The sequence below is a fragment of the Hemitrygon akajei genome, chromosome 2, assembly GCF_048418815.1.
Source record: "Hemitrygon akajei chromosome 2, sHemAka1.3, whole genome shotgun sequence".
Lineage (NCBI taxonomy): Eukaryota > Metazoa > Chordata > Chondrichthyes > Myliobatiformes > Dasyatidae > Hemitrygon > Hemitrygon akajei.
The window spans coordinates 168435975-168506900 of NC_133125.1; the positions used below are offsets into that span (position 1 = coordinate 168435975).

Genomic DNA, 70926 nt, shown 5'->3' on the forward strand with positions numbered 1-70926 from the left:
GCATCGATACTTTCCCTATTTGCAATGAGAGGTCCCTTTTAATGTTTTTAATCTCACCAATCTCAGATTATGTCATTCCCCACCCTAACATTAGGTTCTCACAAATGAGGCCACACCTTCAGGTTTCAATCATGAACTACACCAGTGTTATACTTTGGGAGCACTTGTACTGTGAGATTCATGCAACGGTTACAATTAGTGTCATGTTTGATGTACACTCAGTGGCCACTTTATTAGGTACCTCCTGTATGTTCATGGCCTTCTGCTGCTGCAGACCACCCACTTCAATGTTCCACATGTTGTGCATTCAGAAATGCTCTTTTGCACACCACTGTTGTAACCTGTGCTTATTTAAGTTACTGTCACCTTCCTGTCAGCTAGAACCAGTCCGGCCATTCACCTCTGACCTCGCTCATTAACACAGCATTTTTACCCACAGAACGGCACTCACTGGATTTGTGTGTGTGTGTTTTTCACAACATTTTCTGTAAACTCTAGAGACTGCTGTGCATGAAAATCCCAGGAGATCAGCAGTTTCTGAGATACCAACAATCTGGCACCAACAATCATTGCACAGTCAAAGTCACTTAGATCACATTTCTTCTCAATTCAGATGCTCAGGCTCAACAACAACTGAACTGCTTGACTAGGTCTACATGCTTTTAGGCATTCGATTGCTGCCGTGTGATTGGCTGATTAGGTTTGCGTTAATGAGCAGGTGTTCAGGTGGACATAATCAAGTGTCCAATGAATGTATGCAATCAGAGCCACACTGCACAGAAGGAAGCCCACTGAATCCATGCCTTCCATATACAGCCAAGTCCCCATACAAATCCCGTTTAATTCTCCCCACACTCCCCGCCTAGTGCACGGTAGAGGCAATTTACAGCAGTTGATTAGCCCACTGACCTGTGTGTCTGGCCAGAGCTCTCCAAAATGGTGGTAGTCAAAAGACTTTTACACTTGTAAAACAGAACATAGTGGTAGGCCCTTCGGTCCCCAATGTCTATGCTGACCACAAGCCCAAGCTATACTAATCCCTTCTATCTGTACATGATCCACGTCCCTCCAATCCCTTCATGTTCATACAACTCTCTAAAATGCTCTGAAATGCTACTACTGCACCTTATCTGCTTCCACCACCAGACTCTGCAGGAAAAACTTTCCCTTTTCAAATTTCCCCTCCTCACCTTAAATGCATGACCCCTAGTTTTACTCTGGAAAAAAAAACTCTGACTATCTGCCATATCTATGTCTCTCACCATTTTCTGAACCTCTTATTAGGTCTCCACTCAGCCTCTGATGCTCTGGAGAAAACAATCCAACTTCTCCTTACAGTTCATACCCTTTAATTCAGGCAGCATCCTGGAGAACCTCTTCTGTGCCCTCTTCAAAAGCTCCACATTTTCCCTGTGATGGGGTGACCAGAATTGCACCCAATCCTCCAAGTGGTGGGGTGGATGTACTACCAATTACAGGCACCCCTTCCCTCTGCTAGCCTGCAGGTTACCCCTGGGCAAGTTGTAGCACCTGTTTATCCCTCTGATAAGGATCCCATGAAGCCACGGGGGCAGGTGATGGATGGTCGTATGAGCAGCTGATGTATATCACAAGTCCTGGTTATGCGACCACTGATGCCAGACATTCTCTGAAGACTATTGATAATGGTTGGGGTCACCCGTCTTGTAAGGACACTGCCCAGAAGAAGGCCATGGCAAACCACTTCTGCAGAATAATTTGCCAAGAACAGTCAAGGTCAAAGACCATGATCGCCCATGTCATGTGACACAGCACATAATGATGATGATGTCTCCAAGTGCGGCCTCACCAATGATTCATTGGCATTAGTTTATTGTTAACACATATACCAGGACTCAGTGAAAGGTTTGCATGCATGCTATTTATACAGAGCAAATTATTACACAGTGCATTGATCTAGAACAAGGTAAAATAATAATAATATTGCAGAACAGAGTGTAAAAGCTACAGAGAAAAGTGCAGTGAGGTAAATGATAAGGAGTATGATTATAGCAAGGTAGATTGTGAGGGCAGGAGGTTTACTCAGACATACAACAGGTGCATTCAGGAGTCTGGGGTCTGGTGTACATGTTGTCCTGGAGCCTGGTGCTGCATGCTTTCAGGCTGTTGCATCTTCTGCCTGATGGGAGAGGGGGGAAGCGAGAATGCCCGGGGTGGATGGTGCCTTTGATTACGCTGCTGCTTTACTGAGGCAGTGAGAAGTGCTGACACAGTCCATGGAGGGGAGGCTGGTTTCTGTGATGTGCTGTCTGTGTCCACGACTCTGCAGTTTCTCGTGGTCACGGGCAGAGCAGCTGCCATACCAAGCTGTTATGCATCAGTATAGAATGTGTTCTATGTTACATTGATAAATGTACAGCCATATGGCATGGACAATTCCAATAACACACCACCCTCATCTTCTCATGTTAGCACTAAATGACCAAAGCTGTATTCTGAGAACTGAAGTCTTCATCCAGGGGGCTCATCCTCCAGCTTGTTGAAGATGAGTCCTTGGGTAAGAGTTTTGTAAGCTTCTCATTCTTATAAACTATACAAGAATACACTGGACAACAATTTTTTTCAAAAACATTGCTTCCTCAGAAGTTTTTCTGCTTATGATAGACAGCTTGAAGCCGAATGCAAATAGGATTTCAGACTACTTGCATCACACGGGAATTTGGTGAATCATGGAATTAACTTCTATTGAATATAATGCATTTAATTGCATAACAGTGCTGACACTTTGCAGTAGTTCAACTAAGCTAAAAGTGTTTAGTTAATGACGTTCATTTGTACTTCTCGCTAAGTGCCTAGCAATAGTTAGCCAGTATTGCTGGATTCCAGTTGCTCTGATACTCTTTCTGCATGACCTCAATGTCCTAGTGAAACCTTCACCATGCTTGTCACTGACAGCGCCAAGATTTGCCGGGAAGAAGTCTAAATGGGAATACAGAAACTAAATCTTTAGTGACATGTTGCACTTTATGGTTTTGTATGCTTGAAGCGTGTTGTCAACCAGCTGCGTGTAATTAGCTGCACTTAGTTGCCAAGAAAATTTTCAACAATATCCTTGAATGCCTTCCATGTGCTTTTCTCCCGTCCCTCCAGAGGTTGTTTGAATTGCGTGTCATTGATTGTTTGATTTGTGGAACAACAAAAATATCATCCTGAATTAGTTATTCTGACTTGAATTATGAATTGAAATAACAAATATAGGTGATTCAAAGGAAAAAGGTGTGTGATAGGGAAATGTTATGGTGATTTTCATGATTGGCAGCCCACAATCTGTAAGATACACCCAAAAGTATTCAGGAAGCAAGGTTGTTGTTGTCCAGAGATATCAGTCCAGTCTACTCATTCCCTCCTTGTATAGTGACTCTATCATTCCTGGAACAGGTCCAGTGAGTCTTCATTGCACCCTGTCTTTGCCAAGCACATTCTATTCATTTTATTGGTATTGGGTTATTGCAGTTTTGTGCACAGAGATACACACCTGTCGGAGGAAATGTGCCCGTGATGCTGCAGATGACAATAAATTCAACTCCTGGTGTGGTCTCCTCTATGCCGCTGTACAAGTGATTAGTTGGTGTCTGCAGGATAGATATTGGCACCAAGTGTTCTGATACACTCCTGACCTTGTCTGCTGTCTATGTGAGCTTCCACATTCTCCTGGAACACCTGCTCTTCTCCCACGTGCTCTGGTTTCTTCTTGCAACAGAAAAGTATGTTAATTCCCCAGTAACCGTTGACCCTCTCTATGTGGGTGCATGTTAGAATGTGGGGCAACTTGATGATGATCCGGATAAAATCAAATCAGATCAGTAGAAGGATCAAGGAGGATTAAGGATCATCTTTATTCATCATCTACATTTATGCAAATTAGGAATTTGCTGTGGTCTGTTGGTCAGCGTGTGACATGAAACAGAAAACAGCAACATCCAGCAATGGTTAAAGAATAAAGAATCATATAAAAGTAAATTCAGAATCAGGTTTAATATCACCATCATATGTCATGAAGTTTGTTATGAATATGAAATAAAATGTGCAAAAATACATAAATACCAACATGTATTTACAATGTAAACAGCAGTATAAAAATGGTTTGAAGTGTTTACAGTGCAGTGCAGTGATGGAGCACTAGATAGGCAGAGGACTATTGGTCAAATTAACTGCCTGGGGGAAGAACCTTTCAAGATGGCATGAAGTTTAATTTTATTGTAATAGATCTATATTGTATAGCAGTGTCAGGCCTGATCCCGCTGACACCTCCCACCCTGCACATGCAGTCACCTCCCCGTCTCCACCCAGCCATTGGGATTCACCTGTCGCTCATTCCAGACTTGTCACCTACCCCCGTTCTCATCAAACCAGCTGGCCTCAACCGGTTGCTCCTAGCATTCATTTTCCCTGCCCACAGCTCATCTTGTTGCCTGTTGTGTTTAGTTTCTGTTCTCTCTTGTTTTGTGGCCCTCGTAACTTATCACTGGACAACAAATCTTTTCAAAAGTGTTGCTTCCTCAGTACTGGTTTTTTTGTTTATGATAGACTGCTTGAAGATGAACACAAATATAATTTCAGACTACTTGTATCATGTAAGAATTTGGAGAAATAACAAATTAACTTTTATTGAATATAATGTGTTTAATGGTGCTGATGCTTTGCAATAGTTCAACTAAATTAAAAATATGTTGTTAATGATTTTCATTTGTACTCAGTGTCTGAGGCTTCTCGCATAAATGTCCAACAATAATTCACCAGCATTGATGGATTCCAGTGGCCCTGGTATCTTTTCTCCATGACTGCAAGTCCTGGTGAAACCTTTCACCATGGTCATCACTAACACCACCAAGATTTGCAGGGAAGAAGTCTAAATGGGAATGCAGAAAATGAATCTTTAGTGACATACTGCATTTCATGGTTTTATATGCTTGAAGCATGTAGTTTGGTGCTCTGTAGATGCTGAGAAAGATTTCAACAATTTCCTTGAATGCCTTCCTTGTGATTTTCTCTGGTCCCACTAGAAATGCTTCAAATTGCCTTTCATTGATGACCTATTTGATTTGCGGACCAACAAAAATGTTTTCCTTATACTTGGCATTATTATTCTGGGAAGCATCTGTCTTAAATATCAAAATCCTTCATAGAAATGTTTGTGCCTGATGATAGCAAATTCCATCCTTACAGTCCTGAACCCAATAATTATTACTAAAACCTGTCCTGCCATGTAGCAGCTGCACCGCCTAAGCATGCCTGGACAAGATAAGAAACTTTCCAGCTTACATTGTAGACAACATTTTAATTGACTTGAATTATGAATTGAAATAATAAACATAAGTGATTTCAAAAAATGATGTGTGATAGGGAAATTTCATGGTGATTTTAATGATCAGTAGCCCAAAATTCATAAGATACACCTAAAGGTATTCAGGAAGTAAAATCTTTGTTGTCCTGTGTAATTAAAGTTATTGCTCACTGCTAACATTCTGCAAATAGTCAACTCTTCTCTTCTATCTGGCAGCTTCCCAAAAGCCCTGACATCTGCAGTTATTAAGCCTCTTTTAAAAAAAGTACAGTCTGGATGCCTCAGTAATTAATAACCACAGGTTATTATATACATTATAACCACACGTTTGATATAGATCAAACGTACCATGTTTAAGTAGAAAGGTTGTTCATCAGCAACCTGATAGGTTTTTGGCATTAGGCAACTGTATGGATGCTTTCCATTCTGGATTTCGACAACACCACAGCACTGAAACTGCTCTGGTCAAGGTTTTAAATGACATCCATTTAAACCATGATGATGGTAAAATTTCAGTTTTGGTTTTACTGGATCTTAATGCTGCTTTTGTCACAGTTGACCATGGCATATTACTGGACAGACTAGAAAACTGAGCGGGACTTTCTGGTGCAGTCCTAAAGTGGTTTAAATCGTTATTTATGGGACGGGGACTATTTTGTTTCAATTGGTAGCTGCATATCTGACAGGACAAACTGACATACAAAGAGCCTTTAAAAAGCAAACACAAGGAAATCTGCAGATGCTGGAAATTCAAGCAACACACACAAAATACTGGTGGAACGCAGTAGGCCAGGCAGCATCTATAGGGAGAAGCACTGTCGACTTTTCAGGCCGAGACCCTTCATCCCTATAGATGCTGCCTGGCCTGCTGCGTTCCAACAGCATTTTGTGTGTGTTATACGAAGTGCCTCATGGGTCCATACTAGGGCCTCTCCTGTTTAGCACAAACATGCTCCCTCTAACTCAAATCATGGTAAGCAAAAAAATTTCTTACCTTAATTATGCAGATGACACTCAGAGATATATAACGTGTCATCAATTGACTATGGTACCACACAATCACTAAAAAGCTTTACTGAACAAATCACTGATTGGGTGAGCCAGAATCTCTTCCAGTTAAACAAAGGGAAAACTGAAATAATTGTTTTTGGTGCCAAAAAATAACAATTAAAAGTCAGTGCTCACTTAGAATCCCTGTCGGTACAGAACACAAACCAAGCCAGAAACCTTGGTGTTGTGATAGACTCAGGCTTAAATTTTAACCGCATCATTAAGACAACAGCAAAGTCAGCCTACTACCATCTTAAAAGTTTAGCAAAAGTTAAAGGGCTTATGACTCAGCAAGGTCTAGAAAAACTTGTTGATGCATTTATTTTTACAGTCTTGACTACTGCAATGGTATTTTCACAGGTCTCTGTAGAAATTCCCTCAGACTGCTGCAGCTCATTCAGAACGCCACTGCTAGAGTCCTCACTAAGGCAAAGAAAGTATAAAACTTCACTCCAATTCTCAGATCCCTGCACAAGCTTCCTGTCCTTCAGAGGATTGACTTTACACTGTTACTACTTGTTTGTAAAGCACTGAATGGACCAGGGCCAAAATAAATCTCCGATCTCTTGTTGCATTATGAAGCTTCCCAAGCTCTCAGGTCATCTGGGACGGGTCTGCTTACAGTCCCCAGGGTCAAAACGTTGTGTAGCAGCTTTTAGTTACTATGCTTCACATATTTGGAATAACCTCCCAGAGGATATGAAGTCTGACCCAACTCTAAGCTCTTTTAAATTGAGGCTTTCACTATAGCTTTAAGTTAGAACCTCCTGCACTGTAACTTCTCTTCCTTTTCTCATCTATTCATCATATCTACTTTTTGTGTGATCTTACTTTCTTTATATTGTCTGAAATTTGATGTTTAATTTTTGTCTTGTTCTATGTAAAGCACTTTGAACTACCTTGTGCTTGAAAAGTGCTCTACAAATGAAGTTGCCTTGCCTTGCCTAATCATCTGTATTGCCCAGCTTTTAAGTCAAGCCTCCTCTACATTTCCTGATGTAACCCTACACTGTGAAAATGGTTGTTTGATTGTTGGTATGGACTCAGTGGGCTGAAGGGCCTGTTTCTATGCCTTATGATTCTACTGACGTTGGCACGAGGGACTTCTCCCCTTCCTGGCCAGGAAGCTTGCAAGTCTGTTTGATAAGCCAGATCTGTCTGGAAAAAGTTATGTGCAAGGAAGAGAGATTTTTCCATTGTACTTGTAAGCCAATGTACTAGTGCACATTGACAATAAACTCCACTTGACCTGACAAGGTAACTTGAAATGAATTAAACCCACCCACGCAATAATTATTTGGAAAGAAAAACATAATTTGTTTCCAGAAGGTAGGAGCTGATTATTTTGTGAGATAAGGCTATAAATAACGTATACAAGAAAATCTGCAGCTGCTGGAAATTCAAAGCAACACACACAAAATGCTGGAGGAACTCAGCAGGCCAGGCAGCATCTATGGAAGAGAGTATACTGTGGACATTTCAGACTGAGGCTCTTTCTCAGCCCTGATGAAGGGTCTCGGCCTGAAACATTGACTGTTTACTCTTTTCCACAGATGCTGCCTGCTAAGTTCCTCCAGCAATTACCCAGTGTACGTTGACCCTCTGAACATAGGTGCATGTTAGAATGTGGGGCAACTTGATGATGATCCGGGTAAAATAAAATGGGATCAGTAGAAGGATCAAGGGGGAATAAGGATTATCTTTATCACCATCTACGGGAATTTGCTGTGGTCTGTTGGTCGGTGTGTGACATGAAACAGAAAACAGCAACATCCAGCAAAGTTAAAAAATAAAGAATCATATAAAAGTAAATTTAGAATCAGAATCAGGTTTAATATCACTGGCATGGGTTGTGAAATTCGTTATGAAATAATATGGGATAAAATGTGTATAAATACATAAATACCAGCATGTATTTACGATGTAAACAGCATTATGAAAATGGTTTGAAGTGTTTACAGTGCCGTGATGGAGTAACAGATAGAGGGAAGTGCCAGAGGACTCTCTAGAGTGATTGATCAAATTAACTGCCTGGGGAAAGAACCTTTCAAGATGGTGCAAAGTTTATTTTTATTTTAATAGATCTGTACTGTACATTTTAGCAGTGTGAGGCCTGATCCCACTGACACCTCCCAGAATCAGAATCAGGTTTATTATCACCAGCATGTAACGTGAAATTTGTTAACTTAGCAGCAGCAGTTCAATGCAACGCATAATAAAGAAGAGAAAAATAAATAAATAAGTAAACCAATTACAGTATATGTATATTGAATAGATTAAAAATGTGCAAAAACAGAAATACTGTATATTTTAAAAAAGTGAGATAGTGTCCAAGGGTTCAATGTCCATTTAGGAATCGGATGACAAAGGGGAAGAAGCTTTTCCTGAATTGTTGAGTGTGTGCCTTCAGGCTTCTGTACCTCCTCCCTGATGGTAACAGTGAAAACAAAGCATGCCCTGGATGCTGGAGGTCCTTAATGATGAACGCAACTTTCTGAGACGTCAATCCCTGAAGGTGTCCTGGGTACTTTGTAGGCTAGTACCCAAGTTGGAGCTGACTAGATTTACAACCTTCTGGAGCTTCTTTCGGTCCTATGCAGTAGCCCCTCCATACCAGACAGTGATGCAGCTTGTCAAAATGCTCTCCACCCTGCTCCTGCAGGCACCTCCCTGTTTCTGCCCAGTCACCAGGATTCACCTGTTGCTCATCCCAGACTCGTCATCTACAGCCTATTTAACCCCAGTTCTCATCAAACCAGCTGGCCTTAACTGGTTGCTCCTTGCATTCATTTTCCCTGCCCAAAGCTCATCTTGTTGCCTGTTGTGTCTAGTTTCTGTTCTCTCTTGTTCCATCGTCCCCTCATGACTAATTATTAAAGTTATTGTTCACCGCTAAATCATCTGTACTGTGCAGCTTTTAGGTCAAGACTCTTTACATTTCCTGACTGTGAGATGGTTGGTATGGACTCAGTGGACTGAAGGACCTCTTTCTGTTCTGACTCTATTGGCCTTGACACTAGGCAATTCTCCCCTTCCTGACCAGGGGGCTTGAAAGTCTGTTTGCTAAGCCAGAGCTGTCTGGGAAAAGTTATGAGTTTTCCATTGTACCCGTATGCCACTGCACTAGTGCACAATAACAATAAACTCCACTTGACCTGACAAGGCGATTTGAAATGAATTAAACCCACCCACGCAATAACTATTTGGAAAGAAAAGCATAGTTCATTTCCAGAAGTTAGGAGCTGAGATATACATGACATATATATGTATACAAGTAACTCTGCAGCTGCTGGAAATTCAAAGCAACACACACAAAATGCTGGAGGAACTCAGCAGGTCAGGCAGCATCTATGGAAGAGATTAAACAGTCGATGTTTTGGGCCAAAACTCTTCTTCAGCCCTGATGAAGGGTCTTGGCCCGAAAAGCTGACTCTGTATTCTTTTCCTTAGATGCTGCCTGACCTGCTGAGCTTCTCCAGCATTTTCTGTGTGTTGCTATGATGAGATGATAGGAGCCTTGGGTCCCACGCCACCAAGTTCAGCAACTAGTTTTATTACCTATAACCATCAGGCTCCTGACCAGTGTGGATAACTTCAACAGCCAGTACACCGAACTGTGTCTATGACCTGCAAACTCACTTTCAGGGATTCTTCACAACTCATGTTCTCAGTATTTCTTTTCTATATTTGCACAGTTTGTCTTCCTTTCCACATTGCCTTTTTTGTCAGTCTTTGTCTGTTCATGTATGACTTTTTGTAAATTTGATTTTATTTTTTTCCCATAACTGCCTACAAGAAAATGAATCTCAAGGTACTTTACAGTACTACATATGTACTTTGATAATAAATCTACTTTGAACTTACTTTGAACTTTGATAAGAATAGATTTAAATGACATCAACTCTAATCAATTACATAATTTCCTAGTAAAGATGAATCTGAATCTGATTCTGGAGGTGGTATATCTAGAAAATTTGGCAGGTTCCATAACGTGGCGGGAATGGAATTATCATCATTTTGGGTTTAGACCCTGGTCCAATCCAGCATGACTGGTATTTCAGTTTTGCAGATTCAGTTACAGATGTGGAGGATCATTAAGGAAAGAAAATTCAAAGTCATAGTTGAGATTCTTGTAATATGCGCAGAGTACAGTATCAGATCGATTGGGGAATGTGGGGAGTGCACAGGCAGTTGTTTGATAGCATGATTGGGTCCCCTACACATGAAGATCTCTGTCTTTATACATGGGTTTTAGAGAGCTTATGTGTTTTTGTCTCGGCGAGCACGGTTCACCACTCCCTTCTGAAGAGAAGTACTTGTTCTCAAAATTGATGGTGTGCAGCTTCAGGCTTCTATACCTCCTGATGGCAGCTGCAAGGAGATGGCATGTCCCATATATTGGGGATTTTTAATGACAGATGATGCCTTTGTGAGGTAGTGCCTCCTGTAGTACTACCTACAGAGGAGAGCAACAAGCCTCTGATGGGGCAGAGTTCACTTGGGAAGCTGAAATGGATAAGTCACACTTACAAGATGGTATACCCTGGAATATTCTTCCCCCCTCCCCAAGGTTCTGAAAGAGGTAGATGAAGAGATTGCGGAGTCATTAGTAATGATCTTTCAAGAATAACTAGAATTCTGAAATGACCAAGTGGAAATCTGCAGATGCTGGAAATCCGAGCAACACACACAAAATGCTGGGACATTTCGGGCCAAAATGTCGACTGTACTTTTTTCCATAGATGCTGCCTAACCCGTTGAGTTCCCTCAGCATTTTGTGTAGATTCTGAAATGGTTCCTATGGATTGGAAAATTGCAAATGTCACTCCATTCTTTAAGATGAGAGTGGGACAGAAGAAACAGAATTATAGCCTGACTTCAGTGGCTGGAACAATGTTTGAATGTATTGCTAAGGATGATGTTTTGGGGTACTTGGAGGCACATGAAAAAATAGGCCAAATTCAGCCTGGTTTTCTAAAGGGGAAACCTTGCTTGACAAATCTGTTGGAATTCTTTGGGAAATAACAAGCAGGTTAGACAAAGAGGAGTCAGTGGATATTTTTTATTTGGATTTTCAGAAGGTCTTTGACAAGGTGCCACACCTGAGGCTGCTTAACAAAGTAAGGGTCTATGTTATTACAGGAAAGGTGCTCGCATGGATAGAAGATCAGTTGATTGCCGGGAGGCAGAATGAGAATATAGACGACCTTTTCTGGTTGGCTGCCGGAGTGCCACAGGTGTCAGGATTGTTTCTTTTCATGTTATATGTCAATGATTTGGATGAAGTTGATAACTTAGTGGCCAAGCTTGCGGACAATATGAAGATAGGTGGAGTGGCAGTTAGTGTTGAGGAAGCAGGGTACTGCAGAAGGAATCGGACAGATTGAGGGAATGGGCAAGGAAATGGCAGATGGACTATAGTGTAGGAAAGTGCATGGTTATGGACTTTGGCAGAAGGAATAAAGGCATGTAAAATTCAAAAATCGGAGGTGCAAAGGGACTTGGGAGTTCTCGTGCAAGGTTCCCTTAAGGTTAACTTACAGGTTGAGTTGGTGATAAGGAAGGGAAATTTATTTAGCATTTATTACAAAGGTACTTTTGTATATAAGCTGAGATGTCATGCTGAGGATTTAGAAGGCATTGGTCAGACCACACTTCTCAGGGGCCTCCTCTGGATCCGCTCCAATACCAGCATATTGTTTCTCAGATAAGCAGCCCAAAACTGCTCACAATACAAGTTGTGAGCAGTTTTGGATTCCTTATCTAAGGAACAATATGCTGGTATTGGAGCCGATCCAGAGGAGGCCCCTGAGAATCTCAGGAATGAAAGGTTTAACATGAGGAGCATTTGATGACACAGAGACTATGCTTGCTGGAGTTTAGAATGAGAGGGGATCTCATTGAAACCTATCAAATATTGGATATAGAGAGGATGGTTCCTGTAGTGATGGGTGTAGGACCAGAGGGCACAGCCACAGAACTGAGTGATGTCCATTTATTTCAGAGATGAGGGAAAATTCCTTAAGCCTGAGGCTGGTGAATCTTTGGAATTTATTGCCACAGACAGCCGTACAGGCCAAGTCATTGGGTATATTTAAGGCAGGGGTTGATAGGTTCTTGATTTGTACCTGCGTCAAAGGTTACAGGGAGCAGGCAGGAGAATGCCGTTGAGAGGGATATTAAATCAGCCATGATGGAATGGCAGAATAGACTCAAAGGGCCAAAAGCCCTGATTCTGCTTCTATGTGTTATGGTCTAAAGAGCTGATGTTTCGAGCCAAGAGACCTGAAAGATCAGCTCTTTAGATGCTGCCTGACCTATTGAGTTCCTCCAGCATCTCATATGTGTTACTTTGGATTTCCAGCGTCTACAGAATTGCCTGTGTTTCATTCCGTCAGCTTGCATTAACGCTGTTTTCTTTAGCTTGCTATGCATCATATTTGCATATTAAGTATGCAATTTGTTCATCACACTGAGGTGCTGAAATAAGCAAATATTCATCGCATTTATATGCTAGGCATGTATGATATTGATAGTAATTGTAAAGGCTCCTTATAGCCTAGCATTTCTGCCCCCTCCCCACCCCACCCCACCCCACCCCGTCTCATGTCTTAACTAACTGTAGTAATACTACTTCAATTCCCTCTTTCAGAATCATTGATATCTTTTGTCAGAGCTAAACCATGAGGAGTTAAGTATTGCAAATTGGTAACTGAAATAGTTTTGCATATTTGTTTTATTTCAATATTGTTCACAGAACATACCAGCATCAAAATGGAACGGCCAGTTCACCCGATGGCTGAACCATTAACAAACCTAGACTTCATTGTAAAGTGAGTTTTTTTTTATCCCACCGTTAAGGTGAGATGTTTTAAAAACAGTGCTAAATGTAATAAGATAAAAGGGAGATACTTCTAAAACAAGTCCTCCATGCTCAGTATTAATTAATTATTATTAAATTACCATTAAATATTAATTTAAAAACATAAATACGCCTCTCTCACAAATAAACAGCACAATTACACTTTCGTTCATCAGTATTGAGGTAACCAGCACAGAATAAGTTATGAGTCTTAGGGCACTGATACGGCCCAGAACCAGATAGCTGTGGAGACCCGCCACAGTCACGAACATTGTGTCCCAGAATGGATATCTGCATCCATTTGCTGCAGTCAATAACCCTGCCTCGAGTACAGGGCACTTATGCTGCACCCATTCTCATTCACATCCTGCAAGCCAAGACAATTCTTGTGACAGCGACTTCGCCGAGATGAGGCCGGCTGCAGTTAGATTCAGCTTCCGGGGACACGACGACCGAAATGGCCAGCTGAGGAGAAGCCGGAGGTTCACCAGCAGACGTGGCGGGAGCTTCATGGACACCTGTTAACTCCGGAGCAGCGTCGTTCGAGTCGTTTTCAGTGGCAGTGTAGATTTGAATGAAGACAACGGACAACAACAGCAGAAGCAACCTCTTGGCCATGTCCTTCTCGCTAGGAACAGTTCTCCGAACCTACAGGAAAAGAAGCAAGGGAGTTTAATAACACGATAAAAAAAACAAGTTTGTTATAACTGAAGATTGCCAAAACTTAAAGCAAGCTTGAACAACATTAACAGATTTTTACCTGGCGAGCTGGATAGAGAACTTTAATAAACCGTTTCTTGCGTCTATTGAGTCTCTTGTTTTGCCTGATTGGCTCGAAAGTGAAGACTTGGGGCAGTGTAGGCTTTCGGCCAGCGAAGCCCGTGCTGCATGGTTGTGGAATAGCAAGTTGGTTCATCTCGGCTGTAGTGTACATTGCGCGGATCTTGTTCTAGCAGTGAATGAATGCCTAGCATGCTCGCCGCGCTTTTAAAGCCTGCTTCTGTCCCCGCCCCTCGCTTCCAAACTGCCCACGTCACAGTGACTTGCGCCACCAGAGCCTGCCTATGATTTGATGCGTGGGTCGGGCATGGGTGGGTAACTTAACTATCAATCAAAGTGAAGGAAAATCCCCAAAATCTTTCAATATCAGGAGACACTGGAACAACGCCAGAAGGAAAAAGAAAACTCCTCTTCTTTTCCAGGGAAAATTATTAAGACAACCCCGCAGCATACCGCGCGGGCAAGCAGGCGTGAAGTATTACACAACATCTTCTGCAGTAGATCAACTTGTTGAGACATGTTATACTTTAATTCCTGCTACAGTTAGTTTTGGAATTGGGATGATGAAATATGAGCAGAGGAAGAGGCGCCAGAGCAGGCGTTACTTGTAAATCCATTTTTAGCAGTATCGCCTGGCTTTAGTTCCAGTGGAACTCCATTCCCACACGAGAAATGTTTAAAATACAGCAAAATGTGACAATCAACACAAGAGATTCCACAGATGCTGGGATCCAGAGTAACACACGAAATGCTGGAGGAGCTCAGCAGATCAGGCAGCATTTATGGAGAGGAAAAAGCATTCGACCTTTCGATCGGGGCCGAAACTCCGATGACTCTGAGGGGTCTCGGCCCGAAACGTCGAGTCTTAATTCCTCCAGCATGACCTGCTGAATTCCTCCAGCATTTTGTGTGTGTAATCTGGGTGGCGTGTAATCTTCTGGAGTCACGGGCCGGGACCTAATTAGGAAACGTGATCAACTGGAAATTACGAACGAACTGAAGGATTTCTGAAGCGAAGAGAATGTCTTGCTCGGTGTTAACTAAATTGTTCAGAGTCTTCTAAACTGCTGCAATTCACTTAGCGAGTTGTCTGCAAAATAGGAAACTGTGCAGGAGATGCAAGCAAAACAGCTCGGCAGGCAGCTGCTCTGCCAAAGAGCGCAAGAAATTGCAGAGGGTTATGGACACAGCCCAGTCCATCACGCAAACTAACTCCCCTCCATTGATTCCATCGACTCTTCCCACTGCCTCAGGAAGGTGGCCAACAACCTTCCCAGCCCTGTCATTGCCCCTTCTCCCCTCGCCCATTGGGCAAAAGATACAAAAGTACCGGCATGTTTGGGTAGCGGTTAGCGCGACGCCAGTTCCCGACGCGGTCTGTAAGGAACTTGAACGTTTCTCCCCATGATCGTGCGGGTTTCCTCCGGGTGCCCTGGTTTCCTCCCAAACCCAAAGACGTACCGGTTAATTGATCGGCTCGTGTTAAGCTCGTGGGATGCTGGGTGGCGTGGCTCGTCAGTCCGGAAGGCTGTATCTCAAAGTGAGTGAGTGAATTATCAATCAAACAAACAAAGAGACAAATAAATAAATAAATACATTTATATGTACATGGTTGAGCTCCAGGTCAGCTTCTGCCCCACTGTAACAGAGACCCTTGAACGGATCTCTTCTATGATCACAGTTCTCTTGCTCGCTTGATCTACCTCATTGTGGCCCTTGCAGTTTGTTTACCCCGCTGTACTGCTCTTTCCCCGTAAAGGGCAACACTATATTGTGCATTCTGCTGTTCTCCTTTTCTACTACCTCTGCGTCCTTATGAATGAAATGATCTGTCTGGATGGAAGCAGACAAGAGTTTCTCAGTGTCTTGTAATATATGACAATAATGACCTAATTGCCAACCACCAGAAGATCTATTTTGCTTCCAGATAGTGATGTCGGCACAGTCACTGTTATGAGCATTTTAGGAACAGATTCTTCCCCTTTCCCATCAGATTTCTGAATAGTCCCTGAACCCATGGATAGGTGAAGTACAGTGATGACTTGCTGGCAGCAAACAGCACTATAAATTACTGTATTAATCACACTTTTTTTCGGATCCGATCACCACAATCAATAGCCTGTAACTTCCCTTTCTTAGCTGAGCTTTCGAACTGCCTGAAGGACCTGACATTTTTGCGGCGTGAACTGAAGTCTCACGGGTGCAGGACGGTTGCGGTGTGGCGTGTAGGGGTGGAATCGAGGCGGCAGGGCTTGGGCCCCAGAGCGGGGAATGAACCAATGCTTGGCTGTTGCTGGAGCAGAACTGTTCGATTCCCCGGAACTGAGGTGAGGTGAGCAGAGGCGATTTATAGGCATTTCTGTGTCTTGTACTGTACTGCTGCCACAACGCAACAAATACCCCAACAGGCAGTATGTCAGTGGCAATAAACTGGGTTCCGAACCAGACAAACAAGATCAAAAGTTGAACACACCTGCGACAACACAGCAAGTTCAGTTTAACCATCAAGGAATCGTAGGACAAATTTGATTAGAGGTCTCCAGACCAACAACACCAGGGTCCGGATCAAAGCCGGGGCACTGGAACTGTAAGGCAGCAGCTCCACAACCTCAACATTCTGCATTTGCAAGCAGTGCTGCCGCCACAAATCGGCCTCCTTCATCCATCATCAAAGAACCCTGCCATCCAGGCCGTGCTCTCTTCCTGCTGCAGCCATTGGGAAGGGCCCCGGCCCCACATGCCGACTCTTTATTCCTGTCCCTAGATGCTGCCTGGCCTGGTGAGTGCCTCCAGGATTTTGCTCATGTTACTCTGGATACCCAGCACCTTCAGGACCTCTTGTATTTCGAAGTTACAGGAACCTTTAGTCTCACACCAGCAGGATCAGGAACACCCTCACACTCATTTTCAAGGGCTTCAAAATTAACATTCTTTCTTTCTCATTTATTTATTTATTTACACACACACACACACACACACACACACACACTTTGTCTTCTTCTGCACTTTTGCTGAAATACCCTGAGAAGCTTTCAGCTTTGCATGTCATATGTGCCCAATGTCTCAATGATTCAATGGTTCCATTTAATATCAGAGAATGTATACAGTATAAAACCTGAAATTCTTACTCTCCACAGCCATCCATGAAACAGAAGAAAAATCCCAAAGAAAGAATGACAGGAAAGCCCAAAGTTGAAATAGTAAAGAAAAACAGTGAGGAATATATTATTGCATTTACAGTTGCCAAATGACCATTGCAGTTTGTTTAAAGCAGTCTCTCTTCACTGATAAATCAGATGGATGGGGCAGATAGCGTGACGCTATCAGTGACCAGGGTTCAATTGCCATGGTTCTGGTTAGCTGTTCCCCTTTAACGCTTCTTTCTCCCTGATTATGCCCTAATTTCACTCATTAGATCTCCATTTGCTGCTAGTTTACTCAATTGCAGTGCACCTGGTTTTCATCAGAGACTGAAATAAATACAATGGCATCACGCTCACAGGTTGCTAGTTTGTTGGTCCATTCCCATGTGATAACTTCATTTCTCGACTGCTTAGAACCGTTTGTTCTAAGTTCAGCTCTAGTTTCAAGATATTCCATGAAAACCCCATCTCCATGTCAGGTCTCCATATCAGAGCTCTATGTAAAGGTTCCTCCGGTTTGCTGTTCAACGTTCACGTCTGTGCCTGCATCCCCCAACTCAACCTCTGTGCCTGTGTCCTGCCCTTGGGCTCTGCTCAGTCGCTCCATGCAACATCAATTCCCACCACTGACTGTAAGGAGCTTATATATTCTCCCTGAGACCACGTGGGTTTCCTCTGGATATTCCAGTTTCCTTCAGCTTCCAAAAGATGTACAGGCTAGTGGGTTAATTGGTCATGTGGGAGTGTGGGCTCGTAGGGCTGGAAGGGCCTGTTTATGCACTAGAGCACTGAGTGCAGTTCTGGTTCCTTACTTGAGGAAGGATATATTGGCTTTGGAGGCGGTGCAGAAGAGGTACACCAGGTTGATTCCAGAGATGAGGGGGTTAGACCATGAGGAGAGATTGTGTCGCTTCGGACTGTACTCGCTGGAATTCAGAAGAATGAGAGGAGATCTAATAGAAACATATAAAATTATGAAAGGGATAGATAAGATAAGTTGTTTCCACTGGTAGGTGAGACAAGAACTAGGGGACATATCCCTCAAGATGTGGGGGAATAGATTTAGGATGGAGATGTGAAGGAACTGTTTTTCCCAGAGATTGGTGAATCTGTGGAATCCTCTGCTCAATGGAGGCTACATCAGTAAACATATTTAAGATAATGTTGGATAGATTTTTGCATAGTCGAGGAATTAAGAGTTACGGGGAAAAGGCAGGTAGGTGGAGATGAGTCCATGGTCAGATCAGCCATGATCTTATTGAATGGAGGAGCAGGCTTGAAGGGCCAGATGGCTGACTCTTGCTCCTATTTTTTATGTTATTATATTCTTAAGTATCTCAAAATAAAATAAAATAGAGGAGGCAGGACCAGTTGCCCTGGTTTGCAGGGTTACACAATTCTATTAAATGTGCACTGGTGTTATTTATACAGTCATTGAGACTTACAGCAGAGAATCAGATCCTTTCAGCACACCTCATGCATGTTAACTGTGATTCCTATCTACACCAATTCCATTTGCCTGAATTAAGCCCAAATCCCTCTCCTAATCGGGCATCTGTCAAAACACCTGCTGGGGATAGAGGGTTGTGTATGTGCATGGGTGGATGGGAGGGAGGGAGGAGTGGGGTTTCTTTTGTCATTGTTGCTTGTTGTGTCTGCTGAGCATTGTGGACATGCTATGTGACGCCAGAATGTGCAGTGACACCTGTAGGCTTCCCCCAGCACATCCTTGGGTGTGTTGGTTGTTAATGACTCATTTCGCTGTAAGTTCCAATGCTCATCTGATAAACAAATCTCAATCTGAATCTGAAATGGAACCTGCAGAAGCTTAAAGATTAGCTTTATTTGTCACATAGTCATCAAGGCCGACTGTGAAATGCGTCATTTGAATTAATGATCGGCATAGTCTAATGGCGTGTGAGGGGGCAGCCTGCAGTTGTTACCATGCCAAAATAACATGCCTATTACTTACTAACTCTTGCCATCTATTACATCTTAGGAATGTGGGAAAAAACCGGAGCATCCAGAGGAAACTCATGTTCACAGACAGAGGCGGGAATTGAACCCCAGTCACTTGGCACTGTAAAGCGTTGTACTACCATGCCATCCCCATTATGATTGTATCTGCCTCCACCACCTCCTCCGGCAGCTTGTTGCATGGAATCACTATCCTCTGCCTGAATAGTTTAACCATTTAAACTTCTCCACCTTCAACTTAAAACTGTGCCCTCTAGTTTTAAACTACTCTACCTCAGGAAAAACACTATCTATCTGCCCTATCTATGACTTCCCGTAATTTTATCGCCCTCCCTTGGTTATCCCTCAAATGAGGTGGTGAAAAGGAAGCGGAATGGAGAATACAGTTTACAGAGCGAGTGTGACGCAGGTAGGCAGATAAAGTGCAAAGTAGGCTGGGAGATCAAAAGTTCATCTTTCAGCAGATGAATCAGAATCGTAAATTAGGTTTAACGTCTCCGGCATATGTGAAATTTGTTAACTTAACGGCAGCAGTACAATGCAATGCATGATAATGGACAGAAAAATAATTGAATTAAAGTAAATATATATACATATTAAATAAGTAGTGCAAAAAATAGGAACTAAGAAAGTAGTGAGGTAACATTCATGGGTTTAATGTCCATTCGGAAATCAGATGGCAGAGAGGAGGAAGATGTTCCTTTGGGCTTCTGTTCTTCCTTCCTGAGAAGAGGGCATGTCCTGGGTGGTGGGGGTCCTTAATGATGGACTCTGCCTTTCTGAAGTACTCCTCCTTCAAGAAGTCCTGGATGTTTAAGAGGCCAGTGCCCATGGTGTCACTGACTGATTTTACAAGGCAAGAGGTCTGATAACAGGGGTCAGAAGCTGCCTTTGAACCTGACAGTATGTGTTCCCAGGCCAAGGTTTCCTCTGCCCTGTGGGAGAGGGAAGGGCAGTGAATGAATGGAGTGGGAGAGGTCCTTGCTAGTGTTGGCAGCTTACCCGAAGCATAGAGAAGCTAGAACTAGGGGCCACTGTTTAAAAGCAAAGGAGCTGCCTATTTAAGATTGAGATGAGCAGAAATACTCTCTGATTGTCGACAGCCAGTGTTTTACCCCACACCTCCCAGGTCAGTGAGTCTGGGGTTGGAAGTGCTTGCAAGTCCAGATTTTGAGGTCTGGAGTTCAGGATCCCATCACCTGCCAGTTCTGGGGTTGATAGCGAAGACTGAAGCCTCCAGGTTAAAGACCAAATTTTGTGAGACCAGAGTTTGAGGTTCGAAGGTCGAAGCCCTGGGTTGTTGTGTCTGGCAGTTGGAGCCCTGATGTCTACAAGTTCACTGGGGAAGTCAGAGGTCTGACACCTGTGGTTCTTTAAGTCCACTGGTGGCTGGAGGCGCAGAGGCGGGCTGCTCTGGGGTATCATTGTTTTGGTATTGTTGTAGTGTTAGTGGGGTTGTGTCTTTGTTGCTTGCACTGTTCGGCTGAACACTGTGGGCATGCTATGTTGGCACAAGATTATGTGGCCCACAGCACATCCTTAGGTTGCATTGGTTGTAAGTGTAAACAGTGAATTTTAACAAACACATGATAAATAAATAAATCTGAAATCTGAAGAGACCTTGGAAGGCCTCAGTACAAAGGCAGAGCCTGTATAATTCTCAAGTTCGATAGATCTATCGATAGAGTCCGATAGATTCTCGTTTAAAAAACAAGTGGAGGCTAAATTACCGTGGATTGAGGCACAAGGGTCAGATAGGAAGTCCAGAGGTCAAAGCAGGCCTGGGGTGTGTTGGTGTTAATGCAAATGATGCATTTCTCTGCATGTTGAATCTTGAGGATAGGGGAAATGCACTTAACATTACCATAGGATTACTAAGTGGCAGAGCAGGCTTGAGAGGCTGAGTGGATAACTCTAGTTTATAATTAGGGTGGTCTTCTCTCTGCCATGCCAGTCTTGCCAATGGCATCAGGCTACAGCCCAAGACAGCAACCATTTGAGAGCTCCCTGTAGCTTGAGGTGGAACCAGCATATACTGTACCAGCAACAGGCAGAAGCCAAACAAGAATTTATATCTTTAATAATTCGCAACATGTAATTTCTAAGTAACAGAGAACAGAAATTCTTTCTGTGATGACAATCGATGAAATCAGCATAAGGAATAAACTGCTTGTATCCCTTGAAATATTTTTGGATGAAGTCACGTTTACCAAGTACTGTTTAAATACGGATTACGTTTATCCAAGGTGCTTGATGTGTGAGTATTGAAGTAAGACAGGATATTGAAATATCTCCTGATGTACCACACCTAAAGGACAAGACCAAGCATCTTCCTCTGGTGTGAATAATGTCAAATTTATTAAGTGACCGACTTAAATCTTAATATGACATGAATTTTTTGTTTTGCAGTAGCAGTACAGTGCCAAGAGATAAAATTACAGTAAGTTACAAAACTAAATAAATACTATATATACTCAGTGGCTGCTTTACTAGGAGCCTCATAAAGTGGCCACTGAGCGTATGTTTGTGCTCTTTGGCTGCTGTAGCTCACCCGCTTCAAGGTCAATGTGTTGTACGTTCAGAGATGCTCTTCTGCACACCACTGTTGTAACGTGGCTATTTGAGTTACTGTCACCTTCTTGTCAGATTGAACCACTCTGGCCATTCTCCTCTGATTTCTCCTATTAACGATACGCTTTTGCCTACAGAACTGCCACTCCCTGGATATTTTTTTTTGTTTCTAACACCATTGTCAGTAAACTCTAGAGACTGTTGAGCGTGAAAAGTCCCAGGAGATCAGCTGTTTCTGAGATACTCAAGCCACCCCGTCTGGCACCAACAATCATTCCACGGTCAAAGTCACTGAGATCACATTTCTTCCCCCATTCTGATATTTGGTCTGAACAGCAACTGAACCTCTTGACCGTGTCTTCATTATTTTATGCATTGAGTTGCTGCCACATGATTGGCTGATTAAGATATTTGCATTAACAAGCCAGTGACAGGTGTACATAATAAAGCTGCCATTGAGGAGAAATGAAGCATCAATTATAGATGATCTTCATCAGAAAAAAGACGATTGTGTTAAAATAAAAACGACCAAGTCTATTTTAGTGCAAAGTAGATCAAAGTCATCACAATGTAGTGATTAGGGATAAGACCATAAGATCATACGACATAGGAGCAGAATTAGGCCATTCAGCCCATCGTGTCAGCTCTGCTATTCCATCATGGCTGATCCCAGATCCCACTCAACCCCATAAACCTGCCTTCTCGTCATATCCTTTGATACCCTAACCAATTCCTGACCTCATTCTATTCCTATCCTGACTGTTGCATGGCACAAGCAGCAATCCCAAGATTTGAGGTCTTGCTTCTCAGCTTCCTTACTAACTCCCTGTACCTCTTCTCAGGACCTCCTCCCTTTACCATTCTATGTTGTTGGCATCAATTTCTGTTTGCTCACCCTCCCTTTTTGGGATATTGTGGATGCGTCCAGAAACATCTCGGACGCTGGCACCTGGGAGGCAAATTACCATCCGTGTTTCCTTTTCGTGTGCGCAGAATTGCCTATCTGTCCCCCTGACTATAGAGTCCCCTATAACTGCTGCCATCCACTTCATTTCCCTACCTTTCTGAGCCTCAGTGCCAGAGGCTTGGCTGCTGTTGCTTCCCCCAGACAGTTCCACCCCCCCACCACCCAACAGCACTCAAAATGGAGTACTTATTATTGAAGGGGACAGCCACAGGGGTGCTCTCCACTATCTGATGTTCTCCCTTCCATCTCCAAGTAGTCACCCATTTATCTGTCTCCTGTTAGCCTTGGGGTGACTACCTCCTGTCTAGCACTGTTTTACTTTCCCTAACAAGCCGATGGTCATCAAGCTGCAGCTCCAGTTCTCTAACACGATCCTTAAGGAGCTGCATCTCGATGCACCTGGTGCAGGGGAGGCTGGGAGTCTCCTAGAAACCCCACATCTGACACCCAGAATAGAACACTGACTCTGTAGACATTCCCCTCCCATTCTCTCTAGAGTTGAATAAGAAATAAGGAATGAGCTAAACTAAATTCCGCCTGTACTCACTGAAGCTTTGTCGAGTTACTACTTACTACTCTGACTCCTTTGTCAGTTGGTTCAAGAGCAAAGTGGTTGAAGGGAAGAGCTGTTCTTGAACCTGATGGAGTGAGGCTTCAGGCTTCTGGACCACCTGCCCAAGGGTAGCAGCAGTTCTTGAACCAGCCTGTGTGATCCCAGTCACCACCTCCGTTGTCAACACTAAGACCACCCTGACCACCTTACACTAAAACGGACTTCATTTCTTTTTTATTCTAATTGTGTCTTTCCATTAAGAATTGTGAATATTTTATATTTAATTGCCGTTTTTCTTATGGATCTTGTGTTCTGTGTGCCTGCAATGCTGTTACAATAAACTCAACTTTGACTTTGACATCTTCCTGAAGAATGAAGACCAAAGTGACTAGTGACTGGTGGCTAGTGGTTCTGCCAGTGACTAGCAGTGTCCCACAGGGGTCGGTGTTCATATTTCATGTTATATGTTAATGATTAGGTTGATAGCTTTGTGGCACAGTTTGTGCATGGCATAAACATAATTGGAGAGCGTGTGTTATGTATTCATGTACACTTTGACCCCTATGGGTTGTGGCCCAGCTTCCCAGTGTGTCACGTACTGAACGTAATGTGAGAGGGCATGCTGTGTCGATGTAATCATCGGCACATTTGTTCCTCACCTCTCTGTCTCTTGTCTGTGTTATTCACAGCCACCCAGCTTCCCAGCACCGCAAATGGCAGCAGGGAATCTGAGGAAGGACTCGGACAAACTGGGAGAATGGGCAACAAAATTGCAAACGGAATGCAGTGCAGGGAAGGGTTTGATCATTCATTTTGCTAGACTATTTTCTAAATGATGGGGGAGCTCAGAAACTGGAGGTGCAAAGAGCCTTGGGAATCCAAGTACAGGAATCCCTAAAAATTAACTTAGAGTTTGAGTAAGGAAGGCAAATGCAATGCTAGCATTCATTTCAGAAGAACTAAAATATGAAATTAAGGATGTAGTGCTGAGGATTTATAAGCCATTGGTCTGACCACATTCAGAACATTGTGAGTAGTTTTAGCCCCATATCTAGGAAAAGATGTATGTGCTGGCGTTGGAGAAGATCCAGAGGAGGTTTAGGAGAATGAGACCGGGAATGAAAGGATTAACATTTGAGGAGACTTTGAAGGCTCTAGGCCCATACTTACTGGAGCTGAGAAGAATGAGGGAACCAGGAAAATAGAAAGGCCTAGACAGAGTGGATATAGAGAGGATATTTCCAATAGTGAGAGATTTTAAGACCAGAGGGCACAGTCTCAGAATAGAAGGATGTCCCTTTAAAACAGAAATGAAGAGGAATTTCCTTAGCCAGAGGTTGGTGATTCTGCAGAATTTATTGCAACTGACTGCTGTCTAGATTAGGCAGTTGGATATTTAAAGCAGACGTTGATGGATTCCTGATTAGTAAGGGTGGCAAAAGTTATGGAGGGAAGGCAGGGGAAGGAGCTGAAAGGGAAAATAAATCAGCCGTGATTGAATCCCAGAAGAGACTCAATTGCCGAATGGCCTAATTCTGCACCTATACCTCATGGTTTTCTGTCCTCTCTATCGATAAGAGAGCCGTGATACAGTTGTCAATAGTGTTGGCTGACCTCTATCACATCACAAGCCTCCAATATATTAACAAGCTTCGTTAACTGATCAGCAGTGCCTTATCTCCACTTGTGGAGGGAGGGTGGTATGCTGAAATCCCCAGTGGCTGCTTCCAATTACCAAGCAATACATACCAAATGGAGCCAGGAGGGAGTGGAGTGGTGGGTTATGACTATGGGCTTAATGTTTGAGACCCCATCTGTTCATCCACACTCCACTGATTCGTTTCCAGGAATCGCAAGTGAAAGTAGATTGTCTACGGAGCATACCAAGAATGCACCGGAATTCATGACTCTTGTGCCTGACATTTTAATCTCTGAGGTAACATTTATTCACTTAAGCGCAGGGGAGATTTAGAGGTGATTTTGAAATTCCTTTGCTGAAGTAAACGTTAAAGGATGAAGGGCGGGACAGAGCATGCCTCACTGTCGACTTTCATTTGAACAGTGCGAGAATATTTCACAAGTGTGATACAGAGGCATGAGACATCATAAAGACGGATAAAGTCAAAGCAAATTTATTAGGAAAGTATGTAAATGTCATCGTATACTACCTTGAGATTAATTTTATTGCAGGTAATACAAGAAATTAAAGAAATTCAATTGAATTTATGAAATACTATACATAATAAAGACTGACAAACAACAGAAAGGCAAGAGGAGACAAAATGTACAATTGAAGAAATATACCTTTTCGGGTAGATTCTGGTTAATTGGGTGTTGGTCAGCCTGACAGCTTGGGTACTGATTTTATAACAAACACACATATACAGAACATAGAACATAGAAATCTACAGAAGTTGAGAAGCAGCACCACAAAGATGGTAATCTCAGGATTACTGCCTGTGCCACGTGACAGTGAGAATAGGAGTAGAATAAGGTGGAGGATAAATGTGAGACTGAGAGATTGGAGCAGGGGCAGGGATTCAGATTTCTGGATCATTGGGACCTCTTTTGGGGCAGGAGTGACAAATATCCTGGCGGGGAGGTTTACTAAGGCTAATGGGGAGAGTTTAAACTAGAATTGTTGGGGGGTGGGAACCGAGCTGAAGAGACGGAGGAAGAGGTGGTTGGAGACATTGCAGGAGGGAGGATAGGCAGGTGATAGAGTAGGGACACATTCTGACCGATGGTTTGAGATGCCTATTTTAATGCAAGGGGTATTATGAACAAAGCGGATGAGCTTAGAACGTGGATCAGTACTTGGAGCTATGATGTTGTGGCAATTACAGAGACTTGGATGGCTCAGGGGCAGGAATGGTTTCTTTGAGTGCCAGGTTTTAGATGTTTCAGAAAGGACAGGGACATAGGCAAAGGAGGTGGGGGCGAGGCTCTGTTGATCAGAGATAGTGTCGCGGCTACAGAAAGGGAGGAAGGCATGGAGGAATTGTCTACAAAGTCTCGGTGGGTGGAAGTTAGGAACAGGAAGGAGTCAATAACTCTACTCGGTGTTTTTATAGACCACCCAGTAGTAACAGGGACATCGAGGAGAGCAGAAAGTAGACAGATTCTAGAAAGATGTAACAATAAGAGGGTTGTCGTGGTGGGAGATTTTAATTCATAAATCCTGCCTCTCAGGATCTTCTCCATCAATTTAACCACCACTGAGGTAAGACTCACTGATCTAAAATTCAAAATGATAGGAGAAGACCGGAGGGGGTGGGATGAAGCTAAGAGCTGGAAAGGTGATTGGCAAAAGTGATACAGAGCTGGAGAAGGGAAAGGATCATGGGACGGGAGGCCTCAGGAGAAAGAAAGGGGGGGGGGGGGGAAGCACTTCACCTGTGAGTCGGCTGGTGTGGTATACTGTGTCCGGTGTTCCTGGTGTGGCCTTTTATATATTGGTGAGACCCGACGCAGACTGGGAGACCGTTTCGCTGAACACCTACGCTCGGTCCGCCAGAGAAAGCAGAATCTCCCAGTGGCCACACATTTTAATTCCACGTCCCATTCCCATTCTGATATGTCTATCCATGGCCTCCTCTATTGTCAAAATGAATCCAAACTCAGGATGGAGGAACAACACCTTATATACCGGCCGGGTAGCCTCCAACCTGACGGCATGAACATTGACTTCTCTAACTTCTGTTAATGCCCCTCCTCCCCTTCTTACCCCATCCCTGACATATTTAGTTGTTTGCCTGTTCTCCATCTCCCTCTGGTGCTCCCCCACCCCACCTTTCTTTGTCCTGAGGCCTCCCATCCCACGATCCTTTCCCTTCTCCAGCTCTGTATCACTTTTGCCAATCACCTTTCCAGCTCTTAGCTTCATCCCACCCCCTCCGGTCTTCTCCTATCATTTCCCATTTTCCCCGTCCCCCCACTACTTTCAAATCTCTTACTATCTTTCCTTTCGGTTAGTCCTGACGAAGGGTCTCAGCCCGAAACGTCGACAGCGCTTCTCCCTATAGATGCTGCCTGGCCTGCTGTGTTCCACCAGCATTTTGTGTGTGTTGTTTGAATTTCCAGCATCTGCAGATTTCCTCGTGTTTGTGGTTATAGACAGGTCATATTCTGCATGAAGGTCGGAGACCAGTGGAGTGCCTCAGGGATCTGTTCTGGGACCCCTACTCTTCTTGATTTTTATAAATGACTTGGATGAGAATGTGAAGGGATGGGTTAGTAAATTTGCTGATGACACAAAGATTAGGGGTGTTGTGGATAGTGTGGAGGGCTGTCAGAGGTTACAACGGGACATCAATAGGATGCAAAACAAGGCTGAGAAGTGGCAGATGGAGTTCAACCCAGAAAAATGTGAGGTGGTTCATTTTGGTAGGTCAAATATGATGGCAGAATATAGTATTAATGGTTAGACTCTTGGCAGTGTGGAGGATCAGAGGGATCTTGGGGTCTAAGTCCATAGGACACTCAAAGCTGCTGCGCAGGTTGACTCTGTGGCTAAGAAAGCATATGGTGCATTGGCCTTCATCAATCGTGGGATTGAGTTTAAGAGCTGAGAGGTAATGTTACAGCTATATAGGACCCTGGTCAGCCCCACTTGCAGTACTGTGCTCAGTTCTGGTAGCCTCGCTACCGTAGGGATGTGGAAACCATAGAAAGGGTGCAGAGGAGATTTACAAGGATGTTGCCTGGATTGGGAAGTAGGTACAGAGGAGATGTCAGAGATAAGTTTTTTACACAGAGAGTGGTGAGTGCGTGAATTGGGCTGCTGGCAACGGTGGTGGAGATGGATACAATAGGATCTTTTAAGAGATTCCTTGACAGGTACATGGAGCTTAGAAAAGTAGAGTTATGGGTAACCCTAGATAATTTCTAAGGTAAGGACATGTTCGGCACAGCTTTGTGGACTGAAGGGCCTGTATTGTGCTGTATGTTTTTTATGTTGCTATGTTTCTATTACAGGTCCTTTGGCCCTCAATGTTGTATGGACCATGTAACCTTCTCTAGAAACTGCCTAGAACTTCCCTACTGCATAGCCCTCTACTTTTCTAAGCTCTATGTACCTATCTAAGAGTCTCTTATAAGACCCTATTATATCATTGGCAGTGCATTCCATGCATCCACCACTCTCTGTGTGAAAAACTTCCCTCTGACGTCCCCCTTGTGCCTACTTCCAAGCATCTTAAAATTGTGCTCCCTCATGTTAGTTATTTCAGCCCTGGGAAAAAGCCTCTGGCTATCCACACGGTCAAGGCCCCTCATCATCTTATACACCTCCGTCAGGTCACCTCTCATCCTTCAACGCTCCACAGAGAAAAGGCCAAATTCACTCAACCTATTCTCATAAGTCACACTCTCCAATCCAGGAAACATCCTTTCAAATCTCTTCTTCACTCTTTCTATAGTATCCACATCCTTCCTGTAGTGAGGTGACCAGAACTGAATGCACACGTGTGTGTGTGTGTGTGTGTGTGTGTGTGTGTGTGTGTGTGTGTGTGTGTGTGTGTGTGTGTGTGTGTGTGTGTGTGTGTGTGTGTGTGTGTGTGAGAGAGAGAGAGAGAGAGAGAGAGATGTATAGTGTAGATTCTAGTTAATTGGGACACACCAGGACCAGTACATTTTGGTCCAATTAAATTTCTGTCCCAATTAGCTGAAGTTTCATGAAAATAGTTATGTAGGTATAAAAAAGACAAACTGAGCAGCAAGTTATGTATTTAGATGAAATACAGAACAAATTAGACCGGGACCAATACTATGACAGTACTGTAAAACGGTATGCTAGTTCCTAATATTTATTGACCAAGGAACACATCATGTTCTTTTGACCATAAATGAACAAAATCAGTACAGACACCAAGTGCGGATAATTGACTGCCTTCATACAATGCCGCCAAAGATTACAGCCTCCAAGTCATCATTTTCATTGTAACGTTCAAGATGACTGTCAATACCTTTGAATTCTTCATAGCTTTTAACAGGTGAAATCATTTCATTTTCACTCCTGACTGTTTCTGGCATCTCCAAGCCGAGTGCTTGAAATTACAGTGAGCAAAACTGTTCTGAATTGTCTTATTGCTTATTTCTCGCTAACTATCCCAGACAAAAGAAATCACTTTTTCTAAAAAAACAAATACATGAAATTGCATTAAAAACTGTTTGTTTTAAGTATGGTATACTGTCTAACGGCCACTCCAGTGCACAACACTGACGCTAGTTAGAAACTATTCAGCAACAGTCTCCTGCCCCAATTAAGCGGCATAGTGTCTCAAATAAAGGACAGGAATCTGGACTAATTTCTCAATTAATTTTTGTTCTGTAAGAGTTGTCGCCAATAAGTGGCCACCCCAATTAACCAATTGCCCAGGGTGTGTGATGTTTCTGAATGAATCCACAATATTCTGAAAAAACAGAATGAGCGGCCAGAGGTCATGGTGCATATTGGTACCAATGACATGGGTAGAAAAAGGGAGGAGGCCCTGAAAAGAGAATACAGGGAGTTAGGAAGGAAGCTGAGAAGCAGGAACTCAAGGACGGTTTTCTCAAGATTGCTGTCTGTGCCGCACAACAGTGAGGACAGGAATAGAATAATATGGCAGATAAATGCATCGTTGAAGAATTGGAGCAGGAGGATTCAGATTTCTGGATAACTGGGACCTCTTCTGGGGCAGGTGTGACTTGTACAAAAGGGATGGGTTGCACTTGAATCTGAGCAGGTTTACTATAGCTGTTAGGAGTAGTTTATACAAATATGGCTGGGAATAGGAACCATTAAACAAATATGGCTGGGAATAGGAACCACAGTGATAGTGCTGAGGATGAGCCAGCAGGCTTACAAGAAGATGATGGGTGTAACATGAGTGTAAGGAAGGACAAGCCAATGACTGGGAAAAAAAGAGCAAAGAGTTAAGTTGTACCACAGGGGCAAAATTAAAAAGGGCGAAGAATGCAGTACTGAAGGTGCTGTATTTAAATGCACCTAGCAATCAGAATAAGGCAGATGAACTCATGGCTCAATTAGAGATTGTCGGTATGACTTTGTGGGCATCACTGAGTTGTGGCTGAAGGAAGGCCATAATTGGGAGTTTAACATCAAAGGATATGTTGCATCGATAGGACAGGCAGGGAAGCATAGGCGGTAGTGAGGCTCTGTAAGAGGTGGAGTTACATCTTTAGAAAGAGGTGACAAAGGGTCAGGGAGAGTTGATCTTTGTGAGTGGAGTTAAGCAATTGCAAGGGTCCCTGTCAATATGTGGAAAGCTAAAATCACCTGCGATCACAAGAATGTGTTTCTTGCTACAGTCTGAGTTTCTACAAATTTGCTCCTTTAAATCCTGCTGACCGTTGGGTGGTCTATAATATAATCCCAATAATGTGGAATATCTTTCTTATTCCTTAGCTCTACCCATGAAGCCTCGGTAGACGAGCTCTCCTGTCTGTGCTGTATGTGCACTGCTGTGACATTTTTCCTGACTAGTAATGCCACCCCTCCGCCTTTAATCCCTGCAGCTCTATCGTGATTAAAACACAGTTCCCAGGAACACTGAGCTGCTAGTCCTGTCCCTCCTGCAACCAGATCTCATTAATGGATACAATGCCATAATTCCTCAAACTGATCCACGTCCTAAGCTCAACTGCTTTTCCTGTAGTATACCTAGCATTGAAATACATTCAGTTCCACAATGCTCACTCTTTTGATTCCTGACTTTGTAGGTGGACTTAACAACATCTTTCTCCACAACTACTCCACTATCTGCTCTGGTACTCTGGTTCCCATCCCCCAGTAACTTTAGTTTAAACCCCACTGGGCAGCACTAGCAAACCTGCCTGCTAGGTAATTAGCCCCCTCCAGGGTGCAAACCTTCTGTACAGCTCCTGCCTTCCCTGGAAGAGAGCCCAATGATCCTAAACTCTGAAGCCCTCCCTCCTGCAGAATTCCCTTAACCACGTGTTAAACTACATGATCTTCCTATTTCTGGCCTAGCTAGCAAGTAACATGGGTAGCAATCCTGAGATCACAGCCCTGGGGGTCCTGCCCTTTAACTTAGCACCTAACTCCCCGAACTCACTTTGTAGACCCTCGTCACTCTTCCAACCTATGTCATTGGTACCTACATGGACCACGACCTCTGGCTGCTCACTCTCCTACTTTAAATGCTGAGGACTCGATCCGAGATCACCCAGACCCTGACATCATACCATCCTAGAACCTTGCTCTCTTCCACAGAATGTTCCTTCTCTTCCCCGAACCAACAAATCCCCTGTCACTACACCTTGCTTCGTCCCCACAGCCCCCAACTCCCACTAGTATATCTGTTGTTGAGGGGAATGCCGCAGGGCGCTCTGCATTGGCTGCCTATCCCCTTTCCCTCTCCTGATGGTCACCTGGTTATCTGTGACCTGCACCTTGGGTACCTCCCTGTACGTCCTGTCTACCAGCCACTCAGTCTCTCGAATGATCCAGTTCCAGCTTGTCAGGTTAATGTACTGTGCTGCTGCTGAACAAAAGCTATTTTGCATGGCATTTATACCCTGTGTATATATTTTCTGTGATAATATGCTTGAAACTGAACAATATTATGAGGGATTAAGTAAAACTAGAGCTTCAGGGTAGGCAGGAAGAACTGAGGTGAACCTATTCCATCCAGACAGTGCTGAGCGCCTGAAAGGACAAAAAAACGGAGTGTTCACTGCCAAGTCACTGCTAACATTTAAGAAGTGTCTAGACATGTACTTGAATCATGTAGATGTAAAGGGACTGCAGAGTTGCTTGGTTACTATGGTGGAGAGAGAGCGGTGGAATTATTTGATGGACAATTGAATGTTATAGTTTCTCTGAAGCTTGTTCTGAATATACAAGGACACACAGATTCACACAGTTAGAGTCAAGATGGATCTGGTCAATGGAAGACACCAGTGAGTCGGTTGCCAGTTTAATCTTTCAGTAGCCCAAAAGGGGTGAGTTGAGATCGATCCAGAGTATCGATAAATGACTCCCACAAGTTTGCTGCAACTAGAAGAAATTTGCAGAGAAGAGAGGAGAGTAGAGGAAGCTTTGAAACAGAAGAAACCTAGTGACAAAGAGATCACTGTTTGGACTCTCTCTCTAAGTAGTCTGTGAGGGTGAGTTTGTTTCCATTTGACTACGACGGTGTGATTGTCACATAGTTAATCCGTAGGAGTGGGTTCTCTGATGAGGGGGAAACCTTTGTGAATACCACTTGTGTGTTTACCCTTGTCTGGGTGTGGTAGTTTACTGAAGAAATGCACCCCTGTGGCAAATCACTGTTGAAGTTATTTCGTATGTCGTGGAACTGGACAAGTGGCTATCACGTTGTGTGTGCTTGGGGTAACCAATGTTGCCACCACTTTAAGATGTTCTGTAGCTGAATTTGGGTGTGGAACCACTTGTGTTGAAAGGATATTCGTTGAAGATCACTGTCGGTGATACTTTGTGTGTGGAGTGGAACAACGTCGGAGATAAAACCTACCGTTATTGTTATTTTGTATTGCTGTCATGGAATCTGTGGAAAATCAACATAATTGCCTTCTCACGACATTCGTCTTTGGATTACAAACATTTCGCATTACCTAACCTGTGCATTTCAACTGAACTTTCTTACATAACATTGTAAGACTGCAACTCTTGCCACCTGAGCTCGAATAAGTTTGGGAACGTTATTTTTGTTTTACACCTATGTATGCATAACACTGTTAACTCTTGATTCACCTGGTTTAAGTTACTATATGATGTAGTTACTAATAAAGTAGTGTTTTGTTAGCAGCAAAACCAAACTCCAGGTGTGTTCAATTGCTGCTGATAGTTTTACAGGTTTGTGTGTACATGACAATAGTCAGAGGCTTTTTCCCAGGGCTGAAATGGCCAGCACAAGAGGGCATAGTTTTAAGGTGCTTGGAAGTAGGTACAGAGGAGATGTCAGAGTAAGTTTTTCACGCAGAGAGTGGCGAGTGCATGGAATGGGCTGCCAGCGGCAGTGGTGGAGGTGGAAACGATAGGGTCTTTTAAGGAACTCCTGGAGAGGAACAAGGAGCTTAGAAAAATAGAGGGCTATGGGTAAGCCTAAGTAGTTCTAAGCTAAGGATATGTCTGGCACAACTTTGTGGGCTGAAGGGCCTGTATTGTGGTGTAGGTTTTCTATGTTTTTATGTTATCCTGCTGTAGGAAAGATGCGATGGAGCTAGAAAGAGTGCAGAGGAAATTTACAGGGATGTTGCTGGGACTAAAGAGAGTTATGGAGAGAGGTTGAGCAGGTTGGGACTTTATTCACTGAAGAGTAAGGGCAAGAGGGGTTATCATACCGAAGTGTACACAATCATGGGGGGGGGGCATAGATAGGAATAAATGTTCAGTCTTTTTTTTTCCAGGGTTGGGGAATCTAGAACTAGAGAGCAAAAGTTTAAGGTGAGAGATTTAGTAGAAATATGAGGAGCAACATTTTTTAATCCAAAGTTTAGTCAACCAGCTCCCAAAGGAAGTGGCACATTAATAGCATTTATGCTCATGGATTGGAACAGTTCAGACAGATACGGGCCAAATGCAAGCAAGTGGGATTGGCTTAGATGAGAACCTTGGCTACTCTAGACCAGATGGACTTAGGGCAAGTTTCTATGCTGGGTGACTCTGACTCTGTGAGGGAAATGGCAGGTGGAAGGTCCTTGGGATAGATGAGGCACCCAGTCAGGAAACTGTTGCCAGTGAGTGCTCTGGACATGTCAAACATGAAATTGTAAGTTTTAAATGGGTGCTGATGTAGGACAAGTAAACGGTGAACGTTAGTTTGATATGCACCACATACAGGAAAATGGGACTCACCAGTAAATTGCTGGGAATGAAGAGGTGGAAAATGTTTAGCATTGGCTTCATGGTATCACACAGCACAGAAACAGGACTATCGGCCCATCGAGCCCAAACTGGCCATCAGGACCCAACTCCCCTAATCCCATTCTGTTCCAGTTTGTTGGGGCAATTTACAGTAGCAAAATAACTTACCCAACCACATATATTCTGTATGTGGGCGGCAACAGTAGTATCCTAGCAAGGTAACAGGGAGAGCGTATCTAAACCACCCCCCCACACACAAACACACGCACACACACACACACCCCCTACCCCCCCACGGGAGCCGTAAATAGAGGCTCTACCCACAGCATCACTGTGGCTGTGAATCTAATTTTGCAATTGGCACTTGGTGGATTCTGTCTCATTGATAATTATTACCTAACTCACATCAGAAAAGAATATTTTCCTTTCCAGGAAAAGAGCAGTGGATTCTTACAAAGCAACGGGCATTTTTGCATCATTCAGTTTGATATAATTGCAGAGATTTTATAATTTAGTGGAAAAGAGTTTTAACACAGTCCATGCGAATAGTTTGTCGTGCCTGAAAATCCCAGGAGACCAGCAGTTTCCAAGACCTTCAAACCAACCGGCCTCACATCAACAATCATTCTGCGGTCAGTCACTTAGGTCACATTTCTTCTCCATTCTGATGTTCGGTCTGAACGTCAACTGATCCTCTTTACTGTATCTAAGTAAACTACTTAAGAACTTTTTAAAAGCTATTATTAATGCTTTATGAGAGAGTGATTTAGATGCATATCATATTTTTACTGAGTAATTTTATGTAATTAGTTTTGCTAAAACAAGTGTATGGGACATTGGAAAAAATGTTGAATTTCCCCATGGGGATGAATAAAGTATCTATCTATCTATCTATCTATCTATGTCTGCATGCTTGTATGCATTCAGTTAATGCCGCATGATTGGCTGGTTAGGTTAATGAGCAAATGTACGGATTACCTAATCAAGTGGCCACTGAGTGTAGATTCTCTATAGATTATTGTTATCACTGGAAGATCTTGATTTTTGTCTAGTCTGTGCTAATTTTAAGTATAAGACATCCATAACTTCTGACTTCTGAGGCTTCTACATAAGCACTTGAATGGAGTTATAGGGATCATGAATAGGCAGAAGGGATTCATGGAGTTTGGCATCACCGTCAGCACAGACATTGTGGGCAAACTGCCTGTTCCCGTCCTGTCCTGTATGCTAAAGACATAGAGATATACAGCACAGAAATAGGCCCTTCAGCCCATCAAGTCTGTACTGACCATTTACACTAATCATACATTAATCTCACTTTTTATACTCCCTGCATTCAACTCAATTGTCATTCAACCATACTTGAATGCTCATGAATACAGCTAAATGAGACAGCATTACAAGGTGCAAAAGGCAGTACCAGCAGTCACACACAGCACACACAAGGTAGCAAGCAAAGCTGGTATCACAATCACGCAATAAAACAGCCCCAAAACTCGCGCCATCAATCCACAGATGATCACGATGAAGCCTGTTTCCCACCAAGCAAACACTGGGGGGTGGGCCGAGTAGGCAGCACTGACTCCAGCCCAGACTCTGCACCACACCACCCCTTCCCCCTTCCCCTCCACCCAGGTGACACTGTGGCATGAGAACCAGTCCTCGCACACACAAGACACAGCACACATAGAATATCAACAGATAAATCTCCCCAGATTCTAGCACTCACCTACGCACTTGGACCCGCTTACAGCGGCTGACGTAGGAGAAAATAGAAGCACGCAGATGAACCCACACAGTCACAGGGAGAACTTGCGAACTCCACATGGACAGCACCAGAGGTCAGGATCGAACCCAGCCACGATGAAGCAGCATCATACATGTATGATGCATAAAAGTCAACGAATCTTATAGGGTTGGGCATTAAGGGAGGCACATCTAAAGACCAGCAAACAGCTATAGTCAACTTATCAATGACAGCAGATCAGAGAACATCTTGGGTGTAGACGGATTGCCTCCAGCCCGAAGGCATGAATATCAGCTTCTCCATCCAGTTAAAAAATCTGTCCCCCTCCCCTCCTCTTCTCTTCCCCACTCTAGCCCCTTACCTCTTCTCATCTGCCTACCTCCTCCTCCTTCCCTTTCTCTTCTCCTCTCAGATTCCTTTCTCTCCCGCCCCCTTTAACTTTCCTATCCATCTGGCTTCACTTATCACCTTCCAGCTATCCTCCTTCCACTACCCACCCACCAACCTTTTTATTCTGGCATCTCCCCTTTCCTTCCCAGTGCTGAAGAAGGCTCTCAGCCCTTCCTGACTGTTTATTCATTTCATTTCTGGAGGGAGGGAGGAGAGAGAGAGAGAGAGAGAGTTTTGCTCTGTCATATTCAGGATTGTTATATTCAAGGCTGCATTGACTAGATTTCTAATCAGTTAGGAAATCAAGGGTTATGGAGAAAGGACAGAAAAGCTGACTTGGAGGGTGTCAGATCAGTCACGATCATATTGATTTCCTGCCCGGAAGGATTTCTGTGGGTCAAACAGACGTTCATGACAATAGGAAGTTTCATAACTGTAAAGCCGTTACTGATATCCACTTTTCTTTTAAAGTAGAAAGTTCCCAACTTAATGTATGAATTGAATCCAATCTCCTAAACATAAGTAGTGAAGTCTGAGCTCTTGGATCTAACTCAGTCTCGGATAAGGGCCCAGTGCACAGATTCACAAGAGGCTGCAGGGGCTGCCGGCTCAGCCTGTTCCATCACAAGCACAACCTTCACTGCCAGTGAGACCATCTTTAAGAGACGGTGCCTCAAGGAGGTGACATCCATCGCTAAGGGCCCTCACCATCCAGGTCACGCCCTTTTCTCGTTACTCCCCTTGGGAGGAGGTACAGGAGCCTGAAGACCACCACTCAACAATTCAGGAACGGCTCCGCCTCCTCTACCGTCAGCTTTCTGAACGGTCCATGAACAATATCTAATTATTCCTTTTTGTTTCGCCCTATTTATTTATTTTGTAATTTGTAATAATTTTATGCCTTCTACTGCTGTCACAAAACCACTACTTCCACTTTATGTAATCCAACCAACAGACACAAAATGCTGGAGGAGCTCAGCAGGCCAGGCAGCATCTAGGGAAATGATTACAGTCAGCGATTTGGGCCGAGGCCCTTCGTCAGTCCTGAACACGGGTCTCGGCTCAAAGTGCTGACTGTACTCATTTCCATAGATGCTGCCTGGCCTGCTGAGTTCATCCAGCATTTTGTGAGTGTTGCTCGGCTTTCCAGCATCTGCAGATTTTATCATGTTGGTGGTGATATTCCTGATTCTGATTGTGAAGCTGATTGAAGCAGTTCTTAAGAAATATTAAGGCAGAGGCAGACGGGATTCTAGCTACAGGAAGTACAGCAGATTAATGGGTTGAATGACACATCCTGCTCTTAATGTATTACTTCCTTCCCTGCAGGCCAGCAGGGAATAGGGTGGTTTTCTATTACAATAGGACTTTGCTTATAACCCTGTCACTGACGGGAGGCATGGAGAGAGGCATCTGAATTAGGTTTATTATCACCGTCATATGTCATGAAATTTGTTGATTTACAGCACTGGTATAATGCCAAAGGGTGGCGGGGTTGGAGGTATGACTCTAGCAACGGAGGTGTGAGGCACTCCTTCCCTCCGCTAGCCTGCAGGTCACCCTTGGGCAAGATGTAGCACCTGCTTAGCCCTCTTGATCAGGATCACGTGAAGCGTGGGAGCAGCTGGTGCATATCACAAGTCCTGGTTATGCGACCACTGACGCCAGGCAGACAATCTCTAAAGAGTGTTGATAATAGCTGGAGTCACTCGTCTTGTAAAGACACCGCCCAGAAGGTGGCAAATTATTCCTGTCAACAAATTTGTCAAGTGCTGTCATGGTCATGGAAAGACCATAATCACCAACGTCATATGACACAGCACAGAACAAGCGAATGTAAATGCAATACCTATAAAAAATCTACAATTTACAACAAGAAATTTGTTTGAAAAAGCATTGAAAAACAGAGCAATGTAGTGAGGTAGTGTTCATGCGCCATTCAGAAATCTATTAGCAGAGAGAAAGAAGCTGTTCCTAAACCATCGATTCTTGGGAAGATGTTATAGTCAGTCCGATGGAGTCACTCCAGTCATGCAACTTGGATCAGCTCAGGACTTGGGGAGCCTCTTTAGAAGGCACACCGACAGAGTCGGCCACATTGCTGTCAGCCTGAAACAACACAGGACCAGATAGGATAAGGGCAGCAGCTTTCCTCTCTGGAAGAACCTCAGTGACTTGGATTGTTTACAAAGTTTCATAACTAAAAGCCTGTTACTGGTATCCATTTTTTAAATAAAGAAAGATACAGCAGATTTATGCTGGATTAATGGAATCAATCTCCCCAACTCATATGGTGAAATTTCAGCTCTTGGATGTAGACCATTAAATTGGTCTGTAAGGGATGAGGCAGGTTGGTGACTCTCGGAGTGCATAGTGCATGGACAGCACTAAGGGTTGAGCCATTGCCTCAAGACCCCAGAGGCCTGGGTTCGACCCGGACCTCCAGCACTGTGTGCGGAGTTTGCGCACCCTCCCTATGATTGTGTGGGTTATACCTCCTCTCCCCTTGTACCCCCACCAGATGCTCAGGTAGCCTCCTACATACCAGAGAGATGGGTGAATTGGTACACTGTAAGTTGCCCTTGGTGTATGGGTGAAAGTTAAGAATTGAATTGAATTGATTTTATTTCTTACATCATTCACATTCATGAGGAGGAAAATCTGTACGTTACATCTCTGTCTAAATGTGCATTTTAATTTATAATAAATAGAACAGTCAATGTAACATAGAAATACACTCAAATCAGTGTGAGTTTATCAGTCTGATGGTCTGGTGGAAGAAGCTTCCCGGAGCCTGTTGGTCCACTTCCCGGATGGCAGCAGCTGGAATAGATCGTGGTTGGGATGACTTGGGTCCCCAATGATCCTACGGGCCCTTTTTACACACCGGTCCTTGTAAACATCCTGATTCATGGGAAGTTCACAACTACAGATGCGCAGGGCTGTCCGCACCACTCTCTGCAGAAGAGAAGGAAGTGGGTTTGAGTGAGTGGATGATTGACTTGAATTCAATTGGCCCAATGGGCTTATACATAAGTCTGTAAAACATAGATGCTCCATTTAGCCATTTGACCCATCACCATTCCAATATGGCCAAATCAGTATCCTTTTCAACCCTATTCTCCTGCCTTCTTCCCATGACTCTTTACATCCTGATTAATCAAGAACCTATCAACCTCTGCTTTAAATATACCCAATGACTTGGCCTCCACTATTCTAAATTGATGCCCCTCTATTCCGAGGCTGTGTCCTCTAGTCCTAGACTCCACTAATCTAGGAAACATCCTCTCCACATCCACTCTGTCAAGGCCTTTCAAAATTTGGATCGAGACACGAACGCTGAGGCGCGTGGATGTCAGCGAGTTAGACCGGCGGGAAGAATTTTAAAACAAGACAGCTTTATAGGGTGGGCGCCCGAGTAGAGGGGGTCAGAGTGAGAGGGCTTTGGCTCATTGGGGCTTGGGCAATAACGCATCAAGACGAGGTAAGTTACTTGTGAAGAATAGGAATAGGAAGTATGTCTGTGAGGCCGGTGTTCTGTCCTGGGTGTCAGATGCGGGATGACTGGGAGACTCCCTGCCTCTGGGATGGCCACATCTGCACCAGGTGTGTTGAGCTACAGCTCCTTAGGGAACTGGAGATGCAGCTCGATGACCTTCATCTGGTAAGGGAGAGTGAGGAGGTGATAGTGAGGAACTATAGGCAAGTACTCACACTCGGGCCTCGGGAGGCAAATAAGTGAGTAACAATCAGGAGAGGGAAGGGCAATAGTCAGATACTAGAGAGTACCCTTGTGGCTGTCCCCCTTAACAATAAGTACTCCTGTTTGAGTACTGTTGGGAGGGGGGGAAATGACCCACCAGGGGGAAGCAACTGTGTCTGGCTCTGTCGCTCAGAAGGATAGAGAAAGGAAGAAGATGGCAGGATGGGAAAGGAAGAAGTTGAGAAGCAGGACCACAAGGGTAGTGATCTCAAGATTACTGCCTGTGCCACGCGACAGTGAGTATAGAAATAGGGTGAGGTGGAGGATAAGGATGGAGATAGAGTGAGCGTGGCTGAGGGATTCGATCAGTTGCTGGATCATTGGGACCTCTTTTGGGGTGGGTGTGACCTCTACAAAAAGGAAAGTTTCACTTCAATCTGAGGGAGATCCAATATCCTGGTGGGGAGGTTTGCTAAGGCTATTGGGAAGAGTTTAAACTAGAATTGCTGGTGGGTGGGAACCGAGCTGAAGAGACGGAGGAAGGGCCAGTTGGCTGACAAATGGAGGAAGTTTATTGGTAGTGTGAGGGTGGATAGGCAGGTGATAGAGAAGGGATGCACTCAATCTGATGGTTTGAGATGTGTCTATTCCACTGCAAGGAGTATCATGAACAAAGCGGATGAACGTAGAGCGTGGATCAGTACTTGGAGCTATGATTTTGTGGCCATTTCAGAGACTTGGATGGCTCAGGGGCAGGAATGGTTACTTAGAGTGCCAGGTTTTAGATGTTTCAGAAAGGACAGGGAGGGAGGCAAAAGCGGTGGGGACATGACACTGCTGATCAGAGATAGTGTCACGGCTGCAGAAAAGGCGGAAGTCATGGAGGGATTGTCTGCTAAGCCTCTGTGGGTGGAATTTAGAAGCAGGAAAGAGTCAATATAGACCACCCAATAGTAACAGGGACATCAAGGAGCAGATAGAGAGACAGATTCTGGAAAGGTGCAGTAATAATAGGGTTGTCGTGATGGGAGATTTTAATTTCCCAAATGTTGATTGGCTCTTCCCTAGAGCAAGGGATTTAGATGGGGTGGACTATGTTAGGTGTGTTCAGGAAGGTTTCTTGATGCAATATGTAGATAAGCCTACAAGAGGAGAGGCTGTACTTGATCTGGTATTGGGAAATGAACCTGGTCAGGTGTCATGTCTCTCAGTGGGAGAGCATTTTGGAGATAGTGATTAGAATTCCATCTCCTTTACCATAGCATTGGAGAGGGATAGGAGCAGACAAGTTAGGAAAACGTTAAATTGTAGTAAGGGGGAATATGAAGCTATAAGGCTGGAAGTTAGAAGCATAAATTGGGAGCAGATGATCTCAGGAAAATGTATGGCAGAAATGCAGCAAATATTCAGGAGATATTTGTGTGGCATTTTGCATATATGTGTTCCATATAGACAGGGAAAGGATGGTAGGGTACAGGAACCATGGCATACAAAGCCTGTAGAAAATCTAGTTAAGAAGAAAAGCTTACGAAAGGTTCAAAAAACTAAGTAATGATAGAGATCTAGAAAATTTTAAGACTAGCAGGAGGGAGCTTAAGAATCAAATTATGAGAGCTAGAAGGGGCCATGAGAAGGTCTTGGTGAGCAGGATTAAGGAAAACCCCAAGGCATTCTACAAGTATGTGAAAAACAAGAGGAAAAACCATGAGAAAATAGAACCCATCAAGTATGACAGTGGAAAAGTGTGTATGGAACCAGAGGAGATAGTAGTGGTACTTAATGAATACTTTGCATCAGCATTCACAATGAAAAGGACATTGGCAATTGTAGGGATGACTTACAGTGGACTGAAATGCTTGAGCATATAGACATTAAGAAAGAGGATGTGCTGGAGCTTTTGGAAAGAAGCAAGTTGGATAAATCACCGGGACCAGACGAGATGTACCCCAGGCTACTGTGGGAGACAAGGGAAGAGATTGCTGAGACTCTGGCGATGATCTTTGAATCATCAATGGGGACGGGAGAGGTTATGGAGGATTGGAGAGTTGTAGATGTTGTTCCCTTATTCAAGAAAGGAAGTACAGATAGCCCAAGAAATTATAGATCAGATAGATTCTGCCTCTCAGGTTCTTTTCCATCAACTGACCAATCACTTCAGTGGTTGATCAGTTGATGGAAAAGAACCTGAGAGGCAGAATTTGTGAACATTTGGAGAGGCATAATATAATTAGGAATAGTTAGCATGGCTTTGTCAAAGGTAGGTCATTCCTTATGAGCCTGATTGAATTTTTTGAGGATGTGACTAAACACATTGATGAAGGAAGAGCAGTAGATGTAATGTATATGGATTTCAGCAAGGCATTTGATAAGATACCCCATGCAAGACTTATTGAGAAAGTAAGGAGGCATGGAATCCAAAGGGACATTGCTTTGTGGATCCAGAACTGGCTTGCCCACAGAAGACAAAGAGTGGTTGTAGACAGGTCATATTCTGCATGGAGGTTGGTGATCAGTGGAGGCCTCAGGGATTTGTTCTGGGACCCCTTCTCTTCGTGATTTTTATAAATGACCTGGATGAGGAAGTGGAGGGATGGATTACAGAGTACTGTGCTCATTTCTGGTCGCCTCACTACAGGAAAGATGTGAAAACCATAGAAAGGGTGCAGAGGAGATTTACAAGGATGTTGCCTGGATTGGGGAGCATGCCTTATGAGAATAGGTTGAGTGAACTCAGCCTTTTCTCCTTACAGCAACGGAGGATGAGAAGTGATCTGATAGAGGTGTATAAGATGATGAGAGGCATTGATTGTGTGGATAGTCAGAGGCTTTTTCCCAGGGCTGAAATGGCTAGCATGAGAGGGCATGTTTTTAAGCTGCCTGGAAGTAAGTACAGAGGAGATGTACTAAGTTTTGTTTCCAGATAGAGTTGTGAGTGCGCGGAATGGTTTGCCGAGATGTATAAGATGATGATAGTTATCGATCATGTGGATAGTCAGAGGCTTTTTCCCAGGGCTGAAATGGCTAGCATGAGAGGGCACAGTTTTAAGGTGCTTGGAAGTAAGTACAGAGATGCCAGGGGTAAGTTTTTTACACAAAGAGTGGTGAGTGCGTGGAGTAGGCTGCTGGCATTGGTGGTGGAGGCCGATACAATAAGGTATTTTAAGAGACTCTTGGATAGATACATGGAGCTCAGAAAAATAGTGGGATATCGGTAACCTCAGGTAATTTCTAAAGTAAGTACATGTTCGGCACAGCATTGTGGGCCAAAGGGCCTGTATTGTGCTGTAGGCTTTCGATGTTTCTATGTTTCTATTTGATAGGATTCAGTGAGAATCCCCCCTTATTCTTTTAAATTCCAGTGCGTGCAGGTCAGAGGCATCAAATGCTCTTTATACATTAACCCTTTCATTCCTGGAATCATTCTTCTGAACCCCCTCCAATGCCAGCAAATCTTTTCTTAGATAAGGGACCCTAAACTGCTCCCAATACTCCAAGTGAAGTCTGACTAATGCCTTTGACTCCTTGACTCTGTGAGAGACACATGTTATGGGGAACAGTCATGAAATTGGAGATGGAATCATGATGGTATGAGCCTAACTCTTAAAGCGCAGCAGATTAAATGTGGCCAGATGTATGGGTACAACTATTCATAGTTCTGATTCCTAGCTCAGTCTGCTGACCCAATAACATAAGCACAGTTTAACATGATGTAACATACCAATTGCACTTGCTAACCACTGCGAAAATACACCGCACTGACGGGCAAGGTTTATCATTCATCCATGATGTGTATTCATTGACAGAGCAGTGGGGGATGAATGTGGTCTTAGTGCCCTGGGCCACTAGGTCAAAGGTGGGGGAATTCCACTGCAGCTCGGCATGAGGATGTGTGTATTTGGCAAACCCTCGGCAGCTCCTGCAATAGATGAATTTCCTCCTCAAGCCAGCACTAACTTTAGCTTCTCGCATCATGCGATAACTTTAAGCAATCCTGTGATTACCTCACTCTGCCATCTCCACTCCATCATTTCCTGTTGTTTTACAGAAAGATATCTGGGTGTTTCACTGCACCAGATTATACCCAAAGCAGATTCAGATAAATAGATATCTTTTCTCTAGCTCATCCACGTGAACAGACACACACACACACACACACACACACACACACACACACACACACACACACACACACACACACACACACACACACACACCCCTCCCCCCTCTCCACCCAGATGAGATAAATGCTCCTGATGACGTGCATCTCAAATAACCTCTGACAACCATGTCCAACTTTCATGTGTAGCCTAGCAGAACCATTTCTACAGGGAAAAGGGCAGAGGTGGGTTACTGGCACCTTAAAACCAGTAGCTTTGGGCAGATGGGATATCAGCTGTGGTTGGAAGCTCATCTGGGAGAGGAAAACTCTGATCTCAAATCTCCTGCTGTCAAGTGACTATACCCACTCATGGGATAGGCCTTGGGAGTAAACCCTGAGGAAAAAGTCCAGAGCTGGATTCCCTAGGATGGTTCTGAGTTGAGTTCAGCGCTGGCCGGTAACTCCTGTGATGCTGCTGGTGCCAAACAGTGTCTGTCTCTACTGTTCCTTTGGAATCGTCGTCTGCATGGGGACGGGGAGCCTGCTACATGGGTGTGGTGAACTACATATGCCTGTCTGGACACGACCCTGCTGACTGCTCCTGTGGCTCCTCCCACAGACCCCTGTATAAAGGCGATTGAGGTCTGAGCCCGGCCTCTCAGTCTCCAGGATGTAGTATGGTGGTCAACCATTGCTTGTTCCTTCTTCCAGTCAATAAAGCCGATATCTCGCCTTTACGTCTCAGAGAGAGTTATTGATGGTGCATCAATGGGCAACAGCTTGCTCTACATGTCATACTGCCCTGGTTTGCGTATCACATAGACAGCCAGGACACAACATCCATGGTCAAACCCTGACCAATGGAGGCCTCAAATAGTCTGTCAAAACCTTGTTGCTGTACTGGTCTTATGTTGTCCTATGGGATTAGTCTAAATGGTCTGGCCAGATTTGGAGGGACGATGGGCTTGTTTCCACTTTGTATCAGTCTTACAAGTTTTGATGGTTGTACCGTGCAGGGCATTCTGAGAAGGCTACATCACCATCAGGAATGGCGGCTCCACCGTGTAGGGTTGTAAACTCAGCCAGCTCCATCACGGGCACAGCCTTCCTCACCGCTGAGGACGTCTTTAAAGGGCGACGCCTCAACGAGACGGCATCCATCACTAAGCACCCACTCCATCTGGGACATGCCCTCTTCTTGTTACTGTCATTGGGGAAAAGGTACAGGAGCCTGAAGACCCTCACTCAGTGGCTCTTCCCCTCTGCCGTTAGATTTCCGAAAGGTCCATGAACCCATCGGCACTACTTCATTATTCCTTTTAATTTAGACTCTTTATTTTTGTAATTAAAGTATGTTTATGTATTTGTGTAGTACTGCTGTGGCAAAATGACACTCCACATAATAGAAGTCAGTGATAATGAATCCAATTCTGATTCTATAATCGTTTCAACAATACTTTTTTCATTAAATGATTACTGGAAATGCTACACATGACTGCATGCTTTCCTTTATATTCCTTGTGTTTCTCCATGAATACAGTTTATTGATATTGCCTTGTCAATCACACTTCCTCTTTAAACAATGCACACATTGTGTTTGTCGCAAAGGGCCCAGCCCCTCACTATCCGGTGTAGAAACCTGGAGGGGCCTTCCAGAAGGGAGTTGGAAACATACACAGTATGAAATGCCTTGCAGGCTCTGTTCTTTCCCCAGAGTCAGGGCTGAACTTTAAATGGTTCCAGTCTCCAGCCTGAACTCCCAAGGGAGGTATGTGAACTTGCAGGTTTAGCTTGCAGTACCGGAGGGTTAGGCCTGCGCTCTACCTGGGAGCCTCAGGGTTGCCTGCGTAATACTGCAGACCAGTATGACCTGGCTTTGTTTGGCTCCTTCTACTGCTGGCTGAAATGTCGAAGCTGCAATGCTGACAAACTGCAGGATGTTACATCACTAGCTCTTGGTATGACCCTGGCGTTGCAAAATACCTATCAGAGCATGGCAGAGCTGGTTGCATCATGATAAACTTGCCTCCATCACATAAAAATCGGTGGAGGAATGTCAGTCTTACTCAGTCAGAGGTAAGAGGCAATGATAACATTTTGAGGAAAATGATATTTATCAGGACTTTCGGAACAGAATCACGATTAAGTTGATTAGCACTGATATATTCTGTGAAATTAAGTCAGCAGTGCAGGGCATGAGATAAAAAAATTACTGTAAGTTACTATAATCATTATACATTCCTCCAATTGCCAGAAAATTGTGCCCCCTCATATTAGCTATTTCTGCCCCTGGACGAAGTCCATCCACTTAATCTATACCTCTTTATCACACAAAATGTTGGTGGAACTCAGCCGGTAAGGCAGCATCTATGGAGAGGAATTAACAGAAGAGATTTCATCTACTTTTGCATCTTTTAAATCTGCTCCTCAGCATTTTTCTCCAGTTCTGCTGAAGAGTTCCAGCTCAAGACGACGACTGTACTTTTTTTTCCATAGATGCTGCCTGGCCTGCATTTTGTGTGTGTTGCTTGAATTTCCAGCATCTGCAGATGTTTGACATTTCATTGGGAAGGGTCTCAGCCCAGAATGTCAACTATTTATTCCTCTCCATAGATACAGATTTCCTCCAGCATTTTGTGTGTTTCGCTCTGGATTTGCGGCATCTGCAGAATAGCTTGTGTCTGTGCCTCCTGTCATCCTGTACACCTCTATCAAGTCACCTTCTATCCTCCTTCACTCTAAAGTAGGGGTTCCCACCCTGGCGTCTACAGACCCCTCGTTTAATGGAAGAGGTCCACAGCATAAAAGTGGTTGAGAACCTCTGCTCTAAAGAGAAAAGCCCTAGCTTTTCCTCTTAAGATTTGCTCTCCAATGCAGGTAGCATCCAGGCAAAACTCCCCTGCTCCCTTCCTAAGGCTTCCACATTGCGTCGGTTTGCAGATGAAGAGAGAGTGGAGGCACTTGGCACATTTTGTACACACAGTTCCAGAGGAGACATTGGATTGTGTATAATTAGGCACTTGGCAAGGACCAATAAAAAAGAAGTTAGATTTAAGCTGAGTGGACATTGTGGGAGCGGCCTTTGTGTAAGTGGACCGGTGTTGGAGTGGGGACAGGAGGCTTTGGCTCATTGAGGCTTCAGCAAGGAGACCAGTTCTGCATCTCAATGAATCAAGCAGCAAACAGGCCCTTTGACTCATTGAATGGTGCTGACCATGAAGCACCCTTTTGCACTAATCCAAACCTTCATTCGCCCCACACTCCCATTTTACAGTTTATCTACACTCACACTGACCAATTATTGTCCCAACTTGCACCTTTTCAGGATTTGGAGGCAGCTCTCCAGGACGGGACAGTTGGATTCACTGAAGGCAAGGGAACACAACTGCCTCTCAGTTCAAGTCCCGGCCTCTGGTGCTGTCTGCGTGTGGAGTTTGCACGTTGTCTCGCTAAGCACATGGACTTATCCCCGGGTGCTCTGGTTTCCTACCACGTCCTAAAGCTGGGTGTGTTTCTCTGTTTACTGGCCACTGGAAATTTCCCCAAGGGTTTGACTGTGGGGGAAGGATCTGGGGGCAGTTGAGAGGAATGAGGCAAAAATAAAATTGGATCAGTGTCTCAGTTTGTTGGAGGACTCAGTGATCGATGGGCTGTTCCCGGGTGTGCACACCAAGCATACATCAAGTGGTGCTGGAAGGTCAGCAACTCAAAGTTCAAATTCAAATTTCAAAGCAGGTTTATTATCCTGGTATGTATAATATAACAATACTACTTTGAGATTCATTTTCTTGCATGCATTTACAGGGAAATAATAAATACAACAGAATTTACATAAACAATTACCTACAAAACACCCGACGTGCAAAAGAAGACAATCAGTGCAAATAAAAAATAAATATTGAGAACATTAGTTGTTGAAACATCAGTTCAGAGTCGCGGTGAGTGAAGTTATCCATGCCTGTCCAGAAGTTTGTAGGGTAAGAAATGTTCCTGAACCCAGTGGTGTGGGACTTAAGGCTTCTGTATCTATGTGAGACTCTTTAGTCCACCTGAAACTTGTTTTATTTCTATTTCTGGAGGAGATCAATTCAGTGATTGCAGCATCACATCATTGTTTCTGCTGAGCGCTGTCCGGTTGTCGTCGACTCACGGCGACCCTATGGATGGGGTAGCCGTCCATTGGGCTTTTGTGGAATGTAGATTGCCAGGCCTCCGCACAGATACCAGCTGCTACCCAGGTTAGGACCCGGCTGGATTCGAACTCTGGACCATCGCCAGTGCTGATACCACTACACCAGCAGCCGGCCCAATCACATCACTACAATATTCCACAATTCACACTATTCAAAGCCAATCGCTTCAAATTAGAACATAATCATCTCCATCCAGACGCACTTGAGACTGGAGACCCTGTGGCATCCCCCCACCCCCTCGCCACGGACATCCTCCATTGTACCCGTGGACACGGCACGCTCCTTCTCCAGGGACACGTGGGCACCGTCGCAACCTCCGAGGAGGATCATGCGCTCGGCTGAGTGGAATCCTTGACCGAATGCCCACCTTGCCAGGGCCCAGGTGCAAATCCTGCGGAAGATTCCCCCTGACTGAAGCACTCGCTTCTAGACCAGGCAGCCACCGATCAGCAGCACGGGCCCCCTGAAAGACAGCGAGGTGTCCGTAAGGGAACGCTGCCGACTGGCACATTCCAGGCTGCAGGAATATGTGCTGAGGGATATACTGAATTTCGATGCGGCCAATGCAAGTACTCTGTGGGGCATTCCCAGGGACCACAAACTGGGCTCCTTCCACTACCGCACATGGAGAGGCAGAGTCAGGTGGGGAAGCTCCTCAAACAAGGAGAGGGTCTATCACCGAAAGGAGATTCAAGAGTGACAATGGTACTGTGGTTTATTACAAATTTCACATCACAGCCGGTGATAATAAACCTGATTCTGATTTATAAATTACTAAAGATATTGACTGGCTGCTACTCCATAAGGAGCAGGATTAGGCCATTCGGCCCATGAAGTCTGGTCTACCATTCGATCATTAAATGGTTTCAGCATGGACTAGGTGGCCTGATTCTGTGCTGTACTTTCCTATAATTCTATGTTGTCCAATTTATTTTCCCTCTCAACCCCATTATCCTGCCTTCTCCCCGTAACCTTTGACACCTTTACCAATCAAGAACCTATCAACCTCTGCATTAAATATACCCAACGACTTGGCCTCCGCAGCTGTCTATGGCAATGAATTCCCCAGATTCACCACTCTCTGGCTACAGAAATTCCTCCTCACCTCTGTTCTAAATGGGCATCTCTCTATTCTGAGGCTGTGCCCTCTGGTCTTAGACTCCACCAGAACTGGAAACATCCTCTCCACATCCTCTTCATCTAGGCCTTTCAGTATTTACAACCCCATTCATTCTTCTAAATTCCTCTTCCTCTCTGCTCTAAAGAGACGTACTTGTGCCCCCTGGTCCTAGAGTCCCTCACTATCCCACAACTGGAAGCATCCTCTCCACACCCAACTCAATCAGGCCTTACAATATTCAGTAGGTTTCAATGAGATCTTCTAAACTCCAACACACACAGACACAGAGCCGTCAAATGCCTTTCATTCCCAGGATCATTCTCTGGACCCTCTCCAATGCCAGCACATCCTTTCTAGGACGCAGTATAAGTTCGTTCATTATACCGCAGTACAAGTGACAGTAAATAGATCAATTACCAATTACCAATACCTTTGCATGATACATGGGCATGCTGCTTTGGTGCTGAACTCTTGCATTCTGACCCCAACTCTCCCCCACCCCAGCACACCCTTGAGTGTGTTGTTTGCTAATGTGAATAACTTGCATTTCAATGCATGTTTCACTGTCCATGTGATAAATAAATCTGAATTGGAATCTTCAGCCCAGGCAGTCAATTTTAAACCTAAAATTAATCCCATCTTTTATTTTCAGTGTTGTGTGTGTTGCTCAGAACTTCTTGTGCTGTGCTGTGCTGAAAGTTTTGTGCTGTGTTAGTTGTTTTATAATATAAATAAAGTCTATTTTTGAAATTAAAAACAAGTCTCCAGCTTGTTTTCCTTCTGAGTGCCAGGTTTCCTTGCCTCTCTAGCGTGACTCTCGGATCGCACTGGCCATTGACGCAAACAGCATATTGCAGAGCATGTGACAAATGAAGCTAACCTTTATCTTTAACCTTCTGCAGTCAGGCCTTGGCCTCAGCCCAGGGAGAGCAGGAAGGTTGGGATCACTTTGTTTGAGCAAATCGTGACTGTGGGAGGGGTGGGATTGTGTAGAGAGGGGGCTCTTGAGGCTGCAGGTGCTGATCGAAGCACTGCTCACTATGAGGGGAGAAGGCCTGTTACATCATGAGCTAGCATTGCGTGCCGAGTATTTCCTGTGCAATACCTTATGTGCTTCAGTAACCTAGTGACTCAGGCTCCCCATGGATCCTTTAACCACAACCAGATGATGGCTATTACTTAACCCTTTCCTTCTGCTCAATGACTTGTCTGGGATTCAAGTGTGAGAAGTGGAAAATGTGCTGGAGAGGAAGGTCTGATTCACTCTCGTAACACCATCGTCTCTTAGGCATTGGAGTATAATTAGGTAACTTGGACCAATGAGTCTTTTCCACAATCAGAATCAGCATGCGTTCTGAAACTTGTTAACTTGGCAGCAGCAGCACAAGATAATATAGAACGAAAAATCAATCAATTACAGTAAGTATATACATGTATATTGAATAGATTGAAAACAGTGCAAAAACAAATTACATATATAAGGAGAGGTGATGTCCATGGGTTCAGTGTCCATTTAGGGATTGTATGGTAGAAGGGAAAAAGCTGCCCCTGAAACCCATCCTGGCTGATTTATTATTCCCCCCCAACACCGTCTCCTACCTTCTCCCCATAATATTTGACTATGAATTATCAACCTCCACTTTAAATATCCCCAGTGACCTGGTCCCCACAACCATGTGTGACAATGAATTCCACAGATTCCCCACCCACTGGCTAAAGAAATTCCCCCTCACCTCATTTTTAAAGGGACGTCCCTCTATTCTGAGGCTGTGTCCTCTGATCCTAGATTCCCCCACTACTGGAAACATCCTCACCACGTCTACTCTCTCCTGGACTTTCAATATTCAATAGGTCAGGAGTTAAAGTCAAAGTAAATGTATTATTAAAATAAATGTACTGTATATCAGCATATGCTACCTACATTGAGATTCATTTATTATTGAGGCTTCAATGGGATGTCCCCTCATTCTTCCATATTCCTCATATATTAACTGTTTCATTCCAGGATCAGTCTCGTAAACCCCCTCTGGATCCTTACAACAATCACGTTCCCTTTCAGCACAGAAAGAGGACAATAGGCCCATCAAGTCAATAGTAGCTCCCAGGGCAACCCTGTTAATCTTCCCACAGCCACAACCACAACCCCAGATCTTTGCCACTCACCTACGCTCTACAGGCAGTGATAGTCCGGAGCTCAAGGGGAGAGGGGAGAGATATTATAAGAACTTGAGGGGCAATTCTTCTTTTTTGTACAGAGGGTGGTCAGTATATGGAACAAGGACATGACACAAGCTTCAGAGAAACTACAGCAAATAAATGTCTGTATGACAATTACTGAAACCTCACTCAACAATTACACATACACGTGATTTATATAAACATATAAGCAAGCATAAGGAAAGTTGAACTACATAAAAAATAATATTTTGGAATCAAATCCAATTCCTAATGCCCCCCCCCCCCACCTGTGGAGCCTCAGTTCCCAAGTTATTTCCCCCCCACTGGAGCCCCGTCTGAAATTCCATCCCTGCTTTCTGAGCTCCAGTTCAAACGTCCCCCCTCTACTCATGTGGTCCCCAATTCCTAAGTCCCCTGACACTCACCGGGGCCCTCGTTCCCATCTGGCCTGCACAGTGAAACTTGGATCTTGAGGTCAGGATGTTGATGGCTGGGCACTGAGGCCTGGACAGTGAGGCCTGGGCCCTGAGGCATGATACTGACAACTGGGCACTTAGGCCTGTTGAGTGGGATATGGGCAGTGAGACCTGGACTCTAACAAGCCAACAAAACAAGCAAAACAGCAAAACAAGCAGTGAAGAAGGCTAACGGAATGTTGGCCTTTATTACAAAGGGAATTGAGTACAAGAGCAAGGAAATCCTTTTGCATTTGTCCAGGGCCCTGGTGAGACCACACCTGGAGTATTGTGTACAGTCTTGGTCTCCAGGGTTAAGGAAGGACATCCTGGCTGTAGAGGAAGTGCAGCGTAGATTCACAAGGTTAATTCCTGGGATGTCCGGACTGTCTTATGCAGAGGGGTTAGAGAGACTGGGCTTGTACATGCTGGAATTAAGGAGATTGAGAGGGGATCTGATTGCAACATATAAGATTATTAAGGGATTGGACAAGATAGAGGCTGGAAATATGTTCCAGATGCTGGGAGAGTCTAGTACCAGAGGGCATAGTTTGAGAATAAGGGGTAGGTCATTTAGGACAGGGTTAAGGAAAAACTTCTTCTCCCAGAGAGTTGTGGGGGTCTGGAATGCACTGCCTCGGAAGGCAGTGGAGGCCAATTCTCTGGATGTTTTCAAGAAGGAACTATTATTAATGCTTTTTGAGATGGTGATTTAGATGCATATCATATTTTTTTTACTGAGTTAAGTATTGTATGTAATTAGTTTTGCTACAACAAGTGTATGGGACATTGGAAAAAAGTTGAATTTCCCCATGGGGATGAATAAAGTATCTATCTATCTATCTATCTATAAGTATCTTATGGATAGGGGAATCAAGGAATATGGGGACAAGGCCAGCCATGATCTCAGAATGGCGGTGCAGGCTCGAAGGGCCGAATGGTCTACTTCTGCACCTATTGTCTATTGTCAAAACCAAAGAGCTGATTATTGACAATAGGAGGAAGAAAGCTGGGGTCCATGAGCCAGTCTTCATTTGGGTATTGGAGGTGGAGAGGATCAGTAAAACTAAATTCCTTGGTATTATCATATTAAACGCTCTGTTCTAGGACCAGCACATACAGGCCACTTCAAAGAAGGCAGCTTTCTTAGAAGTTTGGCCAGATACAGCGTGTGATCTTTGACAGGCTTACATACACTGGATGCACGGTGGAGATTCACTGGCAGGCTGCATCATGGCCAGGTATGGAAACATGAGGATAGAAACGCCCACAGCAAGTTGTGGACACAGCCCAGTCCATCACACGAAAAGCTCTACCCTCCGCTCAGCACATCTACAAGGAGCACTGAGACCTGTGAATGAGGCCTAGACAGTGGGACTGGGGCCCTAAGACCTGGATATTGATGGTTGGACATTGAACTCTGGCAAGTGAGGCCTGGACATTGAGACTTGGTTACTAAGGCCTGGATATTGATGGTTGGACATTGAACTCTGGCAAGTGAGGCCTGGACATTGAGACTTGGTTACTAAGGCCTGGATATTGATGGTTGGACATTGAACTCTGGCAAGTGAGGCCTGGACAGTGAGACTTGGTTACTAAGGCCTGGATATTGATGGTTGGACATTGAACTCTGGCAAGTGAGGCCTGGACAGTGAGACTTGGTTACTAAGGCCTGGATATAGTGGCATGGGCATTGAAACCTGGACAATGAAAGTACAATGCTGAGGCTTTAAATTAAAGCCTAGACAATAAGTGCTCAAGTCAAGCTGGGAACGACCATAAAACCAAGGCTCCCCAGATGGGGGGTGTCCATGGATTCATTGGCCAGTAGCAGGCCCCAGGGACAGAAGATGGCTGCATTACTGCCTCTCAGCCCCAACCATGGTGTTTGTAGGTGAGACTGAGATTAGACAGATTTGGCACTAAAGACCAACAAGTCCAAGTATTTGCTGAGGGCAGTCCACAAATGTCATCACATTTCCCACAGCAACGTAGCATGCCCAGAACTCACTGACACTAACCGTACGTCTTTGGGGCTTGGGAGGAAACCAGAGTACCTGGAGAAAGCTCAGTCGATCATCGGGAGAATGTGCAAATTCCCTATGGACTGTGGTGGGTAATGAAGCCCAATCGGTTATGTAAAGCGATTTCGCTGATCACTAGATCAAGTGTTCCCGGCTTAACCGTGAGGGACTGAGTAGAGATTGCTTCAGTGTGAGATGTTAGGCTGAGGCACTGCCTGGTCTTTCAGCTCGCTGAGTGGTTACTCAACAGAGAGCTACTGCCTCAGAGCTCCACTGACCTGAATTTGACCCTGACTCTCTCCTCCCAGGCAGCGACCATTGGCTCCTGGCCAGGGGTGACATCATCTCTGCATCTGCAAACGTAGTTGCCAAGCTCTCTATGAGACTAAACTCATGAGAATTTCCCAGGTGGAGTCATGGTCACAGATACACTCGTCATAAAAGCAGGCCTTTCAGCCTGGTGTGACTGTGCTGGCCCTCAAATGCCATCCTATTCTCCCGCACTTGGAATTCCTCCCACATCAGAAGACTTAGGTTAACTGGCCACAGCAACCCATCCCTAGCCATAGAGTCGCACAGACAGGAAATGGCCATTCGGCCCATCTTTCTGAACTGACCAGGACTCCCATCTGAACTAGTCCCATTTGCCTGTCTGTGTCCCTTATCCCACTGAACATTTCCTCTCCAAGTAGCTGCCTAAACGTCTTTTAAATGTTGTTAATGTACATGCCTCAACCACTTCCGCTGGTAGCTTGTTCCGCACACCTACCACCCTCTGTGAAATAAATTCCCCTCTCTCTGCCCTCACCTTGAAGCCGTGCCCTCAAGTTCCTAATTCGCCAGCTCTGGGAAAAAAACTGAACGCAGTGGCCCTTTCGATTTCTCTCTGGATTGGATAAAGCCCTAACCTGCTTAAATTCTCTCTACATCACAGACCTTCGATCCCAGCAACATTCTTGTAAACCTCTTCTGCACTCTTCTCAGCTAATGGCGTCTTTCCTACCACAAGCTAATCAAGACTGTGCGTGTTGTTATGACTAAAATATATTTTTCAAAAGATCAGAGTTCAAAATAAATTTATTATCAAAGTACATACATGTCGCCATATACTACCCTGAGATCCGTTTTCTTGTGGGTATTCACAGCCGAGCCAGCCGGTGGTGTAATGGCATCTGCCCCAGACTTCGAGGCGAGTGGTCTCGGTTCAAATCCAGCCGGCTCCCTGCACGCTTTCCATCCGTGCTGGGTTGAGCATTGAGCTGGCAACTCGTGCTCGTAAAGAAACAGACAAATGCTAAAGAAACAGCAAGGCTGTCGCCCGATGCACCACGGGGCACAGAGAGCAACAACAATCTGCAGCAGAACAGAAATGTATTAGATTACACACAAAGACTGACAAGTGTGTAGAAGACAAACTGCAAATTCAGAAAAAGTCACAATAATCATAATACCAGCTTGAGCTGAGACAAAATGTTTTAGAATAATAATAATAATAATAATAAATAGTAAATAAATAATACTGAGAACATGTGTGTTAAGAATCCTTGAAAGTGAGTCCATAGAGTCATAGAAAAGAACAGCTCAGAACAGGCCCTTTGGCCCTTCTGGTCCATGCTAAACCATTTAAACTGCCTAGTCCCAAAAAGAGTCCTGGGTATGACTCTAAATTGCAACTAATAATGAGGCTCTGACTGGGGACTTTCAGAGCTTTGGGGAAGGTGAAATTATCCCGTAGTCGTTCACTGCTCCCAGGGCCGCTCTGACCCGGGACAGTAGCTCCTGCAAGGGTTCCTGCTCAGGATATGAGTGAAGGCCAACTGCAGATCTGCCAGGTTCAGTAAATGAAATTATGAGCTAGGACCTCAAATGACAACGTCTATAGGACAGGCGGATGAACATTTGGGAAGAGCAATGGCGATTTCTTCAGTTGACCCAATGGAAGGCAATAGCAAACCACCGTTGCTAGATACTAGGTTCCCTAGAGTCTATTTGCTAAGAAAACCATGGTCAAACTCACAAAATGTATCACACAACAACAGCGCCAAGAGGATCTTCAAGACAATTCTGAAGACTTGTCTGAAGAAAGTCCAGGTGATAACACCAGAAATCAAATTGACTTTATTACTATAAACCAAAGATTTAGAAACTCAGTGACTCAATGCAAAACATATCCAGATGCAGACTGTAATAGTGACCGTAACCCAGTAATATGTCACGTCAAAGTAAAACTGAAAAACTAAAGAAGCAAAAACCTGAACAATCCTTGACTACTCGCAATTAATTAAAGATGAAAACTTAAGACCAAAATTTACACTTGAAGTAAGGAATAGATTTCAAAGTCTAGAAATAAAATCTGTTGAAGATGATAGCAATCATGTAGACATGAACTTTAACTCTCTGAAGGATGCCTTGGTAGATTCAGCAAAGCCAATGATTCCTAAAAAAGAAAAAAGCACAAAGAATAAATGGATGACAGATGAAATCAAAAATCTGATGGAAGAAAGGAGACAGAAGAAAGCAAATCTTATAGAATATAAATCCTTAGATAAAAAAGTTAAAATCTTATGTCAAAAAGCCCAAGAAGAATGGTTAAACCAGGAATGTGAGCAACTAGAAAGAATCCCTATTACTGATCCAAAAAGGCTACATCAACAAATCAAGAATATCACTGGTAAAAAAGCTCCTCTGTTCTTCAGGTGGATGTTTGAAAGCAAAGGACGTTATCATTATTATGGAAAAAGATGAGATTATGAACAGTTGGACTGAGTATATTCAGGAATTGTTTGAAGACGATCGAGGCGAAAGATCAGAAATTAAGAAGAACATTGAAGCTCCAAGTATTTTAAAATCTGAAGTTCGTAATGCAATAAATAAGATGAAGAAAGGAAAGGCAGCAAATCCTGATGAATTAGTAATAGAACAAATTATCGCCCTTGAAGATTATGGAATTGAAAAGCTTACTGATTTAATCAATGACATTTATGAGACTGGAATAATACCAGAAGGGATGAAAAAATCAGTATTTATCACTCTTCCTAAGAAACCTGGAGCAATAGAATGTGAATTACATAGGACCATTAGTTTAACGAGTCATATCACCAAGATACTTCTAAGAATTTTGATGACAAGAGCTAAAAGTAAGATACAAGCTGAAATAGGTAAAAAACAATGTGGTTTTGTGAATGTTAAGGATACTATCAGAACGGGCTATTCAAGTGCAAAAGGATTTGTTTGTTTTGTCAACTGCACAAAAGCATTTGATAAAGTGAAGCACAATATGTTATTTGAAATAACTAGATTTGAAAGACCTCCGCCTAATCAGAAATCTGTACTGGAAACAAACTGCTGCTGTAAGAATAGATGGAGAAGTGAGTCAGTTTACGAAAATCAAGAGAAGCATTAGACAAGGGTGTGTTTTCTCCCCTGATTTGTTCAATGTGTACAGTGAAACAATATTACAAAAAGTAAGAGACATCTTGGGAATCAAAGAAAACATCAATAATTTCAGATATGAGGATGACACTGTGTTAATTGCAAGTACGGAGGATGAACTACAAAACTTAATTGATATAATTGTTGAAGAAAGTGCAAAAATGGGCCTATCTATCAATTGCAAAAAGATAGAATGTATGGTGATATCCAAAAAGAAGGAGAATCCTCTCTGCAGGCTGAGAGTAAACGGGGAAGACATAAAACAAGTACAGAACTTTTGCTACTTAGGAAGCTGGGTGACATCAGATGGCAGGTGCAACATGGACATCAAAAGAAGAATAGGGATGGCAAAAGACACCTTTACGAGAATGAAGAGTATTCTGACCAACACTAAACTAAGCATGACAACCCACCTCAGAGTACCGAAATGTTGCGTTTATCCAGTTATGTCACATGGTTCAGAATGTTGTGCAATATCTAGTAACATGAGGAAACGAATTGAAGCAGCAGAGATGTGTTTTTGTGGAGGATGCAAAGAATATCAGGGATGAAACGAATATCTAACGAGGATGTCATGAACAGAGCAAGCACAAAAAGAGAAATAATGTATGAGATCATGAAAAGGCAACGGAACTTCATTGGACATGTGATTAGGAAAGAGGAGATAGAATGCACAGTAATTATGGGAAAGATTGAAGGGAAGAAAGCAAGAGGAAGGCAAAGACAGATGATGATGGAGACAGCAGCCAGAGAACTGGAAATGAATACCAATGAACTGATCCACTTGACCCGAAACAGGAGTGTGTGGGCCACGGCAGTCAAAGCTCAAACTGGGCATGGCTGCTGGTGATGATGATGAGTCCCAACGACCTGCACCGGGACCACATCCCTCCAGGTACGTATCCAAACTCTTCTTACGTGCTGAAATTCAGCTTGCACGTACCACTTGCACTGGCAGCTCATTCTACACTCGCATGGTCCCCTGAGTGAAGAAGTTTCCCCTTATGTGTTGCTTGGATTTCCAGCATCTGCAGATTTTCTCCTGTTTGTTTTTCCTACTGAGCTCGGGTGGTACTAATACTAGAGGTCTTGGTTTGAGGACGAACGGTGAAATGTTTAATTCTACCCTCTCAGTCCTGAAACGTTACCCGTCCATTCCCCCCCACAGATGCTGCTTGACCTGCTGAGTTTCTCCAGAGGTCTGTTTATTTTTTAACTCCAGCGTCCTTGTGTCTCCCTTCCAGACACCTTCTCCACCATCACCTTCACCTTTGCTGCTGCCATCAGGGATGCTTGGACACGTATAAAAAGGTCTCACTGTGTGTTCAAAAGTACGTTCTTCATATCCTTCCTGTACCAGCGTGATCAGACCTGCACCCAATACCCCAACTGTAGCCAAAACCAAGTTTTAACATCCATAACTTGGCTTCCTGACTTTTATATTCAAACATTTGTTATAAGACCAGAAGACCATAAGGTTTAGGAGCAGAATTAGTCTATTGGCCCTTTGAGTCTTCCCTGTCATTTCATTAAGGCAGATCTGTGTTTCCTCCTGTCTTCTTCCTGTATCCCTTCATGCCCTGACCAACCAAGAATCTATCAACCTCTGCCTTAAATATACATAAAGGCTTGACTTTCACAGCCGCCTGTGGCAAAGAATTCCACAGATTCACCACTCTCTGGCTAAAGAAATCCCTCCTCATCTCCGTTCTAAAAGGAAGCTCCTCTATTCTGAGGCTGTTTCCTTTGGTCCTAGACTTTCCCACCATAGCAAACACCCTCTCCACATCCACCCTATCAAGGTCTTTCACCATTTGATCAGCTTCAGTTAGGTCACCCTCATTCTTCTGAATTCCAGGGAATACAGGCCATATGCCATCAAACATTTCTCATTTGACAAGCCATTCAATTGCAATCATTTTTATGAACCTCCTTTGAAAGCCAATTTTAGCATATCCTTTCTGGATAAGTGATCCAAAATAGCTCACAATACCCCAAGTGAGAACTCACCAGTACTTAATAAAATTTCAACATTACATCCTTGCCTTTTCATTCTGTTTCCTGCCGTGTCATCTGACAAAGGTGATAACGGTCTCTCTGTGACCATTATTGTTCTTGGCAAATTTTCCAACAAAAGTGCTTTGTCATTGCCTTCTTCAGAGATTGTCTGCCTGGTGTCAGTGGTCGCATAACCAGGACTTGTGATATGCACCAGTTTCTCATCCGACCATCCACCACCTGCTCCCCGTGGCTTCACGTGACCCTGGTCGGGGGTCCATCAGGTGCTACCCCTTGCCCAAGGGTGATCTGCAGGCTGGCAGAGTGAATGCCTGAGGAAACAAAAGACAGACATATCATTTGCCTGCATTATTACCCTATCTTCTTGTGTTGTCACTTTCAGGGGGATATGGACTTTGAGCCCAAAATCCGTCTGTTTCTCGATGCTCAGTGGAAGAAATGCTGGAAGTTTTCTAACACTTAATGCCCTTTGTGAAGATGGTTTCTCTCAGGGAGGATAAGCTGTTAAAAATTGAAGCTGTACTCCAGCACGTCTATGTTAGTAAACAAAACCAGAAGGAGGCGCAGCAGGAAGGGACGTCATTAGACTCTGGGGGCTTTTTGTAAGTGTTGACGAGGGAGTTACTACGGCTCGAGTCATACTTGGCTGGTTGTGCGACTGGGTAGTGAAGTCCGTAGAGAGGGCCACTGCCAGAAAGCAATGGAGTTCGTAACCAGCACGCAAGTTCCAGTAAACACCTCGGAATAATAGATGGTTTCTCTTCCAATGGAAATATACCCAGCCATCTCCTCCCCCATCCCCCTCCCTTCTCTCTCCCCACCCCTCCCCCCTCTATTACTTCCCCTCGCTCAGCTTCCTCTGCCTGGGACGAATGTTGGAAAGATTAAAAGTCAGGGATCTGGGCTGCGATTTTAACCGTTTAACTGCCAGCCGATCCTGAAAAGGGAAAGAGAGGGAATTATTCCCGTAGATTCCTAGACTGTCAGAAGGCAGCTGGAACATTTTTTCCGTTCTCGTGGGGAATGGCAGCCAGAAGTCAAGCTGGTTGAAATGAGGGAAGTTTTTTTTACATTTATTTCTGCATTCTTTTAAATTTAAATTATTTAAAATTTATCCCTGCCTGCAATGCAGACATTAGTAAGAATGACACTTAGGGCCCTCCCTTACTTCCTAAGCCAATCTAGGGGCTATTCAAAGTCTCCAAGATGGCGGATTCACTTCCCCTGTAATTTTGGTAGGCGTGAGGCCAGATTAGTTTCATGCCATCGAAGTTCAAAGAACATTTATTATCCTTGAAGTCTGTCTCCTTACAGGCAGCCACAAAACAAAGAAACCCAATGGAACCCATTAAAACAAGACCATCAAACACCCAACGTACAGAAAGTAAAAACAAATTGTGCAAAAAATAAGAGTAGGAAAATAACATTCAGAACTGAAGTTCACAAAAGTGAGTCCACAGCTACGAAGCCAGTTACAGCCGGCCCAGGAGCCCATTAGTTACAGGCCAAAGCCTCAGTTCAGCACAGAGACAAATAAACCTCATGAACTGGAGCTGAACACTGGCCCGTCCCTCTCCTCCGGCTCTGACACTCTGATTTTTTCAATCTGGCTTGGCACAGGTCATTTCCTGCTCTTGGACCAGGGCCTGTTGCTTCGATAGACTCTCAAGCCCGGCACCCATTCCTCAATTTGGCCTGCTCCCAACCTTTCCAGTCAGGCCTGGTGCATTGGTAAACATTGGCTTGTCCTCGTTTTCGCACCCAGGCCCCGCCACCTCAGTTCTGCCACTTCTAAGTCTGCCCCAGCAATGGCCGTATGTTGGTTGTTCCTTGCTCCCAGGCTCGGGTCCCAGCACCTCAATGTGGCCTGTACATGCAACGCTGCAACTGTACTGCACCTTTGAATGCTCAAAAATGCCAGGTTGTACAGACAGTTCAAAAGCTCAACTCTGACAGGCTGTTGATTGCAGTGATTGATTTGAGAAAAGGTGTGATTAATAATTATTAGTTGTGTTGGCTGCCAGTAAGTCATCGCTGTATTTCACCAGCACCATCTTAAACCAGCGTGGCTACACCGGGGTGCAATTAAGTTCCTTGCATGCATGAAGCACATACAGTAAACAATGGATATGGTGATAATAACATCCCCAAGAATTGGTAGAGTGCCAAACCATAAATAGTGCAGACTGAGCTAGATCAGGAAGAAGTGTTAATGTGACAGTAACAGAACAACTAAGAAAGGGAAAGGAAAGATTCTGAGAATGCTTTGGTCATCTAGCTCCAAGAAAGATATAAATAAGGTTGAAAGAGTACAGACAAAATTTACAAGTATGTCACCAGGTCTGGAGGACCGGAGTTCTATGGAAAGATTGAATAGGTTAGGACGTTCTTCCATGGAACGTAGAAGATTGAGAGGAGATTTGATAGAGGTATACAAAATTATGAGGGGTATAGATAGGATTAATCCAAGCTGGCTTTTTCCACTGATGAAATCCTGATAAAGAGTTTTGGCCTGGAACATCAACTGTACTCTGCCATAGATGCTGCCTGGCCTGCTGAGTTCCTCCAGCATTGTTTGTGTGTGTTGCTTGGATTTCCAGCACCTACAGATTTTCTCTTGTTTGTGAGTAAATTCCAGGACCTTGGCCTCAGCACCCGCTTGTGTAATTTGATCCTGGATTTCCTCACTTGCAGGCCCCTGTCAGTTGAGAATGGCGATAGCATCTCCTCCGCGATCTTCATCAGTGTGGGGCACCACAGTGCCGTGTGCTTGCCCTCCTTCCCCACTCGCTTTACACCAATGACTGTGTGGCTAAGTACAGCTCCAACACTATATTCAAGTTTGCTGCGGACCGTATCAAAGGTCGTGATGAATCAGTATGCGTGAGAGAGATTTAAAATTTGGCTGAGTGGTATCATAACACCAACCTCTCACTCAACGTCAGCATGACCAAGGAACTGATTGTAGACTTTAGGAGAGGGAAACCAGGAGTCCATGAGCTAGTAATCATTGGAGGATCAGAGGTGGAGAGAGTCCCGGGTGTCACTATCTCGGAGGACCTGTCCCGGGCCCATCATATAAATGTAATTGCAAAGAAAGCACAACAGTGCCTCGACTTCCTCAGGAATCTGCAGAGATTCATCAGAAACGTGGGCAAACTTCTCTCGATGTGTGCTGACTGGCTGCATTACAGCCTGGTATGGGAAGACCAATGCCTTTGAGCGGAAAATCTTACTGAAGGTAGTGGATTCAGCCCAGTACATCATGGGGAATGCCCTCCCAACCATCGAGCATGTCGATACGAAATGTTGCCGGAGAAAAGCAGCATCCTTAACCCACCCACCCACCCAGGCCACGCTCTTTTCTCACCACTGCCATCAGGTAGAAGGTACAAGTGCCTCAGGACTCACAGCACTAGTTTCAGGAACAGTTCCTACCCCTCAACCATCAGGCTCTTGAACCAAAGAGGATAACTACACTCATCTATTGAGATGTTCCCACAACCAATAATCTCACATTAAGGACTCTTTATCTTGTTATTACATGCTTTCATTATTTCTTGCTGTTTATTTAAATTTGCATTTGTAGCTTGTTGTCTTCATTGATCCTATTTACAGTTACTGTTCCGTAGATCTGCTGAGTGTGTCCGCGGGAAAGATTCTCAAAGTTGTACATGGGTGACATGTACTTAATCTGATAATAAATTTTACTTTGACTTTAACATCCTGTGTGCAAATAATTGAAAGGAAATTTCACCATGCAGAGAAAAGCTCTTCATTTCACCCCCAGGATTACGTCCATTGTCAGCCATGCTTGGGCTCGCGGGTTATGACCAATTTTCCCATAATGTCCTGGGAAGGGCCACGTCCATCTCAGGATACCATGGGGTATTGAAGGTCTGGGGTTTTTGAAAAGGTGGGATGGCTCCAATTTCCTTTCACGTCCCAAAGGTGTGAAGATAGTTTAATTGGTTGCTGTAGATTGTTCTCCCCCGGAAAGGCAGCCTACAACAGTGCCAGAATTATAGAACCGTGTCGTATCAGCCATGCAAGCAAAGTGATGCTGAAAGTCATCTTGAACAAACTGAAACCACAGGCAGAAGAAATAATTGCCCAAGAGCAGGCTGGATTCAGAAGTGAAATAACAACTGCAGAACAGCTATTCAGCCTCCGAGTACTGTGTGAGAAATACAACCATCTTCCATGTGTTCATAGACTTCAAGAAGGCATTCGATAGGGTGTGGCACTGGGCCACGGTGAAGAGATACAATGTGAGCTGGAAGCTGATCCAAACCATTCAGCAGCTCTACAGTGCTAACAGTGCAGTACTTGTTCAAGGTACAGTTGGAGAGTGGTTCCACACACCAGTTGGAGTCTGACAAGCTGCCTCCTTTCACCCATACTGCTCAACCTTTTCCTGGAGCAAATAATAACAGATGTCCTGGAAGACTGTGTCGGCACAGTCAGCATCGGAGGACAGATCATAATCAAACTCAGGTTTGCCATGACATTGATGGGCTGGCAAGAAGTGAGGATGAATTGGCCTGTCTCGTGAACCATCTGGACAATACATCTACCAGATATGGCATGGAGATCAGTGCAGAGAAAACCAAATTGACGAGAAACAGTGAGGAGCCGATGATGACAAAAATCACAGTCAGTGGACAAGAACTGGACATTGTCAAACAGATCAAGTGTCTCAGCCCCATCAGCAACCAAGGACTATCAAAGCCTGAAGTCCTTGCGAGAACCGCCTAAGCAACAGCAATGCTGGCTAAACTAAATCCATCTGAAGAGACAATAACATCACTCTCAGATCCAAATTGAAACTCCTGCATGCACTTGAGCTCTCCATCTTCATGTATGCATGCGAATCATGGACTTTGCTAGCAGACCTGCAAAAGAAGGCCCAGGCAGTAGAAATGAGATGCTTCACAAGCCTCCTCAGCCTCTCCTATACAGACTACATCTCAAATGACTAAGTATGAAGAACCATCACCCAGTAGATGAGATGCTACGAATATCTACTGTCCACAGTAAAGAAGAGGAAACCGAGATGGTACGGTCATATAACAAGATCAAGTCGACTCGCAAAGACCCTTCTTCAGGGAATGGTGCAGGGGGGAAGGAAAAGGGGCAGGCAGAGGAAGCAATCAGCAAACAACATTGCAGAGTGGACCGGAGAGAGCTTTGCTGCAACCCAGGCACTTGCCCAGAACCATGAGAGATGGAGGCAACTGGTGCAGAGCGCATCTCTACAGTGCCCCACAAGCCAAGCAGCTTGCAGGGTCTGTAACCATAACCATAATCGTAAGTAGCACTTCTAATGCAGCTGGTTTGTTGAGGGGTAATAGGTTGCAGGACAGTTTGCAGGTGATGCTGTTACGTACCCGTGGGTATCTTGTACTTGTCACGTGACAGTGGTGTTGAAGCTATACTGGACAAGCTAGTGGTCTTGTGATGGTGGAGTGACGTCATTTTCCTGCCAGTAGAGGTCATGTGACAGGTTTTTTTTACAGGGTATAAAAGGAGGACCCCTCCCTGTCAGGAGGGGCAATTTGTGGCTGGATTTGCCATTTTGACTCCATGCCACTGCGTGGTCCAATATTGTGATGCAGTTTGGTTGAAAGGTGGAGTTTTATCTAATGCCTAAAGTTTAAAAGGTCATTGCCGGCAGTTTCTTTATAATACTGCCAGTTAAAAATCAGTGGAGAGTGAAGATCGGAGTTCGGGAGCTAAAAGATTGAGGAAAGTCGATTTCGACGGTGAAACAGGTTCGACCTTGTTTGATCCTCATTCGGAAGGAATTCGTTGGCTGTCCCCGTGGTAACCCCTGTGAATAGCAGAAAGGGTTGGGTACAGTTTTGTAAAGGAAAGGTCAGTGCCTTTAAGCGGTTTCATTTTCATCTTCGTAAATTCTCCGGGAAAAATATAGTTCGACTGGGAACCGCAGCAACACGTGAAAGAGAATTTAAATAGTCTGAAAAGTCTCTCCTTTAATGGACTGTAAGCATTTTGAACTTTTGCAGTACTACTTTGAAGAACTGTTTTTGCAACATCGCTTTAAGAACTGTTTTCGCTTTATTCCTTTAAGAACTGTTTAAGCTGCCACACAGCAGCTGATTTCCGGTTACGTTAGTGGTTTGTTTACTTTTGGGGGTTTGTTTTTCAGTGTTTAATAAATGTTTTATTTGTTATAAAAAACCCTGCCTCAGTTATATATTTATTGTTGCTGAATCCGTAACAATGCTAAAATGGGTGGTTTGATTGAAACATAGAAATATAGGAATACAGCACATTACAGGCCATTTGTCCACAATGTTGTGCCAACCATGTAACCTACTCTAGAAACTGACCAGAATTTCCCTAGCGCATAGCCCTCTATTCTTCTAAGCTCCATGTACCTATCTATGAGACTCTTAAAAGACCCTATTCTATCCGCCTCTACCACCTTCGCTGGCAGTGCATTTCATGCACCCATCGCTCTTTGACAGTGAAGATAGAACATAGAACATAGAAATCCTACAGCACAATACAGGCCCTTCAGCCCACAAAGTTGTGCTGAACATGTCCCTACCTTAGAAGTTACTAAGCTTACCCATAGCCCTCTATTTTTCTAAGCTCCATGTACCTATCTAAAAGTCTCTTAAAAGACCCTATCGTATCCGCCTCCACCACCGTTGCCGGCAGCCCATTCCACGCACTCACCATTCTCTGAGTAAAAAACTTACCCCTGACATCTCCTCTGTAGCTACTCCCCAGCACTTTAAATCTGTGTCCTCTTGTGGCAACCATTTCATCCATGGGGAAAAGCCTCTCACTATCCCCACGATCAATGTTTCTCATCGTCTTATACTCCTCTATCAGGTCACCTCTCATCCTCCTTCGCTCCAAGGAGAAAAGGCTGAGTTCATAATAATTATTAAAATTTACAGAGGAGTGTTAGTCAGCTGGGTAAGAGGGCTATGTAATGGCAAATGCAGTTTCATTTGGATGCTCCATTTTGGGAAGGGTAGGACTTTCTCAATGAATCATGAGGTCTTGCGAAGTGCTGTAGAACAGAGGGTCCTAGGAATACAGGGACCTGGTTCCCTTTAAGTGCTGTCACATGTAGACAGGGTGGTGAAGGTGGTTTTAGACATGCTGGCATCCATCATGAATATCGAATTTGGGATGTTATGTTACAGTCGTACATGATGCTGGTGAAAGGACATTTGAAGTACATTTGGATAAGAGCATCAGGGCATCAGAGGTTATGGTGAGAAGTCGGGGGAGTGGGACTAAATGGGAGAATGGATCAGCTCATGATAAAATGGCGGAACAGACTCGATGGGCCGAATGGCTGACTTCTGCTCCTTTGTCTTACGGTCTAAGAGCCAAATGCAGGCGTAGGACTAGCTTAGATGGGAATTTTAGTTGGCATGGATTAGTTGGACTGAAGGGCTTGTTTCTGAGCTTGAGGTAAGTTGAAGAAGGAGACTGCTTTTGAGAGCTGTCGTAACCTTGATGGGCTAAGCTGCCTCCTTCTATAACCGAAGGAAATCAGAACCAAATTTATTCTCACTAACATGAAATATATTGTTTTTGTGGCAGCAGTACAGTGCAGGCATAACTAATAACTATAAATTACAATAAAATGGTTCCTAAGGTTGTCAAGTCAAGGAGTGGTAGTGGGGACAAGCTCCCACTACCTAAAAGTGCTCCTCACGGCATGTGCCTCAAATAGCCTCTGATAACCAGGCCCAACTCCTGGCCTTCTTGTGTGGCTTAGCCTCTAAGCCTGGCAGAACTGTTTCTACTGACAGGAGAAGGGGCGAAGGTGGGCCCTGCTGCCTTAAAACCAGTGCTTTGGGTAGATGGAGCTCATCAGCCTGGGAAGGCAGTCCATCTAAGAGAAGGAAAACTCTGATTTCAAGCCTCCGCTGCCTTGCGGCCATACACACTTATGGGATAGGCTTCGTGAGTAAATCCTGAGGACAAATCTGGAGTTGGAGTCCATAAGGCAGTCCGACGTTGCCTTCAACCTCGTTCTGGCACTGCGACGTCACTGGTGCCAAGTTGTATCGGCCTTTGCCCTTCCCTTGGACAACATTGGTGGTGTGGAGAGGGGAGTCTTGCTGCATGGGCAACTGCCGGTCTTCCATACAACCTGCCCAGGCCTGCGCCTAGAGAGGTAGTGTTCATGGACCACTCAGAAATCTGATGGCAGAGGGGGAAATGCTGTTCCTAAACTACTGAGTGTGTGAGTCTTCAGGCTCCTATACCTCCTCCCTGATAGAAAGCGGGAACTTACAGTAGTGGTTATTTGTCAATTAATTACACCCATGTGACCAATTAACCAACTAACCCCTACGACATTGGAATGTGGGAGGAAACCGGAGAACCCGGAGGAAACCCATGCGTTCACAGGGAGAACGTACAAACTCCTTACAGACAGCAGTGGGAATTGAACTCTGGTCACTGGCTAATAGAGGCTGGAACAAACAAGCTCCCCCAGGATGTGGTAAGTTCCCTGTGTGATCAGGATGGACCAGATCTATCCCGGATGCATTCGATGGGCATGGGCAGCAGTTTGGTCACAATCCACTGCAGACACCACTCTTCTTCTCAAACTGCACTGGGAAGAACCTCATCCATTACTCAGTGTCTGGCAGTGGCTGTCCTTGTTGCTTGGGTCCAAAGGTTAATTAGCCTGTGTCATCCCGGTGAAGTGGTGTGTCCTTGCACACTCACTTTCAGCCATTGCACTGGGATGAATCACCGATGACAGATGCGTTGGTCACCACAGTCAGTCAACCACAGAAGGAAATGGATCCTGTAAACAAATAAACCTCAAACCACTGGGAAGATCCCATCAAATTCAGGTAAACTTGAAGCGGAAATGTGGTTGGGATTTCGATTGTGCATCAGGATTCACAGCAATTCCTCAACTTACAAAAGTGTTGCCATCATAGAGTCATAGAATCATGCAGCAAAGTACTGATCCTTTGGTCTAACTTATCATTGCCAACTATGTTGTCCAGCAAGCTGGTCCCTTTTGCCCAAATTTGGAACGTAGACCTCTAAACTTCTCCAATCCATGAAATTATCTAGATGGCTTTTAAATGTTATTAATGTGCCAACCTCAACTATTATTTCAGGCAGCTCATTCCAAATACACAATGTCCTTTGTGTCAAGATGCAGTCCCTGAAGTCCCTTTTAAATCTCTTGCCTCCAATCTTAAACCTACGCACTCTTGTTCTTAGCACCAACCTCCCTGGGAAAAAGATTACGTGCTTTCACCCTGTCAAAGAACCTGATGATAACTCATGAACACCAGAAAGTCTGCAGATGCTGGAAATCCAGAGTAACACATACAAAATGCCGGAGGAACTCAGCAGATCAGGTAGCATCGGTACAAATGAGTAGTCAATGACCTGAAGAAGCCAAGACCCTTCTTCAGTACTGAAAGGAAGGGGGAAGATACCAGGATAAAAATGGGGGGGGGGGGGAGCAGGGAAGAGGTGAGGGAGGATCAAAGAGTTGGAGGGTGTCAAAGATCACAGAGACGGACCAGTGAGAGAGGGTCTCACTGATTCTTATCAGATCGCCTCACAATCTCCTGCATTCCAGGCAATAAAGTCTTGGTCTACAGAGCCTCTCCTTGTGATTCAGGCCCCCAAGTCTGGGCAACGTCCTGCTAAATATTTTCTGTGCTCTGTCTAGTTTAATAACATCCAGGGTGACCAAAACTGTACACAGAATTCTAAGTGAGGCCTCACATTCATCTTACATAACTGCAACATAACTTCACAGTTTCTATACACAGGAGAGCGTTTTATACTGTGGAGAGTATTCTGACAGGCTGCATCACCATCTGGGTTGGGGTGGGGGGGTGGGGGGGGGCAACTGCACAGGATCGAAGCAAGCTGCAGAGAGTTGTACAATTAGTCAGCTCTATCATGGGTACTAGCCTCTGTAGTATCCAAGACATCTTCAAGGAGCGGTGTCTCAGACAAGCAGCTTCCATCATCAAGGATCCCCAATACCCAGGACATGCCCTCTTCTCATTGTTACCGTCAGGAAGGAGGTACAGAAGCCTGAAGGCACACACCCAATGATTCAGAGACAGCTTCTTCCCCTCCGCCATCCGATTCATAAATGGACATTAAACCCATGAACACCACCTTATTACTTTTCTCTAGTTTTTGTTTCTGCACTACTCATCTTAATTTAGCTATTTGATATCCATGCATATTAACTGTAATTCAGCTGTTTTCTACACTTATCGTGTACTGCATTGTACTGCCACTGCAAAGTTAACAAATTTCACAAGAAATGCTGGTGATACTAAAGCCGATCGTGATTCTGGTCCTGACTGGTGAAGAACAGCGCGACAAACAGTTTCTTTGCCATGTTCCGATGTTTTACAACACATGCCATTAACCCACACACTTCCGTGTTGGGAACCTTGCCCAATTCAGTAATGGGAACACGTTAACGATTTCATTGCTGGGCAGTGCTAGGAGAGAAGGCTGAGCAATTACCAGAGTGAAAGGCACCTATAAGCTCTTATAAGATTTTTGAACAGATCTCCTCTACAATAAAGCTGAGCTCTCTGGGCCATCTCCTCACGACCCTTGCAGTTTCTTTATCTGCCTGCACCGGACTTTCTCTGCAACTGTAACACCACATTCTGCATTCTGTTATTGCTTTCCACTGATACTAACTGAATGTTGGATGGTGCAGTGCTTGGCAATTAGCTCGCAGACATTTCATCACCAGTCAAGGGGACATCCTCAGAGTGCAGTTGTTGTTTCTCTTAGGGACTGCTTGTGGCTGTATAAGCCCCTGTTCGCTTGCCTCGGTCCTGATCAAGTCAAGTCACTTTTTATTGCCATTTTGACCATAACTGCTGGGACAGTACACAGTAAAAATGAGACAATGTTTTTCAAGACAATGGTGCTACATGAAACAGTACAAAAACTAGACTGAACGACGTAAAAACAACACGGACAAATAAACTACACTAGACTACAGACCTACCCAGGACTGCATAAAGTGCACAAAACAGTGCAGGCATTACAATAAATAATAAACAAGACAATAGGCACAGCAGAGGGCAGTAAGTTGGTGTCAGTCCAGGCTCTGGGTATTGAGGAGTCTGATGGCTTGGGGGAAGAAACTGTTACATAGTCTGGTCGTGAGAGCCCGAATGCTTTGGTGCCTTTTCCCAGATGGCAGGAGGGAGAAGAGTTTGTATGAGGGGTGCGTGGGGTCCTTCATAATGCTGTTTGCTTTGTGGATGCAGTGTGTAGTGTAAATGTCTGTGATGGCGGGAAGAGAGACCCCGATGATCTTCTCAGCTGACCTCACTATCCGCTGCAGGGTCTTGCAATCCGAGATGGTGCAATTTCTGAAACAGGCAGTGATGCAGCTGCTCAGGATGCTCTCGATACAACCTCTGTAGAATGATGAGGATGGGGGGTGGGAGATGGACTTTCC

General features: G+C 44.3%; 1 protein-coding gene and 1 long non-coding RNA gene across 2 annotated transcripts; both read right to left on the reverse strand.

Moving 5' to 3' along the window:
• Positions 1 to 13091: 13091 nt before the first annotated feature.
• On the reverse strand, positions 13092 to 14207 carry LOC140737974 (radiation-inducible immediate-early gene IEX-1-like). Its single transcript, XM_073064882.1, has 2 exons — positions 13996 to 14207; positions 13092 to 13883 (listed from the first exon to the last, which is right to left on the reverse strand). Exons 1-2 carry the CDS (start codon positions 14167 to 14169, stop codon positions 13596 to 13598), a joined length of 462 nt encoding a protein of 153 aa, XP_072920983.1. The 5' UTR covers positions 14170 to 14207; the 3' UTR covers positions 13092 to 13595.
• Positions 14208 to 38971: 24764 nt separating this feature from the next.
• LOC140718420 (uncharacterized) lies at positions 38972 to 60169 on the reverse strand. Its single transcript, XR_012096683.1, has 3 exons — positions 60084 to 60169; positions 55087 to 59752; positions 38972 to 39176 (listed from the first exon to the last, which is right to left on the reverse strand). It is a non-coding gene; the product is annotated as an uncharacterized lncRNA (long non-coding RNA).
• Between the last annotated feature and the right edge of the window lie 10757 nt (positions 60170 to 70926).

Coding starts and splice junctions, on each gene's coding strand:
- LOC140737974 (XM_073064882.1), bottom strand. CDS start 14,169: ATGTACACTACAGCCGAGATGAACCAACTTGCTATTCCACAACCATGC. Junction 13,884..13,995: donor TTCTCTATCCAGCTCGCCAG/GTAAAAATCTGT, acceptor CTTTTCCTGTAG/GTTCGGAGAACTGTTCCTAG.